The sequence below is a fragment of the Gopherus flavomarginatus genome, chromosome 8 (assembly GCF_025201925.1).
Source record: "Gopherus flavomarginatus isolate rGopFla2 chromosome 8, rGopFla2.mat.asm, whole genome shotgun sequence".
Lineage (NCBI taxonomy): Eukaryota > Metazoa > Chordata > Testudines > Testudinidae > Gopherus > Gopherus flavomarginatus.
Genome location: NC_066624.1, coordinates 41,876,485 through 41,948,273, shown reverse-complemented (window position 1 = coordinate 41,948,273; position 71,789 = coordinate 41,876,485). Strand labels below are relative to the sequence as shown.

The following is a 71,789-nucleotide window of genomic DNA, read 5'->3' as shown; positions in this document are numbered from 1 at the left end:
CAGACTCAGTTAGGTCCCGGCACTTCCTCTCCCCCCCTTCCCTTTGTAGGGAGGCCCAGGTGGGCGCTCAGCCAAAGAGGCAATACACTGTTTACTGTCTATTACTTAAACATTAATCTTGTTTAAGCACCACTTAGGCGCTGGCTGCTGAGCTTGTTCTGTGCTGCACGGCTGTTGGGATCTTGAAATAAACGAGCCTTCCTCCTCTCCCTCACTTTCCTGGGGTCTTTATTGCCCCAAATAAAAAGTCACTCTGTGTAATAGTTAACTTTAATTGCCCAGCCCTGTGTCGGCTGCATGGTACCACGCCACCTGGGAGGCTTTAGGGATTTATAACCATCTGAAAAGACAGATAAAGGCCCAGTTAAATGGGCTTAAACTCTAGTTTCTGTGCAATGACACTGCTGCTGGGGACCTTACCGCTGGGCCTAGTCACAGCCCAGAACTCCAATGTGATCATTTGTGTCTCTCTGTCACCTCTCCCCAGCAGTGGCTGAACTGGGTCTCATGCTGATAGGATAAAATGGGCCTGAGTCACAACACTGGGATTTCCCCTTCAATCCCCCACCCGGCAAAGGTAAAGGGGTTCTGAGCCAGGCCTTTGCTTTGGGCCTGTCTCACCCTAAAGGAAATGTGCCTGTCATTCGGCAACCGTCAAGGTACATCCTCACTGAGGCTGGGAATGCAGAATATGTTGCAATCTTGTGTTAGGAGATTTGGTGGAGGAGTCTTACATGCACGTTACAACTCCTGGTTTATTAGGCTAGCACTGGCTTCCCGCTGCAATTCCTGGCCATTTGGTACTGCAGCCCCAGTGACTGGCATCTCAGTCTATTATATTAAAATAGCCCAGCTCCCATTTGGGACCCCAGTGGTCTAGACACTTTACACACTCAGCTGTAGAACCGGTCCTTGCCTGGAAGAGCTTTCAGTATTAATTCCAAGTTGAGAATAACCACTCAGCCATGAGTTTCTGGGCTATAACCTGATGGGGGCCCAGATAGAGGTGTAGCCAGAGCACCAGTAGCCACCGGTTGATGGCCCTCAATGATCCCCACTGAGTTCCTGAGATACCTGAATAACCCGTTGAGCTTCTCTCTCTCTTCACAGCGCAGTTAATTGTGTTTTCCCAAGTCAATGGATAACTTTACAGCCTGGGCCATGAAAACATCAAACAGAGCAACCTTGAGGAGAGATTTTTTTGTCAATTCAGTTTGAAAATGAAATTGGCCTAAAAGGCAATGATTCAGCTGGCATTGCTAACTGGCAGACATCCGTAGCCCTGGCATGTAAAAGGGCTGTTAAACAGTGGGCAAAGTTCAGAGCACAGCTGCATCTGAAACCCCTTGCTGCCTTCTACTACATTCTGTGTTCTGCCAGTCATTGCCCTGTGCAGGAAGCTAAGATGTTAGAGCCATGACTCTGGGTGCACCCAGCCTGTAGCATGATAGTGTGATGATGTTTGACGTGTAGCTTGGCTACACAGGGACATCCAGGAACATTAATCCAGATTAACTACAAATGTGAATTTGAAGTGGATTAGTTAAACCGCATTAAATCCCTGTGTGGATGCTGTTAGTCAGAATTAAAGTGGCCCCAATTCAGTTTAGCTTACTTCACTTTGGAAGTATGGCCTAGTATACACCTAAAAATTAGGTTCCATCGGCCCCCTGGTATTTGCCTTGCTTTTTATTCCTTCTCCAAGCCCTGCCTCCCTGTCCTTGAGCGTTGGAGCCCCTGGCATTCCTCCAGCTTTAACAGCCCCATAACTGCTCAGATCAGTTAATAGTATCGAACTAGGGGGTTTACAGCAAGCGTTGCTTCATCGCCAAAACACAAACAAGGCCAAGTGGGCAGTGCAGCTCAGGCTGTGGCTTTGCAGCAGGTGGTGAAAGTCATTCTGAACCTAGGGGCGGCAGTGGGCCATCGCTGGAGGAAATAGCCCACGGCTGTCCCAGAAAGGCCAGTGGCCTGTGATGAACTTGCCATCACAACGCTGTTTGCATTTGGGTTCCTACCCTCTGGTTCACTAGGACACCGCTCTCTGCTGGCTCTGCTATCAGTGCTCCCTCCCATAGCAGAGAGGAACCAGAGCTGAGGAACTTGGTGGTGATGACTTAATCCATGTAAACAGAATAAGGCTTTGTTTCTATTGAGGATTTCAGACCTCAGTAGGCTGGGCCCTGGCCCAGAGCAAACCCCTTCATGGAAATAGGGGAAACCACAGCTGCTATTGGCACCAGAGGAGGGTTAGAAACTGGGGCAAGTTGGGTTGATAGTGGGTTTGCCTGTCTACACTGGGGGGTTGGACTGGTGCAGCTCCACTAAGACTCAGTTCCACAGACAAGGCCCATGCATCAACCTGAGCCTTTGTCTCATATTTAAACCAAGCCTGATTTTTCTCCTAGTATTTCTTAGAAATCGGATCAAGCCACAAATGCTGGCTCTAGCTCCACATCCCAACTCTTCTGTAGCTCACAGAGTTTGGGGCCCAGCCCATCTCCATTGTTCATTTCATATACCCACCTCTCCTCCACCTGATCCCAGCTGAGACCAGGAGCAAGACACACACGACACCTCAGACTGATATTTTCACTGATGAGCCAGAGCGCTCACAAGAGAGTTTGTGCTCATGAGATTGTTTTTGGCCCAGCTTTCAAAACAAAGAGGCTCAGATTTGAGGCAGTCAGCCAATGGCTAGAATACTGGGCTCAGATTTAAGAGCTCTGGGTTCTGGTCCCTTGTGACTTGCGTGACTTAGCGCTAATTCTCTTATCTGCACCTCCTCTTCTGAGCCTGTACAATGGGGATGCTCCTTACCCACCATTGTAAGACGCTTTGAGACCTGTGGATGACAATGCTCAGATATTTTTATTTTCCAAATAGACCCAAATGTTGGGAGCGACTGAAAATCACCCATGGCGAGTCCTGAGTTTGAATCCTGTTTCTGTGCTTCTGTTAAAAGCAAAGTGCTCCCACAGAGCAAGAGATTGAGGTGCACAGGAAACTCCTCATTTAGCCACTCCTAAGGGCAGCTTATTTATTTATTCTACCCTCCACCCCCCCCACCCCAGCCCTGTTGGATGGAGTAACTTCCCTTGCTTTTATGTCTGTTGTTCAAAGGCACCAAGGCTACCCTCTTGGAACTGCAGCCTGCTGGAACTGGCGGCTGCAGAGAGCCACAGATGAAATGTTGCTGCATGTGCAGCACACTCACACGGCTGTCGCTCACGGAAGACAGAGCAGCAGCCAACTCCCTGCACTGAGAGAACAGCTCCCAACTGGGCTTCCAGGGAATTTCCAGCACTCCACAGGTTTGTCCGTGCGACCCAAGAGCCAAGCGGATCAGCTGAGCACATCCCAGAAGGGCCATGTGGAACTAGGATGGCATGGGACTGCTGGATACTAAGCCAGCTTCAAGCCCTGGAACTTCTGGAACTCAGCAGCACGTGTGTGTGTGTGTGGAGAGGAGGTGCAGATCTCTTCCTCTCCTCATCTCCCTCCACCCAACCATGCACCCACTGAAATAATGCATGTGGTTACTGAGTTCAGTAGGAACTCAGTCGCCTCCCAGGCTGACCAGGCAGACACCCCTGAAGGGTGGCTGCAGCTTGGAGTGCCTTAGCACTGCTCCAAGAGAAGCTATTTAAGCCACTCAGCAGGCTGTTCCATGCTCAGTCTAACAGCTTCTTGGGCTGGGTGGAGTGAGTTTGCCCTTGTTTGCACCACCACATTAGGATTGCCAGGCATCTGGTTTTCAACTGGAATGCTGGTCAAAAAGAGACCCTGTCAGCTCCATCAGGTATCATGTCCTGCACTTAGGTGAAGGAGCAGCCAGGGTGGCTCCGCACGCTGCTTCTGCCTGTAGGTGCCTCTCCAAGAGTCGGCTCCAAATCTCCCATTGGCCAGGAACACCATGGCCACTGCCAACGGGAGTTGTGGACCCAGCGCTCGTGGCCCCCACTCCACCTAGGAGCCGAACATGCCACCACTTCCCGAGAGCTGCACGGTCTTCCTCCATCCCTGGAAAATGCTGGGGCCGCCTGAAGTCAGTGCCTCCTGGAGCCCCCATGAACCGTACCAACCAGAGCAAACCAACCCTCTCCTGCACCCCAACCCCCTGCCCCAGCTCGGAACCCCCTCTCGCACTCCGAACTGCCTCCTAGAGCCTGCACCCCACACTCTATCCCCCTGCCCCAGCTCTGAGCCCCCTCCTGCCCATCAAACAGCTCAGCCTCAGTGGCCTCATGGATAAGGCAATGGCTTTTGAAGTCAGAGATTGTGAGTTCAAGTCCTATCTGGAGTGAAAAACTACTTTCTGGACGGGAGAAGGGATAGCTCAGTGGTTTGAGCATTAACCTGCTTAAACCCAGGGTTGTGAGTTCAATCCTTGAGGATCTTGGGCAAAAATCTGTTTGGTCCTTCTTTGAGCAGGAGTTTGGACTAGATGACCTCAAAGGTCCCTTCCAACCCTGATATTCTATGATTCCCAGCCTGAAGCCCTCACCCCAATGCCCTGCCCTAGCCTGGTGAAAATGAGTGACTGAGGGAGAGGGGCTAGAGTGGGGACAGAGCCTCAGGGAAGTGGGTGAGGGGCAAGGGTGTTCAGGTTTCTGCAATTAGAAAGTTGACAGCCCTGTGCCACAGGAAAAACTTCTACTTCAGGCCCTGGAGGACTGCTCCTAGAATGTCCAGACTCTTCCCATGCTGGCATTGTGGCTGCAGGCACCAGAGCAACACAAATGTCATTGGACAGATTCAGAGCTGTGATGTGCCTCATCCTCTAATCCCTCAACTTGCCCCATCAGACAGCATATCTCCTCCCAACCTCTGGCGCCCTGCTTTCCAGCTTCCCTGGCCTGCTCATCTCTACAGCTAGCGAGATTGCTTGCAGCTAGGGGCAGAGAGGGATTTGGGGTATCAAAGGCTGAGCACAGTGCTGGAGCATATGACATCCCACCAGTGCAAAGCATGCTGGGATGGCTGTGTTCTAGCACCCTTTACAGTACAGGCACTGGGCTCAGGTCTATACTCAGTCTGAAGTCAGGGCTAAAATGCCCACCGACCTTGCTTGGAGAAGGCCCAAGCCCTTAGTCTGCTGCTGGCTAAGGAAGAGAATCTGTTGTTACCCCTACCCCACACACGGGGTGATTGGTCATAAAGGGTGACTACACTCAACTGAGGCACAGAGCTGTAGCCAGGGGAACAGTGCTGGAGCTGTCAGTATATGCTGGCACTAGCTCCTATAACTATAGCATTCGATACACATGCTACTAAACCTGTTGCATGGTGTCTGGCACAGACGCCGCACGATGCAGACATGTAATGCTGACAGCACGGCACTCGTAGCCGCCAGCCGTTGCTTTGTGTGCCATGTAGGCTAAACAAACAGCCTGGGCTCTGCTTCCTCAGGCTGCCACTGCTCGCGCCTGCAGGATCTTGCCTAGCAGTTTAGCTGCCAGTTTGCCCTTCCAATGCTTTCAGTGCCTTGTGTGTGACCTGGTGGCCCAGCACATGGCTGAGTCATGGATCTGTAGAGCCAGCAGTAGGTCTACAGATGGTTTTGTAGAGGAGACAGAGCTAAGCCACCATGTGTGAGTGTCACAGAGCTGGGGGCTCTTTGATCTGAGTGTTTGCTTCAGGCCCATCTCCAGCTGTTATAAAGAGACTAGCCCAGGAGCAGGGCCGTCCTTAGGCACAGGCAGAATAGGCAGCTGCGTAGGGCCTCACTCTGCCTGGGGGCACCACTCTGCAGGCAGCCCAGACAGTGTAGAAGCAGGGCTGCTGGGTCCTAGAGAGAGCCGAATGCAGCACAGTCTGAGGAATGGGATTGGCTGCTGGGGTCTCTGGGAAGGGGAGGGGGTAGGGGTTGGGGAAGGAGCTCACCTGTGAGTGTGACTCTTTCCCCCCGGCTGAGGTGAGGTGAGGCAGGCTCTGTGGCTCTGGAACCAGTATCCTTTGTTGTCCCCCATAACATCCATTCTTCTCCCCCCCGCCCCACGGAGCACCCCCTCCTTTCTCCCTCCTCCCCAGGAGCACCCCTCTCTCTCTCCTCCCTCCCCTCCGTCAGGGCTGGGTTGGGTGAGGTGCTGGGGGATAGCTGGGGGGAAGGCTGGCTGGCTGCCTGCTGAGGAATGAAAGTGAAAAAACTCACTTCCTTGGCAGGCAGTCAGGATTGGAATGTCACACAGGGCTTGGCTGGGGTTAGCCAGATGTGTGAAAAATCAGGATAGGGGATTGGGGTACAGTGATCAGACACCCCTATTTTATAGGGACAGTCCCAATTTTGGGGTCTTTTTCTTATATAGGCTCCTTTTACCCCCCTCCCCAATCCCTGTCCTGATTTTTCACACTTTCTGTCTGGTCACTCTAGGTGGAGGTAATTGGTGCCTATATAAGACAAAGCCCCAAATATCGGGACTGGCCCTATAAAATCAAGACATCTGGATCTGGCCACCCTAGCTGGGGAGCGCCTCTCCCCCCAGCTGGCAGCTGCCAGCGATCCATCTTATCTGGGGGGAACTGCACAGGGCAGTATGAGCTGCTGTGGCTCTATGGGTGCCCTGTCTCTGAGATCAGATGCTGTGCTAACTTCACCATGGTCCGTAAGGCTAGTGGTGGTGCCCATTGGCATGAGATTGGACCTGAGGGTTTGCTGCTGCTGTTGCCACTCTGCACCCCAAGAGGTGGATTTTGGGGTCCTGCAGTTTTCCACCTATCTCCTCCTGTACTGCAGCTGTTGGACCAGTAGGCTGGGAGGTGAGCCAAGCATGAAAGCAGTACTGTGTTGCCATTTAGATTGTCATTTAACAACTTTGTTTGCCAAAAATTCTTGCTAACAATCCTGAATCCAATTTCAATATTTTTTTTTTAAAAAAAAAATCAATATCTTAGCCAAAAACAGATAATTAAGTTGTTGACAATTATTAGTGACAGGTTTGGTTTGAGGCAGGGAGTGGGTCAGTTTTCATCAGAGAAACAAAAAATGTTGACTGACTTTCCTATAGCCTGTTACTCCTGATAAGAGTCCTCCAACAACTGTAATTTGCTCATCTCCTTACTAGTGTATAAAGCAGGGGTGGGCAACCTACGGCACATGTGTCAAAGGTGGCAGCTGAGCTGATTTTTGATGGTATGCAGCAGCAGGCTGAGCGGCTCAGCCCATCACTGCTCTGGGGTTCCGGCTGCTGCCCTATTGCCAGCTGGGATACCAGCCATCGGCCCCACTCAGCACCTACTGCTGGCCTGGGGACCCCCAAGGAACCCCAGGCTGGCAGTGGGCTGAGCAGGCCAGCTGAACCACTTAACCTGCTGTCAGCCTGGGGTTCCATTCACTCAGCCGGCAGCGGGCTGAGTGGGCTGGTGGCGGGCTGAGTGGGCTGGTGGCGGGCTGAGCAGGGCCGGTGGGGGGTTGAGTGGCTCAGTCTGCTGCCAGTCTGGGGTGCCAGCAGCACTCAGCCTACTGCTACTCCGGGGTTCCGGCTGCCAGCCCCTTGCCAGTCAGGAGCTCAGCCGCCAGCTCCACTCTGCCTCCTGCCAGCCTGGGTGAGCAGAATCCCAGGCTGGTATCGGGCTGAGCGGGGGTTGGCGGCCGGGATCCTGGCTGGCAGGAGTTGGTGGTCAGAACCCCAGACCAGCAGCGGGCTGAGCAGGGCCTGCCATCCTTGTCTAGGGTTCCGGCCACCAGCCCGCTGCCGGTTTGGGGTTTCATTTACTCAGCTGGCAGTGGCCTGAGCAGGACTGGTGGCCAAGACCTCAGATAATAACAATAGTTTATTTATATAATATAGAAATAGAGAGAAACCTTCTACAAACATTAAAATGTATTACTGGCATGAGAAACCTTAAATTACAGTGAACTTGGCACACCACTTCTGAAAGGTTGCCGACCCCTGGTATAGAGTGACCATATGTTGTACTAAGATTCTCCTGCTTTTTTTTTTCCCTGTGAGTCAGTATAACTTTTGCCAGCACAGAAGTTGGGCAGCCAATGTTTTACATTTTCACAATGTTTTCTCCAACTTTCATAAAGTAAATACATAGTTAATATGAGTTAAAAAGGCCAGAGACACTTCTTTGTGAAGAATCTGTACAGCAGATCATGCCCATAGACGATCCAGAAAAGAAATTTGAGGTTGAATTTTTTAATGTTGTGATGGATAAAGCAGTATCTGCTGTTGATGAAAGGTTTAATACCTTGCAAGTACACCATGAACAGTTTGGATTTTTGTATGACATAACTAAATTCAACGAAATAGGAAAACAAGAGCAACTAATGACAAAGTGCAAGAACCTAGAGAGCCTCCTGAAGCACAGTGATAGTTTTGATTTAAATGGACTTGAACTGTACGAAGAATTGAGTACACTGTCATCAATGTTGCCACATGCAAAATCGGTGATGGACATTGTACAGTTTATTCATACCCGCAAACTTGTTGACATATATCCTAATGTGTACATTGCCACTCGTATTCTACTGACAATTCCTGTAACAGTAGCATCAGGAGAACGGAGTTTCTCAAAACTAAAGCTCATTAAAAACTATCTCCGCTCTACGAGTCAGGAACATTTAACTGGTCTTGCTATTCTTGGAATCGAACAAGACACGACTTTGTCTTTGTCATACGATGACATTATTACTGATTTTGCAGCTAAAAAAGCCAGAAAGATTGCTTTTAATTAAAAAAAAATCTTTGTTTCAATACCTCTTCATATAAATTTCCAATAAAATTTTGATAAATTAAAAAATATATATTATTTGCATCATTCTGTCATATCAGAATTTTTTCTATGGTGCTGCTTCTTTAGTGCTAGTCCATCAGCATTACAGTGTACTTAATTAAGTTAAACTGGTTTTAATAACGTGAATGTGGCAAGTTTTCCAATACTGTAAGCTTATGTTTTTGTTGCTAAGAGCAGATTAGGCACAGGGGCACCAGTTTAATAATCTCGCCTAGGGCACCATAAATCCTAAGGCCGGCCCTGCCCAGGAGACTGAAATCTCTGTTTAGCCACAGAACAGGTACCGCATGTATAGCAGCAGAGAGCGCACGCACACACACATCCCTGTGCAGGAGGGCTTGGGAACTGTTTCTCTGTTTTGCCAGGGCCAGAGCAGGCAGGAATCTAGGGACCTCCCACTTCATCTCTGTTGCAGGAGTGACCCAGGAAAACTGCAAACAGACGTCCAGGGAGAACCCTTGGATGAAGGTTCTAAAGGAGGAGTGGGGAGGGGGAGGGGAAAGCTGCTCACCCTATTGTTTACTTTGCTGTTTTAGGCCCAGCTTTTGAAGGTATTTAGGGGTTGCTCTGCTGAGTGTTGCAGGGCCTATGTGACTCAGCTGGCTAAGGACCATTTTCATAGGGGACCTAACCACTTAGGAGTAGAACTGAGCAAACTTCAGTGCACAAAATACTTTTTCAGCAAAAAAAAGCCAATGCCGAGTCGGTGACACCAAAACCTCACACAAACGTGGTTTTGATTTTTGCCGAACAGATTTGGTCGGGGGCGGGGGGAGGGAGAACCCTCAAAAAAGTGACATCTTTCAATTTTTCACTTTGAAACTTTTCATTCAAACTGTTCATTAATTGTATTTTAAAAAATCAAAACTATTAACAAATGGTTGAAATTGACATGAAACATTTCAGTTTTGTCAAAGTGAAACATTTTGTGTGTCCCCCATTTTTTATTTTTTTGCCATTTGAAGAAATTTTCATTTTTGCTTCAACCTGAAACTTTTTTTCACCCCAGCTCTAGTGAGTAGTCCTGTCACCCTATGGGGCGGAGGAGGGGAAGGCATGGAGAACAAGGCCACTGGTGTAGCATTGCGGCAAAAGCTGGCATCACCACTGCCTGTGTTGTGCCTGCTGTGTGGCTAAAAAGAGGTCACCACGCCCCAGCGATGGCCACCCAGTGCCATTCTCCATGGTAAAGCCAAATTTTTCTTTTGTTAGTGCTGCTACTCCAGGGCTGGAATTGTCAAAGGAGTCGTAGACACCCACATCCCACAGCATTTCAGTGCATTGGATGCATAGTGTCTGTGGCAAGCTCAGCCCAGGCCCTTCCAGTGCATGTGACCATCACAGCTGCCATTTTCAGTGCCTCCCTAGCGACTCCAGTTCTGCCTGCAGTCACCTTCCTATGCTGGGGCACATGGGCTCACATTTGCTGTTGGTATTGAGGCCTCATGTGTTTCCGCACTGAGGCAGGGGGAAGTGGCCCTATCTCCTTCTCCAGGCTGAAGAGAGAAATGGTTTTATGGCACAGGCCACAAAAGTGCTTGTGTCAAAGTGAAGTGTGGTGCACCACAGGTCAGTATGGCCGGCTGGAGCACATTTAGTGTGTGGAGCCGGTGTGGGCTGTTTCACACAACAAGGGAGAGCTGGTAAGTGTGCTCACCAAGCTGGGCAATTAGGAAAAAATATTTCAAAAATACCTGGGTTTTTTTTAAGGGGTGGGAGAGTATGGGCATAGCTTGGGGGGACAGGATGCATTACCTCAGCCAAAAAAGAGGTCAGGCTGGGGGTGGGGGGAGGGTACACACAGGTTCAAGTGCTACTTCCCCCGATTTCTGTGAATGCCAAGCTGTCTGGGGCTTTCTCTGCTTGGCTTGCCGGGAATGGGAAAGAGGACTCTCATTCCCATGCTGCGCCTCCCCCGAGCCAGTTTCCGGCTTGCTTGGCCCCTCTCCAAGCAAACCAGGGGGAGCAGAAGGGGTGGCATGGAGTTGCTTCTCCTGCAAGGTGCTTACTGCCTCTACAGCTGGATGCTGCCTCCTGTGAACTAGTTCTAGTCATCGGCCCCTTCTCTGAGCGCTGGGTGCCCTGCATGGCCACCATCCTGTTTTCTGTACAATGGTGAGTACCTGCAGTGGGGCAGGGGAAGGAGGTGGGGTGGGGCTGTGGGGCAGAGGGAAGAGGCAGTGGGGAAGGAAGGGAGATAGGATCGGGCAGGGGGATGAGAAGGGGATAGGGGGATGGGGCAGGGTGGAGAGGAAAGAGGACGGGGTGGGGAGAGGAAAGGGGAGAGGATGGAGCAGTGGGGAAGGGGGGGGTGAGGCCAGGGAGGGGGTGGGAAAGAGAAGGGGATAGGGGAATGGTAGGGGGAAGCCCAGCATGCACTATCCCCTCAGCAGCAGCTGGGGCTCCCCCATTAAGCTGGCCCATCCCCCAGCACTGGCAGCCTAGCATCCACTCCAGGTGGGGAGAGACTCAGTGGGTCATGGGAACCGGCTTAAGCATGCATGTATGTGCGCCACCTCCCTCCCCAAATAGACCAGTCAACCTACTCCTGTGTGGGGGAGGCTTCCAGGCACTGTGACCCCTGGGCAATGGAGTGCATGACTATGACCGGCGCAGTCACAGTGGGGCATTGTGGGACAGCTGCTGGAGAACTGTGACGGCCACACAGCTCACAATGTCTACACTTGCAATGCAGGGAATGTGGCTCAATGCCATTTGGTCAGGTGAGCAGGCTGCACAGGAGATAAATTTGAACATAGACGTGCAAATAGGTTGACACAAGGTGACTTACTTCAGCCTAGTTAGTTTGGTAGCGTAGAGGAAGCCTGAGGCCTTTTGTCTGCTCCTTGGTTTCTCTCAGAAACCAGATCCACCTCCTCCTGTGTCTATCTTCACCATCCCTCCCCCACCCACCCATATTTCCATGTTCCCTCTCCCCACAAGTCAAACCATTTCATTTGTAAAGCTACCCCCATGCCCAGGAGCAGGTCATATTGTGTTCTGCCCTGAGATCACGATCTTCTTGGGCTCTGACATCTGGAGCTTTGCCAACATTCTGTTACCGCAGCTGCCTCTTTTTGATCCTCCCCTTTCTCCCCCGTCCAAAAGAAAGAACCTGATATTTTCCTTTGTTCATGAAATAAAAATCCTGAGAATGTGAAAACAAACAAACAAAACCCTTCCTCTACAGTGCTGGACAAAGGGGAAACTTATAGCGAGGATCCTGTCACCAAGACAGAGAAGCAGCTGCCATTGATGTAAGCATCATATCAGAAGAAAATTCACATGTGCTCCAAAAAGGGAGCTCTCATTCCTATCTCTCCTGAGATATCATGACCCTGGAGGAAAGGCATCTCTCCCGAGAGTGGGGACTGGCAAAAATGCCCAGCGAAGGCTGGTAATTTTTTGGTGCTGTAAACAGCCTCCTTTGATTTGACCCGAGGTTTCCCTGGGCGCTCCAGGAGCTGACAGCAATCCAAAACTCTTAGGGACAGACTTTCAAAAGAGCTCAGCACTCAGCAGAATCTGTTGCAACAGTGGCAGCAGGGCTGGGCGGGAAATGGTTTTCTCGTCCTGTGAAAAAATTTACCATACTGAACAAACTTCCCATCTCAAATCCCAAAGTGAAAAATTGTAGCAAACTGAAAATCTGGAAAAATAATTTAATTCAGATCAATCAAAATGTTTCATTTAGATTTTGACCATTGGGTGGGGTTAACCTTTTTTGGTTGTAATTAGCTTAATTTTCAAAACACAAAGTCATTTCAAAGCGGCAAACTGGAGTTTTTCATTGAGAAAATGAGAGTGCAGAATGTTTGAAAATTTTCTTCTAACCATTTTTTCAAGTCAAACCTTTGTCAAAAACCGACCCATTCCCATGCACCATTTTGGTTTTGACACATCCATATTTTCCAGTGAAAACAATGTCAAAAAATTCCCAACCTGTTCTAAACTGGCAGCTCAGCACCAAAACCAGTGGCTAGACTTTCAGAAGAGTTCAACCAATTCAGTGCAAGTTGGGTACTGAGCTATTTTGAAATCTTGACCCCTATTAATTAGTACCCTTTACTTCATACGTGCTCATACAGCTTATACCAGTGAGCACGGCTGTAGACATGGGCAGATAGATAGAGCTAGTTTCCTTTACAATACCCAAAGCCACTTGCTGCTGGCTCTCAAACAAATTTGAACCTTAACCCAGGTGTGTTGAAGGAGGTCATTAAGGTTCATGGGCCTGTCAAGCACACCCGGGGAATGAGTTTCAGGTCGAGTGTACAGCAAACCTATTATAGTTTGGTGTCATGAACCTTGTGGAAGTGGCAGTTTCACATTTCTTTGATCTCAAACTAGGCAAAATTGGGCAGTTGTGACTGACTTTTCCTTTGAATTTTGGTTCAAACCCTAGAATCCTCAGGTGAACTCTGGCGAAAATCAGCTGCAGTTCTTAGCTTTGCAGCTGGTCACTAGTGGCTAGATTTTCTAAAGTCCAAGGCATTCAGCAGCTCCCATTGGTTTCAATAGGAGGTGGCAGGACCAGAAGGGGAAATTCTCCATTGGTCTCAATAGGAACTGCTGGGTACTTTTGAAAATCTATCTTCCTCCTCATCCCTTGAAGTCAATGGGAGTTTTGCTGTTGATTTCAATGGGAGTGGTTCTGATCATTCCACTCCCATTACCCCTTGCGTACATGAATGAGAGTACTGGAAGAGGGAAGTAGTTCTCAACTTGTATCAGGGTATCCCAATCTGGCCCAATAGGAGCAGGAGCAGGCCCCAGCTCAGCAATTGGACACCCAATCCAAATGCAGGCACCAATACTCTGAGGCAGTTTGGATCCTTTCCATCCATTGCAAGATGGACCTATTCCAAGTCCCTAGCAAACCAATCAAGAGCCAGAGGCATACAAAACTTGCTTGTCTCCGATGTGAATGCATTTTCAGGTTTTCCAGGAGGCTCTTTAGAGGAAGGGGTGAGTCAATTTCACATGTGATCTATTTCACTCTCTAGACGTTCTTTGGGTCACTTCAGATCTTCCAGTTATTCACTGGCCCTTGCGAGCTTGTCAGGAATAGTGGGAGTCTATAGCCAGCATAAAGCCAGCAGAGTAGTTGATAAGCAGTAACCATCAGCCCAAAACGGAGGTTTGATATAGTGCTCAGGTGTATGGGCATGTGATTGCCTCTTGCTGTGTGAATCAGGCATGTATGAATATGAGACATGCTCAGTTCATACCAGCAGTATTGGGAGATCATGTCATAACTCGTCTCTGTAAATGCCCGTAGAGAAGGAGACTGGAGACCACGTCAAAAAAAAATCAGTTAAACTGAGCAGTAGCACCTCTTGCTATGCTACTGCCCACTGACAGCTTTGCTAATGCAATTCAATTCAGCATTCCCCCCACCCCACCCTCACTGCTCCAGTCCTGGTTTCTCCTGAGCAGAATTTGTCCACTCTGCAGCCTGTGGGTGGTTTCAGGAATTGTATAAATGAGACCACCAGACTCAGTGTTACCAGTTCATTACCCAGTCCCCAGTGGTGAAAGGTATGCCAACCTGCCCCATCTGTTGGCCTTTCCTGCGGAAACACCTACTCTGAGCACAGAGAGACACTGTTTCCCACCTTTGCTTGCTTCTTGTTTTTCAGGTTTCCTGCAGAATCACAGGGGTTAGCAGTTCAAAACCTCAGCGTGACCCAGTGCTCAGCTGAGAGCTCTGCCCCAGCCGCAGTCTAGCCACAGGCAGTCCATGCAATCAAAGGCCACTGCGGACAAACCTTAGTTCAGAGGATGGCCTCCAGCTGCACTCTGGTACTGACTTGGCTGTTACTTTGGGAACTTCAGAGCACTTAGGAAAAGCAGGCTAGGAAACATCATTATAGATAAGAGACGGGGTCAGGAAGAGAAGAACTTTGATCATGGAAGATATTGATTACTCAGATTCAGACAGTGATAACACAAGAGCACAGATTCCCATGAAGGGACCTTGCCTGTGGAGGGAACTGCTGCGTTTCTTTCTATACACTCTGCTAAACAGCTCCAGTCCTCCCATACCAGCAAAACGAGAGGCTATATCTCTGCTGCCGCAATGCAGCTGATTGAGCACAAACAGAGCTGCTGGTATGGGAGCTCCAGTGCTTCCTTTCACCCACCAGGAGTACTCAGATTCTGAGAAGCAGCCTTGAAACCAACCAGGAGTGGAGCTCCTGATTTGAACAGAATGCTCCTTCTCCTGTCCTTCAAGCCAGCTTCTTTGTAAGCTGTTTGGCCAAATGTTGCACCATTGCATAATCTCTTACTGCCAGCTTGTCATGTCTTAGCCAATCATCCCAGTTCATACTACATATTGCATCTATCTCTGTCTATGTATCTAAGCAGCCATCACCAAGTGATCTAAGCACTATATAAGTCAGAGCCATAACACATTCTCTATTAAATAAACAGTAGGATGTAGTCTCTCCACTGCTATCTTGAGTGAGACTATTTCGTATTCATCTGCCTAGAGCCACAGGCGACTTTCAAGAGAAGAGGCTAAGGATCTTGCACCATCTCCTAAATGTAGCATCTCAATTCCCCACCATTCACATGACCATAGTGAGGACAACATGATAGAGCAGAACCTAAATCATGAGTTTCATTCACTCTGAGATGCTCCCACAGGCAGGGGTCAGGACACAATAAAAGGATTTTTGGCTCATCTCCTTAAGGTATTTAGGCACCTAACTCCTATTAAGTTCAAGGGAAGTTAGGAACCTAAATAACTTTGAGGATCTGGCCGTTTCTGATTCCAGGCAACTGAGTATGAGTGACTTGCTTAGTTCCCCTGTCTGCCTTGGACTGAAAGAGACTCCCTTACTCTTTCTTGCGGATCTCTCTCCTTGAGTCACTTTGCAAGTCACTATTCAACCTGGAAATGGCAGCAGAAAGAGAAGGAAAGACTATGAACAAGATTATAAAAACCACAAGCGAAGATTCTAAAGCTACTTTTCGCAGCCGCTTAGAAAGGTTTCCTCCTAAAACAGCATAAATACTAGAGAAGTTGAAAATTTTTGACCAAAAAATCTTCCCAGTGCAACAGTGTTTTGGTTTGTTTGGTCAAATATCTAAATCTTTTGTAGGAAAATGATGATTTTGACATTGTTTTCTGATCTTTTGCCAGGCAAATTCAAAACAAAACATTTCATTTTGAATCAATAGTTGGCCATTTCACAGTGTGAAAAATATCAAAAAATGTTGGCATTTTTAAACCAAACCTTTGGCTTTGATCAAAAATGGTCACATTTTTCATTTTGATATTTCCAAATAGAATTTTTAATTCCTTGAAAATGGTTGATAATTCAACTTTTTTGGCCCATTTTTGAGACAAAAATAAATGTTGAAATCTCAGCATTTCCTGGCGCATAGAAATTCTATTTTCTGAATTGCTTTAGTGACTAGAGTCTTCACCAAGACCAAGTGGAGCTGGGGAGGCTTTTTTTTCAGCTAAACATTTTTTTGGTAGGAGAATGTTGATTTGTCAAAACTGAAACTTTGTAGAATGGGTTGGTTTTTGACATATTTCCTAATTACAGATTTTTCTTTCAAAAGTTTCAAAATCGTTTCAAAATGAAAACATTTAACTTTTTGGTTCAAAACGACTTTTCATTTTGAAATTTAAATTAATGTAAACAAATGTAAGGAAAAAAGTGAGTTTAAAAATTTCAAAATTCTCAAAAGGAAATGTTTTGCTCAAGCTGATCCAAAAATTTCGTTGGAGGTGGCATCGGCAAGGTTTTCAAGAGCTCCTCAGGATTTGTCTGACTTTGAAGCCCTACCATCTGTCATCAACTTTATCATCAGACCCAAGAGAAACACAGCAGAGACAAGGCAAGGTTCCCATTGAGTGTCAATGGAAGGCTTGTATTAAACACAGCCAGATTTCTATCCGTTTTCAAAGTTGACAAGCGCCTCATGGTTTTGGGCTTCATGAAAGATTCACCCAGCATTGTTCATAACATCACTGGGAAAATGAAAACGTAAAGGGGAATGAATAATAAAAGCCATTTACTATCAGATCATTCATCTCATCTGTCGATCTGTCAGTGAGGCCTTTCACATTGGGATCTCAGTACCGTATCCCAGAGAATCAGTGGCAGAGCTACAAGAACAATCCAGGAGTCTGCGCATGGGGATCTATTCTCCACACTGGCCTCTCACTGAAGTCAAACACAGTCACCAGCTGGGGAGGAGGGAGACGTGACCCTTGTTCTTCTGAGAAACATTACAATACAACCCTGATAAAAATCAGCTTTGCTGGCTGATACCTTGATGTATTCAACCCAGCGGCCAATATCCTAGGGTGGGACACAAGCCCTGTCATTTAGTGTTCTCCTGCCCCCAGTTGCACAGACTCAGAGTATTGGTACCTGACTGAGCAGTCTCCTCAGCAGGGGTGGCTCCTAAGTAGATGTCTGTGCATAGACAGCAGCTCTCCTCCCATAGGCAGTCAGAGATACAGAGCGAGCTGGGGTTTGACTCATTAAGGAGACAGTGAGCGTCTGGCATATTAAAGTCCTCTCTGTGGCCCCATCTCTGTTGTAATCGAGCATGTCACAAACATTAATGGATTTTGCCTCCTAATGCACTGTGAGAGGGTGCTGTGTAATTATCCCCATTTTACAGATGGGGAAACTGAGGCAATTAAAGCTACAATTTTCAAAAACATTATTTCAGAGGGCCCCTATTTTGGATGTGAGCCCTCACAGGTTTAAATGTTTTGCCCAAGGTCACGCTGGACATCTACAGCAGAGATAGGGCTATAATAGGTCTCTTAAAAGCAGAAAAGAATCCTGTGGCACCTTATAGACTAACAGATGTTTTGGAGCATGAGCTTTCATGGGTGAATACCCACTTTGTCAGATGCAATAGGTCTCTTGAGTCCCAGTCTAGGACCTTAACCTTAAGTCCATCCTTCCTCTCTGCTGGTGCTCTTAATGCAGCACTTTCTCTGTCCTTTAAAGGCAGTAGAGAAATGGCAGAACCATTGGGTGGGAGATACCCCCTATGCTTGTTCAGAAATGAAAAAACAACATGGAAACCATGCCTGAGTCCATGGGTACGTCTATCATACCATCAGCGGGTGCAATTACCATTTGAGTAGACATACCCAAGCAAGCTTTTAGCTAGGTAACTCGGGGGCCAGAGCACTGAAGCCACTTCAGCATGGCCAGACAAACCCACCCAGAACCCTGTGCTTTCAGTACAGACATACTCAATGTCTCTGTTGTGCAAGCAGCACCGACAGCCCGAGCATGTCTGTTATCTGGGCATGTACCCAGCACCCTGAGACGTAGTGCACCATGCATTTGGAAAATTGACTAGGAGAGGCACAGTGAGGGATGCCATATTCCTACCGGACCAAGCAATCCCAAAGAGCCAGCAGGAGAAGGAAGGCGACACTCATGGGGGCATGGTTTATAAAGATCTGTTTATTTCATTCCTTTTTGTAAAAAAAAAATATATATAATAATAATAATAATAATAATAATGCACACATTGAGTTTAACATCCAGGACACCCATTACATCATACACCCATCAACTCACGCTTGAGCTCTCTTTTTTCTTTTTTTTTGCTCAAGGGAGCGGTTTTATTCCCTCCGCCCTCCTCCCCCTCCGAATCTCCCAGTAAAGAGAGCCGCTTGGGAGACTGCTCCTGCGAAGTCACCTGTGGGATTCTAGGAGCCAGGAGAGGTGTATGCCTTGGAGGTCAATGTTAGCAAACATGCTTTGTCTGGGCAAGGCGGCAGGTCTTTCAGATGGCTCCATGAGGGACCGTTAACCTCACCAAGTATATGCTCATTTCAGGGCATGAGGGGGCCCAAGTCTGGGGGTAGAGTAAAATGCTCATTAACCCTTTAGCTGCCTTTCCATGCTGCACGTTCTAACAAAACCTAACACCACTCGTAGCTACACAATGTAGGATAAGGGTGATCAAGTATCATGCTTCAGGCTGGCTGGTCACCTGTGAAGGGCTGGGAGGAATTCTCTCCCTTGCTTTTCCCTACACAGTGTTGCACAGTCAGTTGCGTGCATTTGAGGAGGAAGGCAGTTCCACTTTCCTCTAAAGCATCAGCTACAGGCAGAATTAGATAGCTCAGTGGCATGAGGAAACAGCGCCTCCTCTCTGCTATTTTTCACCAACTTGAGTGGAACAGCCCACCCTCAACCCACTTGCAGAGCGCAATGAAGTTACTACAAGTTTTAAAACTGCTGTCTCTTGATCTCAGGAATCTGTCCACAGTGAGACGTATTAGCAACTTGGTTACGCTATTTAAGGCAGGTAGCAAGAAGCAGGAGCTGGGTGCGGGGATGGTGTTTGGCGCGGGGATAGAATAATGAACATCCCTCCCTGCAGGATAATTTTATTACAAAATAGCAGATGAATTAATATTTTTTTAAAAGTAACAAACAAAAACGTATCCAGAAAATAAACCTTCCACCACAGTTTTCCAGATCCCAATTTGGTGTGTGTTCATATTATACAGTAAACAATTGCTTCAAATCCACATACAAAAATCTGTACAGCATTCCCTACTATTTACAGAAATCCCTCTGCTGTGTTACATGCTCAGAAGCACAAACGACAATGAAAAGAGGACATTTACGCCCCAACATTTTGTTCTGAAGGAAGTTCAGGAAATCCAGCTAGTGGATCCTGTGTCCCGAGGTGTTTAGAATATTGAAATAGCCCCCAGTGCTCTTCCCAAAATTTCTGATGGTCCACTCTTCTCAGTGCCCCATGAAGTGACCATATGTTGATCTGGGCTTATGATGTTTCTTTTGAGAATAATAATAGACATGCCAGCTGGCTGTGAGAGCCAAAGACCTTCTATAATAATGCTCCACCTAGCAAGGAGGCACTATCCAAAAACCACTCTGGAGTATGCGGATTCCTCAAATGCTATCAAGCCCCATCCAAAGACCCAGCATGTCTCTCTTGGGGATCAGGTAAAGCTGAAGAGCAGAGCATTATTTTGATGAAAAAATGGCTCTTGGACCAACATTTTTAAAATAATAGATATTTTCTATTTTCTTTCCCAAAAATAAAAGTAATAATAAAATCCAGATATTTTTCAGTAATCTAGTTCAGTTTTCAATCAAAAACATTCAGTTTAAAAAACAATGAGGTTTGGTTCAGTTCTGAGGGAACAATTTGATTTTCAAAAAACTAATTTTAAAATTTTTGTTTTAAACTAACCATTTTACCGAAAACCGTTTTCAAAAACAAAAACCTTTTTGCCCCCAAAAGGCCCATCAGGAAATTTTGAAAACAATGACATTTTCCACCAAACAAATCGAATGACCAGTTTTAACCCAGTCCAGTGAATAGGTAATGCCCATTAGTCCTCCACTGTCGGCATGACACTGCGTGGGTGTGAGAGATTTAACAGGAAGGAAGAGGGGGAATTTGGTTCTTACTCAGCTCTAAAGCCATGAAGTCCAAGGCATAAAATATTTCACATTTTAACCTGCCTTTCATCTCTTTTGCAGGGAAATTTTCCTTTGATTCTGTTGAAATTTAGCATTTAAAAGCAAAAAACAAAAGCACACAGGATGCCATGCAAAATCCAGTCTTAAGGCTGCTACAACAAAGCCCTTTGCAGGTAAAGACTTATTACTCCCTCGTTGTGCTGTCATAGTGCGGCTGATGTGATACTTTATGAGAGGATCTCCCACCAGCCTTTCACACTGTGGGCTCTGTACTCCCTCAAATCCACAAACAGAATGTGGCTCTTCTCAATGTGTCCAAGAGGGTTGCCCACACAGCTAGACAGTAGAATGTGGTCAACATGTACCCCAACCTTGAGAGTCATGATTCTGATTTGCTAATGTTGCATTCTCCAGCTGCCTATTCTATGGAACTGTTGTAACCAGGCTGCTAATCATTAGGATCCTGTGTTGTGGGTATTTGGGATCTGTGTGTGTGTGAGCAAAGGGATGGTAGGAAAGGCCTTGCATGTGCAATATATCGCAATGCTATGTCAGCTGAACACAAGCCAACACTGGGTTGGGCTCGACAGGCTCCAACATGGCTAGTTTGGCTTCCCACCCAATCCATCCACCCAGCCCTAACTTCCAGCAGCCAGGAGATGTGACTGGTTAAACGTGTTGTTGTCTTACAATGAAATGCCTTCCAGTTTAGATAATCCCAAATGACAGAGACTCTGTGTGTGCGTGCGTGCATGCAGTACAGAAGGCCTGAACATTCTCAACAGCAAGACCTTTCTTAGTGCACAGAGAACTTTCCCACCCTGCAGTCATACAGTAGGATCCACACAGAGAACCTCTCTCTACAAATGGATGCATGCTGGCACAACTGGTGGAGTACAGATTCAGTGAGAGGCATCTCACTGATGGATTCATGGCACACCGAGCCCAGAAAAAGGCATGCCTGGGATTGGCCGTGCTCTGATGTAACATGGTGTTTGCTGGTATAGCATTGGTCAGAGCTCAGGATTAAATGCTTACTATGAAGCTTTATTTAAGGCAAGTCATGAACTAAAAGGGAAAAAGCCATGTACACAGAGAACCGTAGCATCAGAGTTGAAGACTAGATGATCTAGGATTTCTGATCTGATCTCTTGTATATCAGAGGCCACCAACTCCAGCCTATAAACTGAGCACTGGAGAATTAGGACCACCACCTCATTGCCATGTTCCTGTGCACACCAGAATCTGTGACAATGAAGCAGATGCTGCCCTAAACACACACACACACACCCCTGCACATGCACACACACCCTATATATTCACACACGCACACACACATATGCGCACATACACACCTATTTGACAAAGTACACGATAAAATAATGCATCCTTTACAACAACATATGGCACATACCAATTCCCCAGGGATCCTTGTATTATAACAAGGGCCTTTTATTAAAGAAATGCAGCCCCTGACGGCGGTGCATTGAGGAGCCTCCAAAATACCCTAGAAAGGTGTGGGTGCAATTCAGACTTGCACCCTCAGCTCCCTTCCTCGTTTATTTTGGCTCCAGTTATGATTATCCTCTCTGACTGCTTTTCAAGCCTGGCTTTGGAGGCCCTGACTGGGCATCTGCCATTTGTCAGGGTCAAAACAGCAAAGGCGGTGCAGGCAGGCAGGGAGCATGCTGGAGGACACAGCCATCAGAGCTTCCCCGACCATTTGGCAAGGAACTCAGATGAGCTGGCAAGTCTGAAGAGCAGAATCAAGTCAGAGCTGGTAAGCCCAGGGAATGCAGCTCAACAAGCCAAGACATGAGCCATGTCCCTCTTTACAGACCCAGGGCCAAGCTCTGCAGAGACTTCTCCGTTCCCAGCTCCACCTGAACATCTGGAGGTCACTGAAGTTTAATCCTAATGAATCACTGCAGTTGGGTAATTGACGTGGCCTAACATGTGCCCCCTGGACCGGAGAGATAAGCTGCTTAGAAAGCGCTGAATCAGGGACAGATGAAACATTGAAACTTTGTGGGCAACTTGCCAGGAATCCCAGGGGCACATCTACAGTAATGCATGTGTAAACCTAACTGAGTAACTAACAAGCACGCACAAGCCCTGACATCTGCCCTCCCTTGTATCTTCTTGGACAGATATACAGGACTGGCTATGTTCACCAGAAGTTTGATTGGCTTCCTTCAGGGCAATGATGGGCCGCGTTTGACGTGTAGGCTGCAGGTGGGATAAAGTTTCCAGAATCTCCACAGCCCATGTGATTTTGCTTATTGGTTGATTTTCTATCACACATCACTGTCTGTACATTATTTACATTTGTTCGCCAGGAAAAATCAAAGTACTGTTGAACATGCTAGGCTGATTACATGTCCTGATTTGTTTCTTATCTACTACATTGCTGCAGTTTCAGTGGGCATAGCCTATTCTTACTCTGCCCATGTTTAACTTTTCATGTGCTCCAGGGGTCTCCCCTGTACGCTGCACATCGAGGCATTCTGAGGAAGACAAGTGAAGGTTCCTTGCAGAGCGTGGGGCCATGAACCTGTGAGGTAGGTAACATGATCACAGTTTGCACAAGTTCATTTTCAAAGCTGCTTTTCTGAACGTAGTAAAATGCACAAATGACAACAGGAAAAAGTGGTTTGTAACAACCAGTCTCTTGTGTTTGAGGCCTGAGGGGGGCCCCACTCAATGTATCCTTGGAAATCAAAGGCACAATGCATTCTGGGAAACCAGTGTGTCTTCTTTTTTTTTTTCTTTGTGGGGACTGGCCACTTCCTGCCCCTGAAAGCCAACCTGGTTCTCACAACAGAGAGAGCAAAAGCTAAAACCATCCTCCAAGCAGAAATGCTAAGGGCCAAGTGTTGGACATGTCTGGCAAAGAAATCTAGGAATTCACAACCAAAGCGACCTCTCTTGCAGGAAATATCAGCTGGTCTCAGTGGAGCGTGAACAACAGCTTTGTTGTCTGCTTTGGATCTGTCCCAGCTGTGGCAGCACTTCTTGGGGATAGGTTTTCCTGCCCTTGTTTCTTGCAACCACGAGGGTGAAGACTAAAGACCCGACTTTCCAAACAATCCATGAACACTCACTGCTATTCTTGCATGGCCTGGATGTCCTGTGTGCTACACTGCTGGTGGCAACTTGGTTATGGAATAGCTCAGTCCAAGAAGGCTCCACAAAGAACTTGATAAAGCCCTCCTAACAGCTGGCTAGCCCAGTGGCGCATCCGCCCGACATATTTCTGCTCATTCCCAACCAGAGGCAGATCCCAAAAGGGAAGGGAAGGCTCCAAAGAGTTTGAGACAAAAAGGAAAATTGCTTCATAGTGAAAAATAAATAGCAAATTCACTGGAAGGGAGAGTCCTGGAGTCCAAGGAACATCTCCTGGTCAGGAAGTGGGATCCTGGCCAGGATACAGATATAGTTTTAATCATCCTTTAACTAAGAGTACCTTGGTGACAGGAGGAAGCGTGCACAGAGCTCACACGTTGCCATTTGATCACAGCATGGTTTTGTTCCTATGTACAAGAAGAGTCATCTGTCTAAGAAGGCATCCCAGCTGCTCCTGGAAGGAAGGCAAGGGCGAGGCAGGAGCTCTGCCACTAGTTCTGGTGTCTCTTCATGTGCAGAGCCAGGTGGTCGGAGCGGGAGAAGCAGCGCCCACAGGCTAGGCACTTGAAGGGCTTGGCGCCTGTGTGCTTGCGGTAGTGCCGGGTAAGCTCGTCGGAGCGGGCAAAGCGCCAGTCGCAACCTTCCCAGGTGCATTTGTATGGCTTCTCTCCTGCAGGGGGCAACAGACCAGAGGTTACAGTGTGCACCACAGTAGCACACCAGTGTCCAACACTTACCTATCGAGGTATCAGTCTCCATCCCTTCCCTTCTAGCTGTCCATCCATCCATCCATCCCTTCCCTTCCCTTCTAGCTATCCATCCATCCCTTCTTGTCTAGCTGTCCATCCATCCATCCCATCCCTTCCCTTCTAGCTGTCCATCCATCCATCCCTTCCCTTCTAGCTGTCCATCCATCCATCCCTCCCTTCCCTTCTAGCTATCCATCCATCCATCCCTTCCCTTCCCGTCTAGCTACCCATCCATCCATCCCTTCTTGTCTAGCTGTTCATCCATCCATCCCTTCCCTTCTATCCATCCATCCCTTCCCTTCCAGCTGTCCATCCATCCATCCCATCCCTTCCCTTCTAGCTATCCATCCATCCCTTCTAGCTGTCCATCCATCCATCCCTTCCCTTCCCTTCTAGCTATCCATCCATCCATCCCTTCTTGTCTAGCTGTCCATCCATCCATCCCATCCCTTCTAGCTATCCATCCATCCATCCCTCCCTTCCCTTCCCGTCTAGCTATCCATCCATCCCTTCCCTTACCATCTAGCTACCCATCCATCCCTTCTTGTCTAGCTGTTCATCCATCCATCCCTTCCCTTCTATCCATCCCTTCCCTTCTAGCTGTCCATCCATCCCTCCCTTCCCTTCTAGCTATCCACCCATCCCTCCCTTCCCTTCTAGCTATCCATCCATTCCTTCACTCCTAGCTATCCATCCATCCCTCCCTTCTCTCCTAGCTATCCATCCATCCCTCCTTTCTAGCTATCCATCCCTCTATCCCTCCCTCCCTTCCCTTCTAGCTATCCATCCATCCCTTCTAGCTGTCCATCCATCCATCCCTTCCCTTCCCTTCTAGCTATCCATCCATCCATCCCTTCTTGTCTAGCTGTCCATCCATCCATCCCATCCCTTCTAGCTATCCATCCATCCATCCCTCCCTTCCCTTCCCGTCTAGCTATCCATCCATCCCTTCCCTTACCATCTAGCTACCCATCCATCCCTTCTTGTCTAGCTGTTCATCCATCCATCCCTTCCCTTCTATCCATCCCTTCCCTTCTAGCTGTCCATCCATCCCTCCCTTCCCTTCTAGCTATCCACCCATCCCTCCCTTCCCTTCTAGCTATCCATCCATTCCTTCACTCCTAGCTATCCATCCATCCCTCCCTTCTCTCCTAGCTATCCATCCATCCCTCCTTTCTAGCTATCCATCCCTCTATCCCTCCCTCCCTTCCCTTCTAGCTATCCATCCATCCCTTCCCTCATACACATACCCCACTCTCTTTCTATCCACCATCCACCCATGCCTACACATACTCCTCCAGCTATCCATCCATCCATTCCTCCTCCCAAGCACATATTCTTCCATCTATCCACCATCCACCCATACCTACACATACCATTCTAGCTATCCATCTCCATACACATTCCTCTATCTATCCATCCAACCCTCTCCCAAAACACATATCCTTCTATCCATCCATCCATCCCCTCCCTTCTATACATCCATCCCTTCCCTCACACACATACCCCATTCTCTATCCACCATTCACCAATCCCTACACATACTCCTGTATCTATCCATCCCTCCTCCTGTGTCTATGCATCCATCCATCCCTCCTCTCAAACACATATCCTTCTATCTATCCACCATCCACCCATCCCAACACATACCCATCTTGCTATCCATCCCCATACGCACTCCTCTATCTATCCATCCTTCCCCCGCTATTCATCCATCCTGCCTCCCAAACACATATCCTTCTATCCATCCATCCATCCCCATACGCACCCTTCTGTCCAACCATCAATCCCTGGACATATCTAGCTGGCTAATCATTGTGGTATGTAAGCATGTTCTCCTATGACAAGTGCAGTCACTCACTGGGTGATCCCTAACCCTTCTTGCTCAGCTGTACCTGAACGGTCACTCTCCATACCACGAGCTTCTCCTCCGAGATGAGGGTATCCCTATGGCAGCTGAGTCAGGCTCAGTCAGGTCAGGCTGCAGTGCTTTGTACAAAGTCCCTAGGCATTTTTGCTTTGAGTTTTGATGAAACATCAAAATTTTCCATGGAAGATTCTAAAGATTTTTGTTTTTCAGCTAAATTTTCCCTAGAACTCTGCCCCCACCTCACACTCCAACCAGCTCTATATTGGCCCTTCACATTGTGACATTTTGATGTGCAGAAGAGCTCCTGCAGGACCTTTTCAGTGTGTTTTTGTGCCTCAGTGTCCCCACCTCCCTGTTTATCCTGCAGATCAAATGGGGAAGTGTCTCAGTCAGCCAGGAGCTTGTGTGGAAAAGCCCATGCCAGCCTCGCCCGGCTCTTCTCCAAATCTGGACAGACTGGTCACACCCTGCAGCAGCTGCAGTCCGGGAGGCTGAGCTGAACTCTGGACTGAGTGTCGCAGCCCACGCTTTGGCAGGGCGTGGTCCCCTCAAATATTAGTCCTCGCTCTTTAACAGCCTGAGCAAGCAGGCAGAGTTCATGGAATGTGCTGACTTTCCCGACCTCAAATATTTACCATTTCATTGGCCAATTATGGAGAACTTAACAACAGCTCAAGTGCACGTACACAGGCAACATACATGTGCATGCCCCAGGACAAGTGCACATCATATGTGCCCACAGACACAGGCATGCATATTTGAGTATACACATATCTGTGCATGCACACAGACAAGAGCTCTCACACACACACACACCAAGTTATCATATGATGCATGCTAACACAGAGACATGCATCTCTGGGCACATACGACACATATTTACTTATAAACGTCTGTTTTCATGCACAAAATCTTCTGCATACAAGCATATGTGTAGATTTGCATGCCCCCACATAAACATTCCCTTGCACGCATGCACACACACAGAATGAGGCGTGAACCCAGCAGCAAACAGTACGTGAAGAAATGCAAAGCACCTTAGCTTTCTGCCAGGTGTGAGAAATATGTTTATGGCTCAGCTCAATAAGAATTTAAGCTCGATTTACAAGCAGCACTTGGGAAATTTTATGGCACTTTCAGGATCACATGGGTTTGTGGGCATCTTTATTAGTTTTCTAAGCTGAAAGACAAAGGCGAGGTTTGCCCCGCTCAGACTCAGCCATTGTCCCAGGCAGGTCATCTGGCTGGGTCAGCCCCACCAAGGCCTTTTACTTTCAAACAATAACAGGTTGATCTCCAGGATAGAAACAAAATGCTTTCCATTGTCCCACAAGCTGGCTCCTTCCCCCAGGACAGCACGGCAGGACAGGCTGGAACAATGAGCCCAATTGGCATTCCGATCCCCAGGAGGTGGGTGAGTGGCCAGTGGGTTTTATATTTAATCGCACAATGGCGCCAGGGCAATGAATGGTGTCCCCTGGAGATTGATATGGCCTAGACCATAGCAACGGGCAAACCACAGGGGAAGGTGTTTGTGATTGGGCCTGACAGATTTCCCAGGCTAGATCCAATTGGGTGGGTTATCCCAAATGGCTTTATTAACCATTCAAATGAATGAGTGACTTGTGGGATGCTATGGTACCATGCGGATTAATACTCTGGCCTATCCACTCTGGATTTCTGGTTACTCATTAGGCTGAATATGGCGGCTTGAGCTTGTGCCTGGGGAACACTTGCCTGCTACATAACCTCCCAATATAGTTGACTCATCAATGGCTTCCCCTCTATCATTCTGGATTTCCCTCTAGCCACTTCCACCAATACTTCTACCAGTTCAAGACACATCTTCTTTTGTCCCTCTGCCCCATGAAGAGGGCATCTTGAGGCAAGCGGTGGAAGGAAGTGGTATCACGTCAAACTCAGACCCCAGCAGGGCCAATAAAATGGCTCCACAGAGAGGCTGGGGTTTGTCTCATCGGGTCACTGCACAATGGCTCAGGCAACTTTTGAGGGCTACCCATCTCTCATGCAAAGGGCTAGGGGCAGGGCCTGGGTTGGGGTCAGGAGAACAGCTCTTTATTTGTAACGGGGGGATGGTTGTTACCATCACCCCATCCTGAAGCTCCTTTCCTGGGAACTCAGTGCCCTTCCTTACTACTGTCTGCCCATGGTAGCTTGGACACAGCCCTTGGCCTTCTTTCCTCCCATCTCCTCCTGAGATATTCTATGGCATGCGTCTCTATGGCACAGGGCTGAGAAAACACTGCACCTCATGCCTCGTTCAGGGCCTGATAAGATGAAATAGGAGCGGAGCCAGGTGGGAGAAATGATTCCCAGGCTTGGGACTTGCTTTGTGATTTGTTCGTTGCTCATAAAAAAAGAAAAGTGACCCCAGGGACAGCTTAATTGCACCCAGTAAAGATCAACACTTCTATAAAAGAGATTTATGAGGGGAACTCTGGTTCTGGGACTGGCCAAGGATTTGATAAGGGCTCAGGCTGTCCTCAGAGGAGCCCTCTGCCTGCCTGCACTGAGAGGGGCCAGGGGGCTGGTTTATGCAGGGAACGCTGGGGCACTGTTGGATATGTTTTGTTTTAATTAATTGTTCAGGGGCTAGGGTATCCAATCCTGGGGCTCTCCCTCGGCTCAAAAGGGAAACAATTCACAAAGAGGATGACCCTTCCCCTTCTGTTTTCTCCTCACACACTGTGTATATGCAGCCAAATCACTTCAAGCTGCAATCCCATTGGCTAAGCAGTGCGACTCCTCCTCAAGTCTGTATTGAACCAATACCCCAGCTGGGTGCAGGAGGTATCTAAAGGTAACTCAGGGCATGTCTACACAGTGGGGTAATGTGCAGGTGCGATTTCTAAAGCACACTAATGTGTCACACATTAATTAGTCCTGCTGGTGTGCACTAAAATCCCTCTAGTGGGCTTTGAAGTAGTGCTATTTGAAACATTAGGGAACTTTTAGTGCACACCAGCAGCGTCTACACAGACCAATTATTGTGCAACACGTTAGTGTGCTTTAGAAATCAGACCCTTGGAGGTCACACATTGCTGCACCATGTAGACAAGCCCATAGTTAGATCCCGTGCAATAGTTAATGGGCATCTCACACACATGGATAGGCAAGCACGCACTGTAATGTACAGCTACCGATTTTCTGTTGCAACTGGTATGTCTTGTTCTCCCAAACACAGGAAGAGCTCTCTGATTGGTTCCTCCACAAACACAGCTAAATCTGTTTATCTAACTGTATTCACTGTGTTAGCGATCAGATTGCACTTGGGGTAATACCATTGAAATCAACAGCTACCACCCCAATGATGGGTATAGTATAAAAATACTGTGGCTAGAGAGAGTCTAAGTATTATGCCAGACTCAGGTGTACACTTACCTGTGTGAGTTCTCTGATGTGCTTTCAGGTGGGAACTCTTGGTGTAAACTTTTGTGCAACCTGTAAAGACAAAACAGAAACCCCTTAGGGTGAAAAATGTTTCATTCTAATACAGATTTAAAATACATGCACCGAGGTTATGGTGAGCTGCAGCAAATCTGAGTTGCCAGAAGGAAAGAGGATTGAAAAGAACTGTGGGTAATAGTTTGCAAATTAGTACCTGTGTAAGGCTTGTTTCTATAGCAGCTAAACAAGGACACTTGTTCAGAATGAAGACTGCATATGTTAGTAGGGGAGGACAAGTTTCTTTCACACACAAGTTGAGAGCTTTTTGCAGCAAGGAGTGCACAACAATGGCAAATCAGGCATGCAAAGGAGCATCCAAACTTTCTAACAGGACCCCCATGTGATATTCCTTAGTACGATCAATCCTCACACTTACATGTCTTAACTGGGGATGGAAGAATCAGTTTGAATAAGAACAAATCTATCAGACCCAAGATTTCATCCCAAGCTCAATCTGAACCTTGTACATAGGTAACATAAAAATGTTAACTTCTACATTATTATTTGACAGTTTTGCGTTGCCTCTGACTTTCTGGATTCTAGAACCACTGCCAAAATACTGCAAGAAAGGTTCTTTTTTGTGGTATTTCCAGCTCCAGCAGAAGCTGATGATATATGAGAAAGTACAAAGCACTGGCAATTTTGTGAAGCGCTGGCCCAGTTTTCAATATTCAAGAGCAGAGCAGATTGAAGAATTTTCAAAGGAACAGTTTTCAGTCAGAAAATGCAGGTTCATCTAAATCAACACATTTCAGATAAATGTGTCAATTTCACATTGTAACTCTGGATATTCCTTTATGAACCTTGCTGACATCTTGGCCTGAGTGATATCTTGTGGCAATGAGTTCCACAAGCTATTTGTGTGTTGTGTTAATACAAGTATTTCCTTCTATCAGTTTTCAATGCTTTGCCTGCCAGTTTTCTTGAATGCTCTCATGTTCTTGGATTATTCATAGATTCCAAGGACAGAAGGGACAATTGTGATCATGTAGCCTGACCGTCTGTATAACACAGGCCAGAGAACTTTCCCAAAACAATTCCTAGAGCAGATCTTTTAAAAAAAGATCCAATCCTGATTTAAAAATTGGCAGTAGTGAGAATGTTTCAATGATGAGTTGTTTCACTGGTTAATTACTCTATTAAAATTTTACAATTTATTTCCAGTCTGAATTTGTCTGGCTAGACCTTTCTCTGCTGGATTGAAGAGCCCATTATTAAATATTTGTTTCCCAACAGATACTTACAGACTGTAATCAAGTTACCCCTTAACCTTCTCTTGGTTAAGCTAAATAGATAGAGCTCCTTGAGTCTATCCTGAAAAGGCATCTTGTCTAATCCTTTAATTTGTCTTGTAACTCTTCTCTGAACCTTCTCCAATTTACAAACACATTTATTAAGACAAAGGGTAAATAGCAGGGCTTGATCTACCTCCTCTGGAGAATCCGTTATTCTTTATATTTTATCATGTCCCCTCTTCTTCAACATACAGTCTACTACATGGGAAATAGCAGCTCATATGCAGGCTTAATAGCCAGCTGCATCAAAAGGAGAATTTTGGTTCCAAAATCTGAAACTGCTTCTTTGATGGCCATTGCAGAGATGAGCTGTATGTCATGTGGGCTGGAGCCAATATAGTATTAGCCATGTATGCCTCTCATAGATAATACAGTGCGCCTTCCATATAGTATGCACACAGATATCGCTGCATAGCCCACCACTACAATGCATCCACCTCTGAGGTGGAGGGTGTCAATCAGCTACATAGAACAACTTTGAGAGGAGGGGACATTTTGGACAAATGCATGACAAATTTCAGACAGGCTAGATCTATGCCCAGATCTACGACACCAAACCAACACAGCAGCCATGGCTATACCTGGGTAATCACAGTGATGGATCCTCCTTTTCTCCAGCTCTGGGTTGTTGCGTCTGTTGTATTTGGGGGTTGGCATGATAATGTGCCCTTGGGAGAGGGTCCCGAGACCATTTGGGAGTGTGGGGATCTGGGACGACTGTACCAGCTTCAGTCCAAATGTGGCTTCATAGGAGGGTGGGGGCGAGATGGTGTTGATGAGCTCAGGTTGATTCTCAGGGCTGCCAGGCTGTGAGTTTGGAGGTGAAGGGGGCAGGTTCAGTCCTGGGACAGGGTAGAAATGCCCCGTGATGTTGAAGTTCCCCTGACCTTGGGAGACATTTTGGAAGTGCTTCACTTGTCCACCAGGCTGGATGGGTCTGGGGAGCATGGCACTGCCGGTGGACATGGTGACGCCGCTGATGGTGTTGATGGCTGTGGTGCTGCCAGTAGAGGGCACCATTGTGGCGACATCAGCATCACCATTTCCAATGGGCATCTGGTAAAGCTGGGCCTGCTGCGGGCTGCCAGACAAAGGGATCTCTGAGGGCATCTCCTGCTTGATGAAGATATTGTTCACCGCCACCGACTGCGGCATGCTGAAGACACTGGTGAAATCCGGCAGCGTCTGCGTCGAGCCTGCCGTGGATGAGCAGGGCTGGGTGAAGCTGGTGCCAGGCTCTGTTTTGATCTGTGGGAATGGGGTGAGGGGTTTGGCAGGCCGGTAGAGCCCGGTTCGCAGGTGTGTGGTGTCAGGCAGTATCACATTGATGTTCACGCTGTATGGCGTGGAGGAGGGCTTCTCTGTCGAGAAGAACTCATCTACCACAGAGGCGCTCTCTCTTCGGTACTTCTTGTCTGGCACCATTGGAACTGGCATCAGCTGACTGGCGAGGTACTTGTCCATTTCAGAACGTGCCTACGAGGAGAACAAAAGAAAGAGTTCTTGAGTACAGTGTTCAGATGCTATGGTGATGGGTGTGCTACAAACATTTAAGATAGGTGGATGGCTAAAAGGCAGGAAAGGATAATGGACTGAGATACAGGAGCGCAGCTCAGTCACTGACACCCTGTGTTACCTTAGGCAAAGCACTTACTCAAGTCTGTGCCTCCATTCCCTGTGCTGTGAAATGGGCATAATCCTGCCCTAGCTGTTGTGAGGATAAAATGGCTGTTAGGTGCTTGGATATAGAGTGATGAGCTGTGCATAAGTAGTTAGGGAGTGAACACATGGATGCAGTCAGAAAAGGGCCAGGATTTAGATTTCTCTATATAAATAATAAGAGAGGGAGAACTGAAAACTAGAGCTGATGAGCCCAAGTCTGAGCACCAGATCCAAGTGCCCTCAAACCTTGGGGGAGTTAGGATCTGGATCTGAACTTTGAGGTTTGGGCCCAACTCTCCTTTAAACTTAGAAAACCTAATGAGAACTCAATTGGTTCATTGTTCCTTCATAATGCTTTGAAAATAAGAGGATACGGTTGGGTTTTAACTGTCGCCCACAGCCCTGGGAACACATCGGCCTCATACTAGCACATGGAATCCTAGATCTGAAACTGCCCAGAACAAAAGAGAAACTGGTCTATCTTCTCTCTCCCCATGAAACTTTCACATTTGTAATATAACAGAGCAGAGTTTTAGTCCTATGATTTTCTATGTATGTTTACAAATATCACCAAACTCCAGATTCCTTCATGATTCCTATCTGACAGAGCATCTTCTGGACATGTTCCCATTGATTCAACAGTCCAAGGGCAGCCGCGTACTAGGAAATTCAACCCCTAGCATCTGACGACTCAAGCTCTGCTCTTTGTGGTTAACGATACTACCACTAATACTCCTTAATGGAGCTGCAGCCTTTAATTATGTGGTTACCCATGTCTCATTCTCATTACATAGACCTCATATACTCATATGTAATAGAGCCAGCAAAACAGTCCGGTTTCCCTGGGCCCTGCAGATACGGGCTTGCAGAGCCTACTGAATACTGCAAGAAACCATGCTCATCTCATCACCACCCACTGAGCATTCTGCCAGGAGGCCTTGCAGCAATAAACAGCAAAGTTTCCCCTAGTGCAACCTGACACTAATTTAGCCCAAAGTGTTTTATTCACCCGGCACATTATATGGAAAAAGATATGCCTATATCTCCTTCAAAAGATTCCCAGACTTTGCCCAGCTGAGAGCCATACTGGCAATGAGCCAGGACGCTAGAACCATGCCTAATTTGTATTTAATGGAGCAAGTATTGCAGCCGCCCTGCTCTTTAAAATGGAGGCAGCTCCCTGACACTACATGTCCCAGCGTGCAATGTTCCATCTTGATCAGAGCAGTTGGGCAGGGACCTGAAATCTCCAACAGGCTGCTGTCGCAGAACTGTACAAGCTGCACTGGGACCTTAGGCTGCCATTGGCTGCCCGTAGACTAGCAAGAAGTGTTCTACCCACCTGTCTGGTGTTATCAGCATATCATCCCTATCAAGCCAGATGTGCTGGAAAGCTCTCAGCTGTCATTAGAGGGGACATTATCAAACAAGGGGGTGAGGGATAGTTTGTTGCCCCCCAACAAGTTCAGCTCGTGTTAAATGCCTGACCTATTCCCCTAGGTGCTATGGGCTCAAACACTCTCCTCTGATCTGGGACAACCCTGTGTTACAGTGACAGACAATATGGACCAGAGCCATAAAGTGCAAATCTAGAATCGGATCAAACTCTGAACTGTTCTGATGTTTCAGAGGTGTTCGCACTCAGGTATCGGGCTGGGCTCATTCTAAAGACATGCCCGCGCTGCAGTTTGGGTCTGAACACCAATTTCCATAGCGTTTGTATTCGTGATTCCTATTTGGACTCATCCCTGGGTAAAGATTGCACAGAGCCCTTGGAGCGCCGCCTGTTCTCACCTGGTTTTCTCTGCACTATGTGCCACTCCAGCCTGTTATTTTTAGAGTCAGGAATCAGATCACTGCTAGGCAGTACCAGGGGCTCTCCCTCCACCTCTGAATGCCACACATACCTAAGCAATGAAATGACCCACTCGCCAGGGAGATGGAGGAGGGAAGTGTGGGTGTCAGACATATTTTACTTCAAAGTTTCCCTTATCTCTGGTATTTTGATGTCTTGCCTTCACTTTACAGGAAAGGAGTTTTTCTAAGAGGTTTCCATAAGGATGTCTAGATCCTCCAATGTATTTAGGCACCTAACACACTTAAATCAATGGGACTTGGGCACCTATATAGGATCTGGGGCACTGGGACACTTGACACTGCATCTTTGTGCATGAATTCCATGCTGCTCTATTTAATCCTGTGCATTCTCAAACAGGGATTCCCTAACCCCCACCTCGCCTCTGCAACCTTCACCAAACCACCAATAATAATAAACAACACCATATTGCACCATCCACCCCCAAAGGAGACGCAACCAACTGAATCTACCTCTCCCACTACTAAAATGCAGCCAGCTCAGGGGTGGGATGTGGCAGCTGATTAGCTGCGTGCCACAAGCCCCTTGTGTGGGACAGGAAGTGAAGAATACTGTACCCAGGCTCAGCTGGAGCACCATTTATAGGCCAGCAGAAGGAGATGACCTGAGCCCAGATATGGGCAGAATCCCGGGGCTGGCTGCTGCTCCTGTAAAGTGCAGTGGAAACTGGAGTAGTTGCCAGGACACCCTTTGTGTGTCATCTGAAAGGCAATCCCCCTGGTATCAAAGTGCCCCCAACGTCAGACTTGGACACTGCCTCTATCCTGGCTCCCAGGGAAGAGTGTTTTTACTGTTGTACGACTAGGCTTGCGTTGTGCCAGGCACTTTACAAGAACATCATAAGAGACAGTTCCCGCCCCCAGTGCGTCTCAAAGGCAGCCACCATGGCCGCATGCAGCCACCAGGGGCCTTTCTTGCAGCTAGAGCTTCCTGGGCTGTGATTGGGGATGAAGGGGGCAAAGTAGCAGCCCTTCCCCGGTGCTCCTGGATACACTGCCCTGGTGTTGGCTGCTGGGGCCGCCAGCAGGGGTTGGGTCCTGCCCCTCTCTGGAGACCACTTTTCACAACAGACTGGCTAGCTAGCAATAAGTAAATTACAGTGATTTGGATGTGTGTATGTGCCTATTTATTTGGTTTTCCTACAGCTAATTAAGTATATTTGGGAAAAGTTTGAGCGTGGCCATCAGCAAGAGAGGGTGGCTGCACGTTGAGGCCACCAAAACATTTGTCCTGAGAACGTCTAACAGACAATACGGAGGGAGGGAGAAGGAAGTAGGTGGAACCCATTTGACAGTTGGAGCATAGAGGTGCAAGAGATTCAGGGACTTGCCTGTGGTTACACGGGGAGCATAGTAGAGCCAGGAACTGAACCAGATCTCCTAAGTCCCAAACCAGAGCTCTCACCACGCGACTCCCCTTCCAATCAGCAGTACAACTCATCTACAGCGAGTACTGCATCAAGTGTGGTGGAGAGATGGACAGGGAGTGGAGAATTCAGCATGCTCTAGTTACAGTCTCTTCGCCCTTAATTTGGTTCTTAGTGAACCCCAGGGATGGATCTGCTAAGGAGAAACCAGCTGCATTTCCCGAAGGCATCCACTACCCCGAGTTAGCTTTATGAGGGGCAGAAATACACATGTATAGAATAATAAAAACCTTCACCTCCATAGTAAGCTGCATTCGCTGCTCCATCCTCAATGGAGTAAGCTGTGGAATAAACACAGCCCGTTACTGGGCAGTCATGATGTAGTTCATAGTAAACACAAGACTCAGCATCCTATGGAACTTTACCCCCAGATGGGGGCCACTTATCACACTGTACCAAACCCAGTGGCCCTGTTGAGCAGCGATGGAAGCTCAGGGTATGAATGACTCGGATGTGCCAGGGGCCTGGCTGTTGGAGAAAAAACACTCCGCACTAGGGCCCTGCAGAGCTCTGTGTGCTTTGCTAGCTGGGTGCAGGGAACGGGCTGGGGCTTCCTTAATGCTGGCTGCCATTTTGCATGTGCACCGGGGACCGTCCCTCCATGCCTGGCTGGACCTCAGCAGCCCTCTCCCGATGTCGTTGGTACCACAGGCCAATCAGAAGCCCCAAACACACACGCATGAGAGACAGTGAGCTAGAGAGCTGCTGCCCCTGCTTAATAACCCCACTGGCTGCTGCCTGTGGTGCAATCTGGTCCCAGCTGCTGTCAGCAGGTTCCCTCCAGTCCGTTCCCACCAGCAGCCAAGACTCCCAGCTTCTGCCTTCATCTCCCAGAGGATGGGGGTCTTGAACCCAACTGACCCCAAGACTAGTTTAATTAGGGAAAAAAGCCTCCTTTGTAATTTGCATGGTCTATTTTTTAATGCCTGTTGCTTTGAAACTCCACTCCAAACTGCAAACTGTTTGAATGCATTTGGAATCAATTTACATTTGTTTTCCCTAATGCTTCTGGCAAGGCTGCAAATCTTTGCAAATATGCACACACACAAAATGGAAATTGTTCTAGAAAAGGGTGGGTTTGTTTGCAAGAAATTGTGAATTTGTGTGGGGGAAATTCTGTAACAAAATTCTACCTTGTGACAATATCACAAATGTCCCTACATTTATTCCTGTGGCAAAATTATCTAAGGAACACATTTACCTTGTGCAGGATCCAGAGAAAAATTAAAAATAAAACAATCAAGTGATGGGGGAGGTTTCACAGTTTTAGACCGTAGTCAGGAATTCCCAATGGTCCTTTCCCATACCACAACCTCTTTTTCCATACCAGCACTCTCAAATCCCCTGCCTGTGCAGCCAGGATATAACTGGGACCCCCCCTCCCCATTTAGTAACACAGGGAATGCAGTGATTATGACCCCCAGGTTGAGAGCCCCTGCCCTAGAGTTTTGAGGAATAAGTTAGTACTCTGTGTTCAGAGTGGTGGCCCGGTGCTGTAAGCACAGAACTGCGAGCCAGGAAGATACATTCAAAGCCCAGAGTTAACACCAGAAAGATCCTGGGCTCAGAATGGAACACCAGCTCCTTTAAGCCATGAGTTTTTATGGCTGAGCCTGTGGACGAGTCACTCAGCATCCCTCCTGTCTCAGCTTCTCTACGTGTCAAATGGGGGTGATAATAGTTACCTCCCTTCTGGGCAGGTGAGGGTTATGAGAATAAGCTGATGTTTGAAAAATCATTATGTAAGTATCAAGCATCAGAGATGTAGCAGTGTTAGTCTGGATCTGTAAAAAGCAACAAAGAGTCCTGTGGCACCTTACAGACTAACAGATGTTTGGAGCATGAGCTTTCGTGGGTGAATACATATGTTAGTCCATAAGGTGCCACATGACTCCGCTGCATTATGTAAGTGGTTACTATTGCTGTTCGCCCTGCCCTATGATATGAGGGCATCAATGCCCTGCATTTCTAAGCCCAGCAATAAATCCCATTTCTTCCTTATAGAATGTGGGGAACCCATTATCCTTAGGTTTGGAGAGTGGGGGTTAGGGTGACCAGATGTCCCTATTTAATAGGGACAGTCCCGATATTTGGGGCTGCTTCTTCTACAGGTGCCTATTACCTCCCACTCCCATCCAAATTTTTCACACTTGCTGTCTGGTGACCCTGGTGGGGGCAGGGTATGGAATTACGCTGCTTTGTTCCGATCTGCCACCTTTGGCGCTTTTCTTGTGGACAATGCACGTCCGGGGGATAAACCAACCAGTCGGATGAGTTGGGTGCTGTTTCTTGGCGTCCTCAGCAGGCCTGGGCTCTCACTTCTCTTAAGAGGCCTAATCCTCCCTGAGGGGCAAAGAGGGATTTTGTGGGGTTGCTGGGTGGGTCTGCTGCCCGGGAAGGACATTCTTCAGGTCAGTGGGGAAAGCTGCCATGCCAAACCCTGTGGAGCTTGGTGACCCCTGGCTTCCCAGACAGAAACAGATCACTTTCTATCTGGGAATAAACAGGCTGAGAACACAGAGGTTATGAAAGGAACAAGGCTTGTGGGGAGGGAGCAAAGACAAGAATAGTGGTGTGACGCTCATAGAAGCCATTCCCCAATCCTCATAACCCCTGTGAGGTCAGGTAGTCTGTGAGATGGGAGCAAACAAGAGACAAGTGACTTGCCCATGGCCACCCAGCAAATAAGTGTTAGATCAGGGACTCGTGCTCTCCAGCTGTCAGCCCCACTAGGCAATGCTGCCTATCAAGACAGGAGTCCTTCAAGCCCTCAGCTATATTAGCCAGCCCTGCCCTTTCGAGGAGGGAATCTAAACAGATGAATGCAGCAAATTCAAGCCTTTGTTAGCACTCTGGACAAAGCAAAGCATGGCTTAGCCAGAAGGGTCGACCAAGTCCAGGGCTGGCAGGGTGGTAGGCAAGTGCAGTTAAAAGTCTTACTTCCAGTCCATAATGTGCAGAATTGCCATAGCTCCACCAAAGCAGTAATGGAAAGGGACAGCAGCCAGGCATCCAACCTGCTTGTAACCAGACCCTGTGAGGAGGCTTGAGGTACTTTGAAATTTGCAAGGGTCTCCAGGGGGAAGATGAGTGCCCCCCGGTAAGCTCAGCCTGCATCAAAGCTGTTTGTTGTTTTTATGACAGGTTTTCCCTGGAATGCTTTTGCTCTGAATAAACAGTACTTTGCTTTATGCACGCTGACTGGTCACTGGTTAACTTTGTCACTGCCCCTGAGACAACAGGAGTAATATCAGACCCACAGTGAATTTCAGGAGGAACCGCACCCGAAATCCAGAGGTAGAGAGTTGTGTGACTCTGCTCCAAGCACGGTGACAGCTGGAGGCCTATGACCTAATTGGGGGGTCCTCCTGGAGGGAATCAGAGATGCAGTTACCTCAGAACTGTGCCACCAATGTAAGGCCCTAAGATACAAACACATCCCTGGGCACATAGGCACCGACTTCTGCTGGAGCCAGTGGGTGCTCAACCCCCTCTGCTCCGCCCGTCCCACCTTTGCCCTAAAGTCCCCACCCCAACTCCGCCCCCTCTCTGCCCCTATTCCAACCCCTCTCCAAATTCCCACCCCGGCCCCGCCTCCTCCCCTGAGCATTCCCGCTCCTCTCCCCTCCTTCCCAGAGCTTATTACACCGAGAAACAGCTGCTTTGCGGTGGCAAGCGCTGGGAGGTAGGTGGAGAAGCAGGGACCCGGCGCTCTCAGGGAAGGAGGCGGAGGTGGAGGTGAGGTGGGGTGGGGAGCGGAGCTTGGCTGCCGGTGGGTGCAGAGCACCCACTAATTTTTCCCCGTGGATGCTCCAGCCCCAGAGCACCCACGGAGTCGGCGCCTATGCCTGGGCTTCCAAACGAATCAGCCCTACAGAGGAAGAAGTGCCCTCTGATAGATTCCCGTGACTCCTCAGACTAATTAGCATTAGCTGGAGGGAGCTATAGGTCAGAGGAAGCAGGCATATTGACTGACCTCGTTAAGTGACAAACACAGCAGGTAAGGGTGTCAAATAGCCTAAAAGCACAAAACGTCCCCATTGCGAAAATGAAAAAGCAAATCTCATGACATACATGCAACACAAATCCCAGGATGAGTGTACATCGCACATCCATCACAGGCATGCATCACCAACCATCACAGGCGTGCAACACAAATCCCACCACATGCATCCAGCAGAAATCCCATGATCAATGCGCGCCATGATTTGGTTTCTGCTTCCTCTTCCTGAGCTATTCAGCCAAGGGATTGGAAGGCAAACATGAAATTGTCTCCTTCTGCTGGGTCAGTGAGTGACATGGATAATGGTTTCCATTAAAGACAAAGGGAAGATGCAGCATGAGCCTTTCCTGGTGTAACTGTCCATCCGAACCCATCACCCTATGACCTATCTATCAGAACAGCACAACGGAGTCATTTGAAAACCTCTTCCATTAATTTCCTTATGCTTGGTGCTCCATTGCTTGGGAATTAGAAGCACAGCACATGCCAGTGTCGTTGGGCCCAAACCGTCAGTGGTCCTGATCTCAGCACCTCGTAGGATCAAGGGCTCAGGGACTACTGATGATGTTTTGCCTTGAATGTTTTCTGGCCAGAATTGGAAAATCTTTGAGCTAATGCACACACACCCCCAACCCATTCCATCAGCCAAGCCAGGATACTCAGGCTCAACAAATTGCATAAACACTGTCACGCTTCAGTTCTGCACATTCACAGGCAACAAATTCCCACAAACCTGAAAGTGCGAGATAACCGGGTCTGTATGGTAAGAGAGGCAGGGCGGGGGTCGGTAGTGCAAGGACAAAGAACCCTCTCACTCCCACTCCTCTTGCAATAAGGAGGCAGAAGATCCAGACTGGATTTTGAGACCTTCTGGAAACAATTCCTTGCTGCGATGCTGGATCTGAAGTCAACCAGTTGACGTCCTCTATCCCCTCCTTTGGAGAACATGTTGCCTCTTCTGGGCTAGACCTATACGAAGGAGGCATCTTTTTTCTCACCCTATGATTCTTTCTTTCTTTCCAGCAAGAACCTCTGCCACCCCCAAAATGCACTATATATTTCAGGAATCTTCTCTCCTCCAGTAAAATCTCTAAGCCTCGTTTTGCTCCAATTCTAGAGTAACTGAGCCCAGTGGAATAAACGAGAGCTGAATTAGGCTCTCTGTTTCCATGACACTGGAATGGTGAGATTAGAGTCCTGGTCAGAGCAGCACACTGTAAGGAATGGGATCTTTCGGCCTGTGACTTAACTGTTATTGTTCTCTAGGGTACGCCCATACTGCAGGGGGGGAGCCAGTCTCCCAGCCCAGACAGACAGACTCGTGCTAACATGTTAAAAATAGCTGTGTGGATGTTGTAGTTGAAATCAGGGGCTACCCAGAGTTTGCACCGGTACTGCAACATGCACTCTGCTCTTTTTAGCACACTAGCGTGAGCCCGGCTTTGTGGGTACATCTACGCTGGAGACGAGGTGATCGCTTCCAACTTGGGTAGATGTAAGTGCACTAGCTGTGACTGAGCTAGCGTGCTAAAAAGAGCAGTGTTGCCATGGTGGCATGGGAGGAGGGATGAGCTAGCCACCCCGAGCATTATCCCGTCTGAGACCCTAGGCATGGACCGGGAATCTAGCCTAGACCATCCCGCTGCCCAAACAGTTTTAGCATGCTAGCTCAACCGACGCTAGTGAGCATACGTCCACCCACGGTGGCAATTACACCTCCAGCTCACGTGTGGACATACCCACAGACATGGCAAGATGAGGAAAGGGTGTGACAAAAGCCACTTGAAAGCACAATGCTCCTAGAAGGGTTCTCTCCTTACACATGCCAGGAATCACAGAGAAGTGGGCATTACCCAAGCCTTCCCAGGCAGGTGAGTACGCAGTGTCCTGCTGCCGCTCCCACAACATGCCTGCAACCTGCAGTGTACCTGGAGAAGAATGCAAGCACAGGAGCAGCTGGCTCACAACGCAGGTCTTCAAACAACTTCACAACTTCAAACAACTTCACTCCCCACTAGAGAGGCTGTTACTAGCGTGGGTTGGAAAATATGCATCAGGCTCACTTTTCCCTGGAACACGCTGTTTCTACTACACCAAAATATTTCACATCCTCATACAGATTGTGATGAAGCTGCATTTTGAAAAATAAAAATAGGAAAAAGCCTTTTTTAAAGTGTTGGAACTTTCCCTTTTGATATTTCCAGAGCAAAAAGCTTCTGGGTTTTCATTTGGAAATGGCGTTAGTTTACATATTTTAAACAATAAAATATAATGAAGTAAGGGTCAAAATCAAAACTAAATGTTTTCATTGACCCCCAAATGGATTTTTTTTTCAGAATTTTGTTTTGCAAAAAAAAAAATCATAATTTTGGACTTTCCCAAATTGGGATGAAAAAAATTTAACATTTGGAATATATTTGTGGGATGGAAAACAATTTTTGGACCAGCTCTAGCTATTTGCATGCATGATTGCTATGTTTGTCCCTGGGCTGACTGAGGAAAGTGCAGGTGAGGACTCAGTGATGTGCTAACCTAGTCACCCATTAGGTTCTCCTCAATTACATGAAAAGTCAATGACCTGCTGCTTTAATGTCAATCATTTCCTCTTGGCCTGCCACAAAGAGAAAAAGGATTTAACCCTTTCCCTGGCTCACTGCCAAGTGCTTAGCTTGAGATGGTGTTATGGGCAGTAACAATACTTGGGGTGTCTAGATACTGCAGGGAGACACACTCTAGAAATGATTATACTGAGAAAGCCTTTAGTATTTTCTATCAGGGAATCCTCAAGCTTTTTATAGACCAAATGAATTCATCCTCTCAACTCCCAGTGAGTAAGTATCAGATCCATTTTTCCAGAGGAAACTGAGGCTCAGAGAGGTAAATTGACTTGCCCCAGACTAGATAGCAGGTCAGTTGTAGAGGCAGGAGCAGAACCCAAACTTATTGGGCTTTGGCCACCAGATCGTAGTGTGCCCCGCCCCACCCCGTCCCAAAAAATGGGGAAAGGAAAAATACTTAAGAAAAATAAAATTTTCATTTCCAATTTTATCATCAAAAAAATCCCTGAAAAGTTTTGTACAAAACCATATCATACCATTTCGTTTCTTTTGAAATTTTTCTCAAAAATTAAAATGTCATTTTCAAGTCACGTGGATGACTTACGCGCCACGTGATCCTTAGCGTCTCCAAATAGACAGCCAAAAAGAGAAGCAGTGACCAGGATGGCTATCCACTACGACCTGGGCTGACATCCACCAATTCAATTCATGCTGGCCACCAAACAGGAACAATTTGGTGCTGCTGTCTCAGTCTGGATTCAAACCAGTGCCCTAGAGGTAGAATGTTCTATAAAACCAAGATCATGTCCTTTCTCCAGGACCATCCAGTCAGTCCAATTTAGTCCCTTTTAGACAAGAACATTTTAAGCATCCTTTCATCATGAATTCTTGTGTTTTAAAAACTGACTAATCTGGGGATACACACAAACCAATGGCTTGTGCTCCCCCTGCCGTTTCAACAGCAACAGCAGGCAATGATCACAGTACCTAGAACTGTGCTGCAGTTGCTGGCTTGATGATTAGGTGCTGTGTAAGCTAAAGTCATTAACTAACAAACAGCCATAGCAACATCAGGTGTTTGATTCCCTCCGTCTTTCCTGGGTGCTGAAATGTCTGCTAAAAACAGGAAGGGATTATTACGTTGGTAGTAGGGGGAAAGAGCCATTCAGCATTCCTCCAGGTTTTTGATCACTCCAACCCAACATATTTGCCATCGGGTGCTAGCCATGATACCAGAGCCTGATGAAGTGAATGGGAAGTCATCAACAGTCTTTCATTCAGGCCCCTTTATGATGATGATGGTTTATTGCAGTAGTGCCTAGGAGCTGAGGGACAAGAGGCCCCTATTATGCTAATCACTGAACAAACACAAATCATGCCTCAAAGAGCTTTCAGTCTCAACAGATAAGGAAGACAAAGGGCAGGGGAAAGGGAAATAGCAGACAAGGCCCTTAACCATGAGTGTAGCTTCACCCGAGTAGACCCACAGAATCCAGTGAGACAACTGATGTGAATAAAGTTACGCAGGTGCTAAAGCGATACAGGTTCTGGACCTCCGTGTGTCTGAGTGAGGCTTCCCTCTAGTGGCTAGGTCACATACAAGATTCAGGACTGGTGCAAGCAAAAGCAGCTCTTCTTTAGTTTCAATAAGAGAGACGTGTTGTTTGGAAGCTGAAGGACGAGGGTTCTAATCCCACCTCTTCAAGTGTGTGTGTGACAGCAACCCAAGTCCAGCTCCACAAAGGTACGTAAGCTCCTAACGTCCACGGAAATCAGCAGAAGTTAGGAGCTAACTTCTAAACACCTTTGTGGATGTGGACCCAAGTCTGTTGTCTGCAGGCATGGATCTGTTACAGTACAACCGCTTTCCCCTCGCTCACACACCTGCTGGGAACACAGTTTCCAAGCTCCTAAAAAGGAATTACCAACAATAGGAAGGAAAGACATCAATCAGAAGCCATGACAAGTTCTTGGCAGCATCCCTTTAAAAATGTGTGTTATAAATAGAATGTATTTATATACAGATTTGGTTCAGTATCAGCATTTATTGTCCCTTTAGTTAAATATTGACCTGTACAAATATTTGCATCTCTGATCGTTCAGTCTTGATATTGACCTCAACTGAAGTCAGTTTCTGTTTGTTGCCTCATTTGTTCTAGAACTCTCTGAGCATAAGAATTAGCGACAGCACAGGCAGTCCAGCCTAGCAGGAGAAAAGTCTGAGATTTTTCCTTTCAAGCAACTCCAAATACCCAACAGAGGGCCAAATACTCAGCCAGTGTATATCATCATAGCTCCAGGGCAATCAATGTGCCCAGATCCCCAGCTAGTGTAAATTGGCTACAGTTCCATTGACGTTAATGGGTCAGATTCTCAGCTGGCATAAATCAGCGTCTCTCCACTATAGCCTCCACTTAGTTTCAATCCCAGCCAGCTAGCACAACTTTACAGGTGCTAAACTGTGTCTACATTATGTGCTAACTGGGGATTTCAGCGGGGTTACCTACTTCAGGGTTGCTAACTCGATATAAAAAAATCACATTGTTCCCTAGTCTACATAAGGCCCCTGGGGTTATTACCACAATACAGCTTTCTACCTTGAGTTAATGGATTGCCACATAACTGGAGGTAGCTAACATAGTTGTAAACCCTAGGATGGGCACCTTATAAAGGTTTGTTCCAGGTTTGGGAGTTAGGAGCCTAAATACCTTTGAAGATCTGAGTCAAAGTTTCAGGGTAAACCCCACACGTTTATGTCCTGCAACAAAGTGTATGGAGCATCTGCAAAGGCATTAGCTCCCCTGATGTAGTTGGCGATGGTAGAAAACTCGTGCGTGCAAACCCGGAGAGCCTGAGAAAACCCCTCAAAAGCCTGAAGTCGGGCAGGGGTGTTCAGCTTTTGCAGGCAGGATGGGGGAAATTTCCTAATGAGTGCTATTTTTCAGAAATCCGCTCCTAGCTTCGATGAGGCTGGTGCACAGAGAAGACCCAGTCCAAATCCAAGCTCTAAGCCCTAAGTCCAAGCTCCAGCATCTGCCAAACAGAAAATGAGAGGACACATTTGACTGGGGCTTTGAGAAAGGGAGCAGAAACAACCGTGAATCCATAACCGGCTTGTTAAGACCTCCCTTAGCAGCCCAACAGGCCCTCGGCTTGGATCGAGCTGTTGTTCTGTGTTACATGTGGTGTACTGAACCTGGGCTGTTGCCGCTGATGGAGTCTGTATCTATGGAAAACAACCTAGTCTTCTTTATGAAGTATTCCAGACAAGTAACCAGACTGAAGGGCACCTCCTATCAGACATTAGCACAACTGCAGACTCTGCTATCCCCAAGTTGAAGAGGACTCCGTACCTGTCCAACATTATTCAATCTAGGCCAAAAGGGACTTCTGTGACTATCTACTCTGACATCTTGTGAAGCACAGGTCCTGTGGCTCTCATGAATTAACTCCTGCTGGAACTAGAGCAATCTTTTAATGCAGGCTTTATTAAGCAACCTTTTTTCTCCACCTTTATGATTCTTGGACAACTCCAGGGCTGGCTACTTTGGCCATTTCTTAGCAGCAACCCTGCTCCAAGTCTGTTATTGCCCTTATCTAACAGTATCTTCTCCCATCTCACTGTGGAAGATGTCTCTCCCTGACACACACAGCACGACTGCGAATGCTTCTGGCTGGTCCTCCAGAGCTAACAAACAACACTTCTCAAGCAGAATAGATAGCTGAGGGAGTTAGCAGACAGGCAGTGAAGCCTTCTCAGAATTCATCGCTCCCCAGGCGAAGCCCCTCAGAAGGAACAATGGCGTTAACCTTGGAGGCCTGCGTTTGGGAAGCAGGAAATCACCGCTCAGACTTTCCAAAGGAATTGTTTCCAATGTAAGTTCAGGCTCTTGTAATCTTAGCTAATATAGATCACTATGGGCCTGATCCCCAGCCTACCCAAGTCAACTGGCATTTTCTCTGCCCCAAGCCCTGGCAGAGTGCAAATTAGCAGAACATTGGTAGATGCACTGAGCTGCATGGGATCAAAGCCTTCAATGCCTTCAACCACCTGTGATAGGGACCGTTAAAGCACTGCAGCCAGCTGGAGTTTACCACGCTTCTGTTATTAGTTATTTTTCAGCCCCCACCAAGACCAGGGCCCCATCACGCTGGGGGCTGTACGCACACACCATGATAGATAGCTCCTGCCCCCAAGAGCTTAGTCTAAACAGACAGAGCAAGGCTGGGCAGAGAACCAAAACATACAGAAACTTGCCCAAGAGAACAGCCCAGAACAGAACCCCAGAATGTCTCCTGACATCCCAGCCAGTGGCCTGCCCACTAGACTACACTGCCTCTGCTCCAGTAAGGCTGCCTCATTAGAAACGTATTTATTTTAACACCAGTTTGGAAGCCATGTAGCATATGCTTCCATTCAGAAAAGTAGTTCCTGGTGGAAAGATGAATCTAATATAAACAGTAAGTGGGGGATGCTCACTGGGAGGTCAGATTCTGATCTCAGGCCAAATATGGAGTAACTTCTCTGGATTCACACATTCCCTGGTATAACTGCGACTAGACTCTGCCCCGGCCCCTTCTTGACAGCTGTCACCATATCTACTGCACTGCGTTTTCTGTCTCAACTTTCCCCGTCCTCTAGCTCCTCCAGGTTCCTGAGCTCCTATGGCCCCTTGTCTCCTCCACCCCATGTGCCTGGTTGCCTTTTTCAGGCATGATTAGTGGCCCAACAGCCTCTGCCAGCTCCCACTTTGCAAACTGGGAGAACGAACAAAATTCCATAGCTGCTGACTAGTATTTGCATTGGAAAGGTGGCCTGAAAGGGGCCAGAAAGGGAATGTTCCTGGGGCGATGGAAGGGGAGGGGAGAGGGAATTTAAAACTGCCACATTCAAGCCTTCCTCTGCTTCCTCCCATCAATCCCCAGCTATAGCTTGATCCGAAGTCCACTGAAATCAACAGAAAGGATCCTGCGGACTTCAGTGAGCGTTAGATTCAGGCCTGTAGTGAAGTACGGTAATAGCGTTAATGCAGCCTAGTCCATCCTCCTGTTACGTGCTCCTGCAGTGCTGTAGCCAGCCTGCAGGCTAAGGCAATGGTTTCCCTATGAAACACTGTTGCAAGCAGAATGCTAGGACAGAGCAGGAATTCACAGCTTTTCTTATGAAGCGGATGCTGGAGCTTTCAGGAACTTCTCAGGCTCTCCATGCTTTTCCTATGGTACTGGGAGCCCTCGAGGTTGGACCCAGCAGAACTGCACCAGCCTCTCTGCGCAAGGGGCTGTCCATGCCTACAGAAGGAGAGCCAGGTTTGCCGCATACCAATTGGACAAGTGTATATGGCTTGTGGTCCACAGTTTGTCTTGGTGATATTTGAATATGAATAAACTACATTCATTGTGCTGAATGAACAGAAGCATGATTCTTTCCCCTGGAAATCACGCCCCCCTCCTCCTTCCTGTAAGGGCTAGTTCAGATCTGAACTCAAGGGCCTGATTCCCCTTTTTTTTAAATCCATCCCTTTCACAGGATTTACACCTGATTACAGCTGGTTGGGAATTTCCGACAAAAGTTTTTTGTTAAAATAAAAAAAACAACCTTCCAGTTTGTGGAAACTGAACCATTTTGCAGGAAAGGGTCAACTCTGACTAACGTTTCCACTTGAAAAGTTTCAAAGTCATCAAAATTTGTTGTTTTGCCATTTTCTAAAAAAATCATTTCACTTTCCCAGTTCAAAACAACTTCACTTTCAAATTTTAGCTAAGAGCAGTACCAAAAAAAGTTAAATGGTTGGAAGCAAAATGAAACTTTTTGAAATGATCAGAATGAAACACTTCAATTGACCTGAACCAATTTTTTCTAAGGTTTTTCAGTTCATTAAAACTTTCAAACTTTTGACTTCTCCTTCCATGGGAAATGTTTCCAAAATCTTGAAAACATTCGCAGGATGGGGAAAACATTTTCTCCTTTGCTCCTGATCTACACCAGCATGCGAGGAGAATAAGGCCCATAAATATTTCCCCAGTACAGCAAAATGAAAAGCAAATCTCAATTTGTGTTGGCAGATAACAGGCAGCCTGGTTCTCCCATCCCTTCCCAGGTCTTTGCTTCCATCTCTGCAGAGTCAGGATCTGCTCCAGCATATATGGGAAGCGCAACAGTTTACAAGGGCTGCCAGCATCACACGACATATGAAATTTACCCATCTGTGGCATATCATGGTAACGGCATGCACATGCCGAGCTCAGACATATGCATGTTTCTACAGCACAGTCAGGCCTAGTACGACCTATATCCCTGCTTTCTCAGCCAGTGAGCACATGCAGAGTCACACACATTTCGATCAATAGTGCCAAGTATATTAGCAGATTAAATGGCATTCACAAATAAATGACCGAGACATCAATCCTGTGGAAATGACTCCCACTGGCCAAATTCTGCTCCTGTTTACACAGGTGCAAATCTGTGATTCCAGTGGGAGCACTGGGGCTAAGCTACCCACCCAGTACTAGTGGAGTACTTAGGTGTAACTAAAGGCAGCATTTGGCCCTTACAAATCATTATGAATCACAAGTTTCTCTAGCTAATGAGCATAAATCTAATTTTCCATTGCCTCAGCAAATGGCCACATTATGTCATGATGTAGCAATCCAATGGTACCACAAATTGATGCAACGCTGAGGCATCAAGATCTCTGAACTAAACCGGTGACTCTTTAACTGCCCTTCAAGCCAGACAGAACCTTGAAAATGGAGCTGTCCCATTAATTAATTTCATCCACAGCCTCATCCTACTGCCCTGCACAGTGTGTGGCGGCACAATGGTCTGTATAACATGCATTCACTTATGAGGATTATTTTTGTACTACCCTAGCACCGATGGGACCCATCAGTGCTGGGTGCTGTACAAACAAAGGACAAAAGAAATTGGTCCTTACCCCAGAAAACTTGCAATCTATTCCCTACTAAAATACAGTCCTGTGAACCAGCCCCTAAGAGCAGAAGTGGTTGGAGCTGTCAAACCCCATGAAAAGCCAGCAGTGCATGTAAAAACCAGGGGGATAAGCCTACAAAATGATTAGTGAAAGCTGGAACAGGATTAAGTGGTTACGACCATACTTGCCTCATTATTTACAGTGGTGAAGGACTAGCCAGCTCCCTGTGCGCTGAAGTCATCGGCTGATCAGCGACACCTTGCACACGGCTTTTGTGAAAAGGTCCTGGGAAAGCCCGTTATCAGGTGCCTTGATCTGGAGTGCCAGTAATGGCTCAGTCCACCAGCCAAGGAAACAACCTGAGAACATCTTGTTCCAGTACCATTTCATTTCCTTGAACTCCTTCCTGCTACCACGTCTGCTCCCTTCTGTCCCACATTTCACAACCCCAGGCCTCCCGGTGGAGTGGAAGGGCTGCGCTCCGAGCAGCGGGGGAAGCAAGTGAGACTCAGGATGGATCAGGAAAGGGGAGCTCAGATCAGCAGAGGTGGGGCTAAAGGGAGCTCCAAGCCCTGCAGTGGTAGGGGTCACACTGAGGGAGCTTGGAGCATCAGATAGACAGGACCCAGGAGCAAGCTTCCCACTAGAGCTGGGTGCATTTTTTTTCAACAAATTGGGGGGGTTTTTAAGCCAAAAAATGCATTTTCTGAGGTCCAAAACTATTTGCTGACTTCAGGTGAAATTCAACAAATAGTTTTGGTTAGGGGAGGGAAAAAAAATCACAGAAGAGTTAAAGCATTTTGTATTGACTTTTCAATTCAGAATGCTGTTTTGATTTTAAACTTGGCTAGTTTTAAAGGGCACACAACGTCCAAAACAAAGCAGAAAACTCAAAGAAATTTTCTCTCGGGCTACTTGAAACATTTTGCTCGACGCAAAACGAATTTTTTTCAATTTGACAGAAAAAAAAAGATTTTTTTTCTTCCAATTGAAACAGATTTCCAAGTGTTTCTTTTCATTTCAGCCCCTGAACCAAAAAATCCCATCACTTGCTCATCCCTACTTCCCACGGTGTCACAAGGAGATATCTCAGAGCACTGGGGGCCTTCTCCTTTATTCCCCTTTGAATTCCATGACCCAAGTCGCAGTGTACTTCCCTCACACGGGGCATGGGGACCTTTGCATTGACTTCAACAGGGGTCAGCTCAGGCGCCCAGAGAGCTGCTCAAGACCATCCATGCATGACTGCAGAGCAAACAGAGGTGCTGACTCCCCCTTGAGAGTGAGAATGGTCCCTCCATACCACAGCCAGCCCAGGTGAAGCACCCAACCACACCCACACACATCAGGGGCTTGCTGTTACCCCACTGCTGCTGTTTGGTGCTGTACACTTCACTGCATGTATTTCTAGCTCTGGAGAAATGATTACCGAGGGAGATCATCAAACCCAACCTCTGGTCTCCTACTGCCCCGTTCAATCACGATCAGAGCACTGGGTACCACACACCCATGGCCGTCACTCTGCCAATGCAGCCCAAAGCTCCCAGCATGCGATAAATGGGCACAGATGCTATTGGAGTCTCTGACAGCAGGCATGCCACAGCATGTGCTAACAGCAGGGAAGAGGTTAATAAGACAGGCGGGTGTCTCATAGGGTACATCTACACAGCAGCTGAGAGGTAAATTCCAGTGTGGGTAGATGTTCACGCACTAGCTCTGCTCAAGCTACTGCCTACAAGTAGCAGTGTGCGCGTAGTGGCACCAGCTACAATCCTGTCCAACCCCCTCTCCCTCCCAAGTACATACTGCCACACTGCTATACACAGGCACTTGCTCAAACAGAGCTAGTGCATGCCCATCTACCTGAGCTGGAATCTATGCCTCGCAGCTGCTATGTAGACATTGAGCCTTTGCCATCACTTACACAGATGTAAATTCAGAGTGACACTAGTTACTCTGACAGTGATGTCAGAGGAGTGACCCTGGACTTATATCGTGTGGAATCTGGCTCTTTAGCTGGGTGGCCAGCACAAGCCATTGAATTCCCTCGATCGTTCCTATAATCCGCTGGTAATTGCCACTAGCTTGTACAATCTGAACCACTCTATTTTAACCCAGGGTCATTAAGCCCTTGGTGCCCTCACTGGTGTCCCCTAGAACCTCATCCAGGTCATCAGAGCCTTCAGGGCAGAGAAGGAAGAGGCACAGGACCCATCTGCTATTCAGAATGGAAGGCATTAAACTCCATCCTCACCTCCCATGGCTACATGTTCACTTCCTCCTGGAAGCTTTGCCTGAGTGTGGAAACCTGAGCTCTTTTCACATGATCTCATTCCTCTTGGCACGGGCCCACACACAGCTGATTTCACTGCAGGATCTGGGCAGGAGCAAGAAATTACATCAGGCCACAAGGAAATCAAAAGGGGGGCTCCTTGTGCAATCAGAGGGCCCCACCCTGCTCCCGTGCGAGGCAATGGCAAAACTTCTGACAAGGAGCAGGATCAGGCCCAACATGCAGTGAGGACAAAGAAAGAGAAAGGGGGCTGGGTGTCTTAGGGGACCGGCAAAGAGATATGGAGCTTCTTACCTACCACTAGTTCAAACCCAGCTCAGGGTGGTGAAGATCACCAGCAGGTATCGTCATAGGTGTGTCAATGACCTACATGACTGTGTCTCAGGCTGATTTCTGGTTACTTGGTCTCTAGCCACATCACCAAAACCACCATCCATCTTGCATTCTCAGCAGGGAGACCAAGGGCTGAAGAGCCCGTGGAGACTAACCTCCCCTTCTCACTCTTAAGGTATGTCTGCACTACAGTGTAAGCCCAGAATTCGAACTCAAGCTCAAGCCTAATTCTACTTCCATCTACATGCAAATTGTGCTAACCCAGGACTTCATGGGGGTGGAGGATCTGAGCCTGAGACATGCCAGGACCCAGAGTTCAAGCCCTATCACTTTGCAGTGTAAAGGCAGCCCCACTGGACTCATGTGCTGGGAGTCTGCCAAAAGTATCCCACAATCCCATGGGCTGACTTTCCTTGTCCTCTACACAATCAAATTTTCGCATATTGCATCATGACCAAAGGGCTAGAGCAGCCACATTTTGGGAGGGCACTAAGAAGTTTGGGATATGGGTGGATGGACTCAGGCCCACATGATGCAATGTAGACACTGGAACCCCAGGCTGGGACCCAGGATTCAACCATTCCTAATCTGTGGTTACAAATGAGTGTAGACACTCAAGCCCCAGGATAACAAACCCAGCATCTGCTACCTGAGTTCTACTAACCCTGGACTTACACTGCAGTGTAGACGCACATAGAGATGGCAGCGGTGAGGCACTGAGTAGTGGAGCGGGGAGCTTGTCATGCTCTACCAGCCCTGAGCTGTAAATAGAGGTCTCCCGAATTGTCCGCCAAGCATCTGATCTGCATTATCAGGTCATTTATGATGTAAGGAGGAAGCAAGGAGGAAAGGAAAAAGCAGGGCCAGCCAAAGCAGATTGTTACGGGAGTGACCTGATCTGTCTACATGTGGATTCTCAGGGCACTTGGAATGGGGAGTACTTGCTGTTAATTACAAAGGCCCAGATATTGTGGGTGCCAGCTGCCAGGAAAAGGCAGTGGATTTTAAGGTCAGAGAGGACCTTCAGAGTCTCCAGTCTGACTTGTATATCAGAGGCCATTAACACCACCCAAGCATATCAAGTCCAACGGCCAGAATTAGACCAAAGCATCACAGCTTCCAGGAGACTCAATTATTTTGGGTCACAGGCAGAGAAAAGGAAGGACCGAGGTGCCCCAGTGCTCAAGACCCCTGCAGTGCCAGGGAATTGATCAAGTGAGATAAATGCAGCTATTCTGCCAGCGCAGGGACGGCTGGTGGGTGAGGGAAGAGCATGGCTGAGAGCCTTTCTTCCCCCCACTGGCATAGACTGCACACCACAGCTGGTGGGGTTGGGCGTGGCTATGCCCCATCGTCCGCAGACCACGCTTGGGGTTGCAGAAGAACTGGCTCTTCTCCACTAGTTCACAAGCCAATTGTGTTGCTGCCTGGGGATAGGAGAGGGGCTCCCCGATTCTTCTTCCTCATGTGCTCTGTTGCACTGAGTACAGCTGGGGGCTGTCACTAGAGATGGGCTCAAGCCGTGAGTTCTGAATGGGGATCTGGACCTTAAGCCAAGTTCACAGGAGCTCAGATCCGATGCTTTGGGCAGGGCCCATCACTTGTTGTCACCTTGCTGACAACTTGAACTGGTCAGAAAATGGCATTTCTTCCTCTCAAAAACATTCAAACAAAAGAAACGATTTTCATTGCTTGAAATTTTCTACTGACTTTTTTGATTTTTCGTCAAAATGAAAGTTTGATTTCAAACAGAGTTCCCCTTTGATTCTATCTGATTCCAGCTGAAATGACAATCTGTTTTTCTCGTTTAAATTTTGACCACCGTCTCCCTTTTCTCCCCCCAGTTTTTGTTTAACTGGAAAAAGGCAAACAAGGGGAATAAAATAAGAACATCAAAAATGTTTTGGTTCAATTCAAATCAAATCAAAATGACTTTTTTTGTTTGAACTTTAAAAAAATCAGAAAATGTAGATGGATCCCCCAACGTCTTTTGTGACAACTTCCATATTGATCCAAAAGCTGTTTTTCAAGGGTAAAACTTTCCGTGGGGAAAGACTAGCTTTGCATGCTCTGAGATGCCGTGTTAGCTATTGTCTTGGTCTATTAATGCCCTGGTGACTCATTCACTGGGAGTAACCTTTTTAATAAACTCCCATCAAGTAGCTCTGAAAATCCTCTTCGCCTGAAGCAAGGATCTCCCAAACTTCCACTTATTCAGCTACCACCCATGAGACAACTTTGAACTCTCTCTCTTCCTCACTGAGAGCTAATAAACAGGAGTGTTTCTCCACACAGATGGCTGCCTCATGGGACATCCTGTCCTGCGAGATCCCAGAGCCTGATACTGAGGCTGGAGGATTTTATCAATAGGCTGAGAATTCATGCCCATGGCCCTTCTCTCCACATACACAGTATCACATGGTTAACTAGGAATTTGTAGATCTAGGTACTGCTCTGGCCCTCATAAGGCAATAGTGTCTGAGCAACTAACACACATTAATGGATTTTATCTTCAAAACATCCTTTTGATGAAGGGAAGCATGATCCATTCCTGTTTTATAGATGGGGAAACTGAGGCCCATGGAGCTGAAGTCACACTAGAACTGAACCCCCAGCTTCTATATGCTAGTGTGCTGCCCTATCTCTTGCCTCACCCTTTCTGCCTCTCACATACCTCTGGATCATTGGGGAAGAGACATTAGGTATAAAAATCCATGGCAGTGAGTCAGAGCCCAGATCTACATTTGCAATGCAGATGTTCCCATTTGGGCTGGAGGTTGGGCTCTGAAACCTGGGAGAAGGGTCTCAGAGCCTGAAGTCCGGTCTGAGCGGAAACATCTACAAACCTGGATGCTGAGATGGGTTGGTTTTTTTTACAATGTAGACGTATCCACTGGGTTTGATTGCCCAGGTGTCTGACCCAGCATGGGAAATCTGACGTTTCCGTTAAAGTGAAGACAGGAATATAGGCTAAATGTTCCAAGATTCAAACTGTTCTGCAGCATCCCAGATGGCTGGCAGAACGCAGATTTGATTGGCTAGAGTCTCACAGTGACAGAAACTGCCAGGAACAAGATGTTGTTAAAGTGGACGTGGCAGCCATACTGCGCTGCTCAGCCACTGCCGATACCAGATGCTGCTGAGGAGAGAGGGTGAGGAGAGTCAATTTAAAACAAGCCAGAGACGCTAGCTCTGTTTGCCTTGGTGGTTCATTGGTAGCTCCCTTGATTAGTAACCTTGAATCCAGCTGGCTAATCATCCTAACGCTTGGGTTATGACCACTTAATGAACAGCAATGCGGGGAGGGAGGGAAGCAAACTCCTCACTTGATTGAGATCAAAGAACAAACTAATCAAGGGCTGATGCCTGTGTTTGCCAGCCTGGCTTTAAAAGAGGCTCCCAATTGTGCAATGCAGGAGCCCCTGCAATAACAGACAGGCTGGTCAGGAGCTGCCACCACTAGACAGCAGGCAGAGCTACTTCACTCACGTGCCAGCCCAGAAAATTCCTCCCCTCCTCCAGCCAACCTGAGCCTCCTCCTGCAAAGGGCCCCTTTTGGCTCTGAAAAGCCCCTGGGATGCCTTCCAGACCCAGGATCAGCTTGGTCTTTATAGCTCGATGCAACTGCTGCTATTGCCCCTTGGGACCCTGCCCTGACCATGGCTGAGTGCCTATGAAAACCAAAGGCCACAGGGGTCAGGGGTACAGCCATAGCCTGTCTTCTGCTCAGTGAAACTGATGAACTCTTGGCTGGGAAATCTGAAGTTAGCCCAGCTGGCTCTGGTTTGGCTTGTGGCATCAGGGTGGCACCATCCCTGTCCTCACAAGCTACCGGGCACCGAGCGGGCAAGCAGAGGGCTAACAAGGTGCCATGTATGCACATTCATGTGGCTCCTGGAGGCTTGCAACCCCAACTCCCAGCAGAATTGCATTCTCACAAGCTGACTGACTCTGACTTCCAGGATGGGGGTAGGCTGGAGGTGGACTCTCTGAGGGCACTCCCTCAAAATGGACATGGCAGGTAACTAGGGCACTGTAACATAGCCTGCTGAAGTCAACAGGCATCTTTCCACTGACTTCAACAGGCACTGGATCAGGCCTACAGTCAGCAAACCATAATGCAAACCCCAGAGTCTTGGAAAACGTAGGGTGTTGGAAGTGTTGTGTTAAAACTGGGATTGATCACTTTAAATTCTCTGGGGTTTTCTTGGTCCTGCTTGTGGGCAGGCGGCTCTGTAAGGAAGCATGTGATCAAAGTCAGCCAGTCCACAGCAAGGACAGATGAGTTATGCCTCTCTGCCTTAGGGGAGCAGCCTGCTTTGTCTCTTGCTGTTTTTTGGGGGGTGGTAGGAGTTGGGAGATTGTGTTACCATTCTGAATTCTAAGAAATAAAGCAGTGTTAGGTTCCAATCTTCCAGCAAGAGGACTTCTGTTTTTATCGAACTTCCTTGTTTGTATGCCATGAATATCACAAGAAGCCCATGCTTCATCCTTACTCAAGAAAGTGCCAAAAGGTGGTCTGTATACAGGTATCAAGCTCCAGACCACAGAGGGTAGGAGGGCATACATTCCCTGGCTGAGACATTACTGAGGTTTAGTGCCAGGGAACAGATAGATGAGAGGGGAATGATGTGTGTGGGAAAGAGGTTTCCCTGAATTCCTCCACTACAGCAAATCAATCGCTGCCAATATCCCACCTCCTTCCCAGGCCCTGCATTGGAAGATCATGCCAGAAGGAATCAGCCCCAGAGAGCCCATATCAAAAGAAGAAGTGGCACTTATGCTGGTGCAGATCTGGAGCAGCTCCCGAAACCAAGAGTATGTCTACACTTGGAGCTGGGGTGTGATACCCAGCTCTGATTGAGTGCAGCTGTGGTGGTGCAAGCAGCATGAGCAGTTAACCACCCAGAGTATGTGCCTTGTCTTTTGGACAGGATTGTACTCTGGGCAGCTAGCCCCTGATGCTGTTTGCACCGCTGCAGCTACTTTGCTATTTTTAGAATGATAGATCAATAAGAGCTGGCGTAGGTATGTCTCCTCGAGCTGGAATCATCCCCTAGCTCGCAGTGTCAGCAGACCCTAAGAGACATCAGTGGGAGAAGTGAAACTGAAAATCAGAGCATTAATCTGGGTGCCCAACTATGGATCAAGGAGCCTAAAGTAAGACCTCATTTTGTAAAGTCTTGGTCTCTGGTCTCACACTGACTGAGATGAGAACCTGCCCCAGAATCATGATGGACCTTGTGCTTCGCATCCTTTTTCGGCTCTTGAACGCAAGAGCTTGCCCCAGGAGCCCCACAAACCTGGCCTTTTCTTGTCTCAATTCAGGAAACCCTTCGGAATGAGCACTGCTTTATGCAATGTCCCCAATGACATCCCTGAGCAGTGAGGGGAGAAGGCTAATCCCCGCCTGCACATCCCCGAGCCTGGATTTCCTGAGCTTACACCTAGGGTGGGGCTTCCTTCTCCTGAACTTGAGGCAGGACTGTGACTGTGCTGCCTCCAGTCAGTTTCGCCAGCTTCATCTCAACATGCCTCAGGTTTAACCCAAGGGGCTTCCCCACACTACACTCACCTGTCTCTAGTTCCCCGGAAGCTACTGGAATCATTGGGTAAAGTGCTGTGTCTGGTACTATGCAGGACCAGATGTAACAGTACAAATCAGCAATGGAGCTAACCCAGAATGAAGCCTAAACCAACCCCCGCTCCACAGACTGAAGGGAACACTCACAAAAACAAGATCCAAACTTCTTAGCCCATTAACAATCAGTACCCCTAAACTGGACCCTTGACTCATGAACCCACCTCCCCACCAGATCCATTTACCGTGGGATCTGAACTGCATGACCCAAGCCCGTCCCTGTAAAAGTCAAAAAAGTTCTTCAAGGAAGTGAAAAGCAGAAATCGCTGTGTGCGTAGCAGTGCAAAGCTATGATTTCATGGGTGAAATTCTGATCTCATTGCAATCAATGCCAAAACTCCCATTGGACAGCAGTGGGGCCAGGAGTCACAACAAGCAACCAAACAACTTTCCCTAGAGCTCTGCGGGGAGATAAAGGGCAGTTCACTCATTCTCCCCAGCACAGCAATCCCGCCTGCTTTGACTGGGAAGTGGGGGAGTGGGGAGAATGACTAGAATGTGACTTCCCCATATTCGAAGTGTGTGCACGCGTGTGCATGCGCATTGTGTGGAAGGGGAGTGGGTAGGGTGGTGTGGTCTGTGATGTATGTTCTGTGTCTGGGAGAGGTGTGTGTATGCATATGCATTGTGGGTTGGAGTGTGTGTGCATGCATGCGTGTTGCGGGGAGGGGTATGCGTGTGCACATCTTCAGGAGGCTGAGGAAAGCGTGTGTTGTAGCTAACAACAAGCCAGGGCGTTGGCTCTGAAGTACTCTCCAGCTGTCTGTGGAAGTCCCGGGGTCACCAGGGGTGCCCATTGCCTCAGATTAACACCCCGGAAGTTTGCTGAGGAATATCACAGAGTCTGGGCTGACTCAGCACTTGGAGCAGCCAGTGGTTCTGTTTGCAGTTGGGAGAGCAGGGGCAGCCCAAGATCTAGTGGGACCCAGCCTGCTGCAGAAGTGTGGCAGAGCGATGGGGATAGCACCTCCCTGTGGTTCTGCTCCTGGAGCAGGAGATGGGCCCAGCCCGGCATTCCCCTGTTGTCTCAGTGCTAGACCGTATCTTCCTGCCCATTTGTGCAGTGTCCTGATGCCTGCCCAGGGCATCCAGGCCAAAGGAAGAGACAGGGCCACCTCACAACATCCCCTCTTATCCTATTGATGAGGGATGACATTACTTCCCCACCCATCCCATTGCCAGAGTGGGAGATCAGACCAGCTTGCTGTGTCCCCCTCTGGTCCCACTGCTGGAGGGGGACACAGAGCAGCCCCCCACCCCGATCCTGCTGCTGGACGGTGACAGCAGGCTGGCCTGCGAATTGCTGAGTCCATTTGTTACCTAACCCAATCCTTTGAGGGAATTGCATCAGTAATCTTTGGAGGGGAGTGGGGAGAAGAATCAGCCAGATGGCTGGCACCCCTGGCCTCTGCCCTCTCTGCTCCCAGCTATGCTTTAAATTTAAATAATGGAGATATACTCATCTCCTAGAATTGGAAGGGACCTTAAAAGGTCATCGAGTCCAGCCCCCTGCCTTCACTAGCAGGACTAAGTACTGATTTTGCCCCAGATCCCTAAGTGGCCCCTCAAGGATTGAACTCAGAACCCTGGGTTTAGCAGGCCAATGCTCAAACCACTGAACTATCACTCCCCCTGGGGTCTGAATGGCTCCATAGATGCACACTTTGCTTTCTGGCCTCTAGCCCATTGCTATGGCACATGTTCTACCGCTGATGGCAGTAGTGGTAGTATGGAAAGCTGGAGCTTCCACAACCAACCTTCCCTCCTATGCCCAGTGAATTGTCTCACACTTCCCCAGCCCCACCCTTGCCAGGGGCTCTAAAGACAGAGGGATGTGGGCCTGAATTGCTGGCTGGTTGGCAGAGTAGAGACCCGATGGATGGGCTGCATGCCACTCCCACCTGGACAGCAGAGGAATCACTGGCACCGTGCAAGGGCCAGCAGCAGAACATGCAAAGCCACCCAGAGAAAAGGTTGCAGGGAAAGGTCCGTCTCACTAGACTTTAAAAACAAAGTTCCTAGAGCACCAGGTCACAGCAAAGAGGCTGTGAGTGGCGTCCACTCCTCCTAGCAACTTCATGTCATACTCTTTTCTAATGCCAGCAGCCCTGAGCTAGCAGATCCTCAGACAGAATTCCGGAATGACTCGGAGGTGAGGATCAGAACTTCTTGGGGGATCATTTGACCCAGAATTATTTTATTTGGTGGTTCTCCCTTCTCTACCCACACAAAGTCAGGTCCAGGGCAATGGCGCACGACGCCCTGTCCTAAAAGAACCACGATCGCCCTCCTTCCCTCCAGCCACTCCCTTCCCAGGGCCCAGCACACAGATCCATTCTAGTTCCCAGCGCCTGCAACAAGATGGCGCTGGGAAGGCGCGCACCCAGGGTTAATCATTAGCCAGCTTAGCACTCTGACTTAGCAAGACACCACAAAGCAACGCCGACCTCCTTGCCTTCTGCACCACTTCTGGGAGCAACCAGGAAGGCTGCTCTAGGGAACGGCGGCAAATCACTAACAGGAGACACGGCTCCAAGAAGTGGCCCATCCAAGCCTCAAAACCATGAGCCAAAGTCATTCAGATCCCAGAGTTCCTTTCATTGTCCCATGAAGACTCATTCTTTAGAGACAACTTGACCCTTGGTAGAACCCCACTGACATCAGGGAAGTTACACCAGGGGAGATTTGCCCCCTGGGTTTCACTTCTTTTCAAGAACTCCTTAAAGGAGCATTTCCAAAACTCTCGCTCATTTCCACTTGGATTGTACGGGAGAAAGAAAGGGTGATGCGAACCTGCCTTAAAGGCAGGCGAAGGAACTGCTGGCCGCTGGGAGTCCTGAATTTCATCTTGAAAGAGCAAGGCGGCACTACAATGACCGTTGTAAAATGGTTCCCTAGCTTGCGGCAGGACACTGCCCATGTTTCACAACCGGCCCCGCAATTAGAACGAGAGGGGTTGCTGCACCCAGAGCTTTTCAGCAATCTTCTCTGTCTGGGATCTTTGCTTGTGACTCTGGGGAGGGGGGCTGGAGGCTGATTTCCAGGCAGCTTATCCACTGCTTTATCTCTGGCCTTGCTGTTCACAGAGGGAAGCAGCAGCACTGGGGAATTTCAAGGAGAATTCCATTCTTGCCTCCACTAGTGTGATTTGAAAAATAGGAGCCTAAACTACAGGAAAGTATCCATTCCTGGAGCCTTTCCTTAATGATCTTCTCTGTTTTACAAAAAGGACTCTCCTACTGCTCCTTTGAGATGAAAATCAAACTTCAACAAACTCTTATAGAACTTAAATGTTTCCATACTGGCTTCTTTCTATCATGGAACAAATGACTGGAACTACGTCCCAGAGGATTGTTCACAACCCATTTGTTTCAAACCTGGCAGAAAACACTTTCTAAAATTCCCCCAAACAAAACAAAACAAAATCCAGCTGCAATTTTCCCTTTAAAAATCAGATCCACACCTTTATCATCTAGTGACCGACGGATTCTTTCTGTCGAAAGTACATGCTTTGAAATCTTTCCAGTCTAGCACCCACAGAAGGGGAATTTTCATAACTATACTCTGATGGGCCAGATCCTTATCTGGTGTATTGCAGGGCAGTTCTGTAGACTTCAATGGAGCTACACCAATTTGCACCAGCTGAGAATCCGGCCTTTTGTTTCCCCATGCTGGGCTGTTTTGCAAGCTGCAATTTCTGGGGAAGGGCTCTGTTCATTGGAAGTATTCTGATCTGGCTTTTTTCTGAAAATTTATAGCACCAATTTAAAAAAAAACACAAAAATGTCAAATAATGAAAACCAACCTCTAAAAATCGACAGCCAGTACCTCATTATTCCACATCAATAAGGATACTGAGGTGTGAGGAGAGCTGTTAAGGCTTTCGCTTACCTGCGCCAACTCATGTTGATTTTCCAAGATCCTTATAGCAGGTTTGATGTCTTCAAAGACCGAAGTGTCTTCAGCAGACTCCCTGGACATTGTGACTGGGTTTAATTGCGTAAACACTGTACTTTCTTCAAGATTTGGGGTGCTCAGAACCAGCCCACTGCTGCTCATCCCTCCTGCAGTCAGTCCCCTTTCCCCTCCCTTCTTAGCGTGTTACAAACCAAAAACTAAAAAGAAAAAAAAAAGGGTTTTGGACAAAGCTGGAAGGGATTCAAGAACTCGGAAGCAAGCCCGTTGCTAATCCTTAGGAATCCAGGTGCACTGTAGCCTTAAGAAGTCTGATCTGTTACAGAAAAGTCTTACCTGTCCTGAAGTAGGAGGCACACTAACCTGGCAAACTTCAGTGACAGGCCGGCTGAGCCAATCAGGACCAGAGCTAATGCTGCTCTGACCAATAAGCCAGCTGACATCTCTTTAAGGCAACACAAGATACAATGAGTACAGAGCCCTGCTTTCTGTGACTCTTTTCACCAGCCATGTTACCTGTAGCAGGTCTACCTAGAAAGAAAGAGAGAGAAAAGGGGAGAGAAAATTACAGACAGATTTGCATGAGAATCTAAGGCCAGGGCTAGGCAAGAAACTTTTGCCAGTATAATCATGTTGGTTAGGGTTGTGATTCATCACAACATTTTTATACCAGCAAAAAGCCCTAGCATACATGCAGCTATACCAGCAAAAACCTCTTTTTACTGGTACGGCTTATTTCACAGAATTGCTATAAGCTATACCAGCTAAAAAAACCTCTTGCCAGTATAAGCTGCTTCTCCATCAGGGGATTTGCCATTATAGCTATAGCAGGACAGCAAACCCTTTCTAGTATAGACAAACCCTAAGTGACACAGTTGTAGCTATGTTCTGTTGTCCCATCAGGGCCTGGATGCTCACACTGGTTTGACACCCCTCACATACACACTGCTGGGTCCAGCATCACAGTTCTGCTCTTTTACCCAAGACAGGACTCATTTTGGAGCCTATAAGTGCTACTCCTTGAGCAACCAGAGGTAGAGGAGCCATGTACGGTGCTCCCTTCTTGAGCACTGAATGCTCCATCAGGTTGGAGATCTTGAGACCGTAGCCCAGGGACTTTCAATTGGCTTCCTGCAGAGCAACGCTCTAGAGTCTAGACTGCCAGGCCATCCTGCCCTAGAGAGATTCAGAGTATAGCAGATGTTGGAAAGTAATCTACTGACTAAGAGTGTGGTCAACAATTTTTGACTAAACATTTTTTCATCAAGAAATGGGGGTTCATTGAAAAGGAATGGAGGGGGGGGGGGAAATAAATATTTTGTTTTCCAAAAAAATTCTCACTGAAAATTTTCATTAAAGCAAGATTTAAAAAGTGGATTCTGTGTAATGCGAAGGTTTTAAATCAAGATCTGTGGACTTTAGAAACTCAGCCAGAGGTTAGGAGTCTATTACAGGAGTGGGTGGGTGAGGTTCTGTGGCCTGCAATGTGCAGGAGGTCAGATTAGATGAACATGATGATCTGTTCTGGCCTTAAATTCTATGAAAGCCTACAAAAAAATGGTTTTTTTTTAACATAATGGGAAAATTCCCATTTTCAGATTTTTTATTTATTTATTTATTTATTTACTATTCCCTAGTTTTTTCTACTGGGAAAAAAAACAGAGGAAAAAGGTTTTTTAAAAAGAGTGGGAAAAAAACCCACATTTTTTTCCCACCAGAAAAAGTTGGAAAAAAGTTTTAAAAGTGAAAATAAGGGTGGGGGACTCTTTCTTGCACTTTTAAACTTCTTCCATTGGAGAAGTGTGGGGAAAGCTCTCACTTTTCCACTAGAAAAAATGGAGCAAAAGAATGAGAAAGACAGAGGAAAGAAAATCCAAAGCCAAAATGAAACATTTCCAAACAAAACCATTTAAAATGAATTTTTCTATGTTGCTTCGACACATTTCATTTCACAAATCAAAAAACATGTTACCTGCAGCAGGGTAAAGAAAACTTGCAAATTAAAACTGTTCATTTTTTTCCTCAACTTTTCATAGAGAAAATCCACAGTTTCAACCAGTTCGGTCCCTAACATCCCTGATCTACTCACAGAGTCACCGCTGCAGATATAAGCCAACCAGATCCGGTAGAGTAAGAATGAAACTAATCACCCACGACTGTTTCCTTGGGCTCTGCCATCGGTCTGTTTGCAAACACCCGTTTCTTGTTCTATACTTCAACTGTAAGCTAACTGGGGCAGTCTTTTTGTTGTGTATGTCCATGGGGCTCTGATCCATGACTGAGTATCCTTAGAACTGCCATAATAAGCCAAGTCTTTCATTTGAATAACATTTCCTATTTTGCTGTGTCTAGGTGCAGAAGCAGAAATGGCCAAACTAACCCCATGGGCAAAGGCTGTTGTCCTCAGTTTCTGGCTCATGTGGAAACAAGAAGCAGCCGAATTCCCACAGGAAAAGAGGAAATCTTGTTCTCAGAAGGTTTCTAGTTTTGCGGACCCACAAAGTTGTATCATTACAAGCATTTCTGGGGGTTTCTCTGAACTGCATCCCCAAATTTTTGTGGGTTAGTCATCCCTAGCCATCAAAATGTTTGGGAACGATCACAATTTTCACACTGCTGTGCCCTGACCAACAAGCTAGGAAACTAGAAGTTTATAAGGCCTTGCATCACACTATTGTGTTCTGACGTTGCATCATGTAACAGGTCCCAGAGATATTGCAAGGTGTGTCCCCCAGCGTCACAGATGAAGGAAAAATAACCATGGTCGGACATTGTGACACAGTGGGTCTGTCTACACTGGAGCTGGAGGGATCATTTCCCTGGACATACCTGAACTAGCTCTGACGAAGCTAGTGGATTCAAAATAGCAGTGTAGCTCCTACAGCGTGAGTGGTGGGATGGGCTAACCACCCCAAGTGTAATCCCGTCTTGAAACCCTAGATCCTGCCATGCATGCAGCCGTAGATACACTTCTATTTCTAATCCACTAACTCAGTCAGAGTTAGCCCAGGTATATCTACCCAAGATGTAAATTACAGTGTAAACATACCCAGAGGCACAGTGTTACGATGTGATTATATTGTTCCACATTGCAATTACAATTGGTGGCAGCTTTACCTGTATCCCCTGGGTCAGACTCCCCAGTCCACTCAGGGTGTTTTGGACTATGTAAATCAGCATCATTCATTGGAAATCAATGGAGCTACACTGATTGATAGCAGCAGAGGATCTGGCCAAGTTATTTCAGTAGGGGACTCAAGTCCCTAAAGCTCTGTTTTCAGCGGTCAGACTTAGGAAGGGAAGGTAGAAGAGAATCCTTGCTACCTTGCATCTGACATGGATGAAAGACTGATCCCAGACTGGAATCGCTTCCGTGGGAGCTGAAAGCATTCAGCACCTCACAAGATCAGTCCTTTAATGCAAACACTGATAGTAAATGTTTCCAAAAAATGCAAGCAATAAGTCAGTCTTTATTAGCGCCCCAGGCTTTCGCCAGCAGAACACATAACAAATATGTAAAACAAATAGCTTATATCAGATGCAAGACTTTGGACTTCAGTATACTTAGCAATGTGCTCATATGCTCTTAAAGAACTGCTCTGAATCCAGTTTGTTGAATAAGTCAAAGTTCTAATATTAAAGAGACAGCGTTGGGCAGAATCAAAATATTTAAAAATGCAGCAAGTTGCATAAAACCTATTATTAGAAATGTTTTCAGGACTTTTTTATATCAATGAAAACATTTATTTTTAATCCAAACCTCCCACAGCAGGATTTGCAATTATTGTTATCAATAATAGTAGTTATTATTTCTATTGCTAGAGCACCTAGGAAACTCGATATGGACCTAGTCTGACAACTCCAGAACTGCTCTGTGCACAAGAAGTAAAGCTGGTGGCAAAATAAGGAACATTTTCCACAACAGATTTTTTGATCCTTTTTGTGAAAAACTTTCATCCAAAATGTGACTTTTTGAAAAAAGTTGACAGGCTCTAATAAGAATTTAAAACAATGAAACTGACTAGGAGGAGAAAGTGAAAGTGCCCAGTCTGAGAAAGGGATCAGTCTCTTTCCCCTGTCCAGGAGAAATGAAATGCACACAAATAAACAAACCACATAAACAGCTTACAGCAAATTCAAGTTTTAAAATGTCTTCCATTTCTAATCATACAAAGTGTTACTATAACAGCTGAGGACACAGTTCTGATTTGAAGGTCTCATTCCTTGGTTTTAGAGACTAAATGACATTCTGCTATGCAGTGAAATCAATCCTTTATTGCTCCCCCCTGCCCCCCGCATTCACATTTGGGCCCCTCTAGGAATTCAACAAGACCTGTAGGCATTTCCCTGCAGTGATCATTCAGTCAAATTCTAGGACTACACTGATTTCTGGCAATGATTTCCCAGCAGGAGGATCTTTTGATTTCAGCATTAAAAACACAGCAATCTGCAAAGCTTTTATCTGCATCAAGTCCACTTGTAAGGAAACGGCCTTGAGCCTATAAATGATCTGTGTCACTTGGTTTGCTCAACACCTTTCCAGCCAAAGGCAGATATTGCCCCTAAGGAAGCACTGATATATTTAAGCCTAGAATAAGGAGATTCGTGGAGGTGTTGTTCTGCAAGTCCTTTATCTTTGTGTCTCACACAGCACTAAGGCCAATGTCTGTGCTCAACAAAAAATAAACACTAAACAGTCTCTCGGGACTGTACTATGGACATCTTCTTCCTGTACTTCATCTGGCACAGCACAGTGCTGTTAAAATCCCTTCTTCAGTGCAAACCTGACTCAGAAATGCTGGAGGATTTTCAGATTAAGTGTGCATATGGTGGAGGCTTTTCCACACCTAAATGGTCAGGAGATTTGCCTGGCACTTAGATCAGGGCACTGGCCGTCATAAGTCCTGAATTATATTCAGAGATGGGCCAAAATTCAGATCCCATATCTGAAGTCCCACTTCTAACATTCATTTAGGAGGAGAGTGTTGTGTAGTGGTTGATGTGGGGAGCTCTGGGAGGCAGAACTCCTGGGTTTTATTGCTGGCTATGAAATCTAGCAATCAGAGCAGCCGGGATGGCGAGTCAGGATTCCTCGGTTCTATCCTCAACCACAATTTGTTGGGCTAGATGCAGGAATTACTAGGTGAAGTTCTTGGTCCTGTGCTATGCAGGACAATGCATGACTAACCTGTGGAACTCATTGCCATCGGGTGTTGTGAAGGCCAAATGTGTAACTGGGTTCAAAAAAGAACTGGATGAGTTCATGGAGGATGGGTCCATCAATGGCTATTAGCCAGGATGTCAGGGATGCAACCTCTTGCTCAGGACAACCTGAAACCTCTGACTGCCAGAAGTGAGGAACGGAAGACCAAGGTTGATGGAGTGATAATTGCCTTGCTCTGTACACAGGAGAGAGGATTTAACCTACATCCAACACCCTTTAGATGCTGAGCCAAATCAGCGGTGTCTGTGATCATTCCTCCACAGATAGAGGATCCTGGGCCCCAGATCAGTGTGGGACAGCTTGTCCCCCACCCTGCCTTAAAACTCCTGGGTGGCCACACATCTTATACTGGGGAACACACACACCCCAGGGTGCTCTGCTCTGAGGTGAGCCCACAGCACTCCATGGGCCAGATTCATCCTCCCACATGCTCCCCAGGTCACTTGGAGGGTTTCCATTGACTTCAATGAGAGTTTGATCAGGTTCCAAAAGGGCCTTGTTCTCTTTCCTCCTGCACCTTGCAGTCATTTGTATGGGGCGAAGATTGCAAAATGGGTGTCAGTTGCTTCCAGCTCAGAATGGAAACGTCTTACAAATGCTCTGCTCAGGAGTGAAGGGCGGCCCAGGGGGCAAGGCAGCGGAGAGCCAATTTTCTCCCCTTTCCCAGTTCCCGTGACAGCTTTCTAACAGCAGACAGGACTAGGGTAGTATCCCTTTAAATAAACTGTGAGCCTTTTAGTGGCGCTCATCTTGTACTGCGTGTTACAAGCCACCACAAACCAGTCTGAGGTGCAGCATGTGCATAGCCAGGCCTCGCATGTTGTGTATAGTTAGTAAACATGGTTATTTGGGACCAACCTGGCCCTGTGATTCTTCATGGTGTTTGTGTTGGGTAAAGAAAAAAACACACACACATGCACACAACAGAGCTACTGGGAATAGGTGAGACTCTCACTAGAGATACTCAGATATCTGCTTTTGTCCTGAGTGGCTTAGCTAGGTTGCAGCCTCAATATCGTGTGTGTGTTTTAGTCTACGAAGTGCCCTGGAGGTACTGGTTTGGGCCCATCTCTGGTGATGATGGTCTCACAATTCTGCATAAACATGGGAATGTGCTCTACACCCACACTGGGGCCTCCTTGCTCAGGAGCGGACATCCAGATTGCAAACTGGCCCGTGCCCCCTAAATCCTCATCTGCGGACAGACAAAACTCCAGCTTCTGTTGGGTGAAGTTGCCATAATCCATGGCACTCAGATGAATGATGCTGGATTCATACCAGGGTAAAAAAAGAACAGACTTTAGTTCCCTGGTCTTTCTGAGGTTGATTTTGGGCTTCTGTAAGATGTAAGTCATTCAGGGTCCTTGTGCTGGCACTCAGCTGGGGGAGAATTTCACCCCTAGAGCTTGTATTTCATCACCACCAGAATGCAAGGGTTTCCTAATGCTTACAAAACAACCTGGAGCAGACCCCCACCCCCGCACCACCTCTGCCACAGAAATACAAAGCCACCTGGGTTTATTTTCCCCTGGGAAATCTGCATCTAACAAATCCGTCTCCGGATCCCTTCAAAGGGACACTGCTTCCCCCAGCTCCCTTCTGCACCACATCTACAGTCACCAAACCAGTCCGATCACTCCGGGAACTCGCTTTGAAAAGAGAGTCAGGGAGGGAATGTAAACCTGCACGCTTGCACTGCCTTGTGCAATAAGGAGCAGTAGTATTGAGGGGCCAAGAGGGGTCAGAGTGGAAGGGAAGCTAAGCCAGCAGCCTGCCAAGGAACAGTTCAGGCTGCAGACAGCACAGAAGTCTACAAGCAAAAACTCAATGTTCTAGAACCTCAGCTGATGCAAATCAACTCTAAACCCAGCTGTGTGTTGGGTGAGCATTGGATCCCAAGGGAACAGAAGACCCTCCAGTCCCTGAACACCAGTGAAGTATCTGTAGCCGCAAAGGCCAGCCTGTAGTTAGTGTGAAATTCTGGTAACAGTGAATTAATAGGAGCAGCAGAAGCAGGGTTCATGTTAGTAATACAACAGCATGAGCACTATACTGTGAGTATTACCATTCACCCAGATGTGCTGTTACACCAGGTGCTGCACAATCATACAAGCAGACACGGCCCCTGCTCTGAAAAGCTTCCAATCTAATTAGGAACAGGTTGCAGGCAGCAAGTAAGAGTGAAAGCAAAGGGCTATGGTGAAATGACATTGAGGTGAGTGCAGAGGATAGAGGTGTGCGTGACTGGGTGCTCCTGAATCGGAAGTACTGTTAGATAAAAACAAACAATGATTTATTAATTGATAGGTTGACTGAAATCAGGGCTCCCTGATTGCCATTAGACCCAGCCATTGTTGGCAGGTCAGTTACTTGTTGAGGTCACACCAGCAGTGGATGATCTGAAGGAGGCCAGGGTAGTGGCTGTAAGAATCAGCTCAGGAAAGAGATTCTGGTGCATGGATGGAGCTACAGAGACATCCCTGGGGGAAGGAGACAGACATTTGGAAATAGTATCACTGGTGGAGCACAGGGGGACACCACAATAAGACACAAAAGTGGCTGAGGAGGAAGGGTCAGGGCTGTAGCAGGCCCTGAAGATGTGGACAAGAATCTGGAATCTGATGCTGTGGGAGACAGGTGGAGAGCTGGAAAGAGGAGGTAGCATGGTGCAGTATCAATTTGTAAAGAGTAAGAGTAATTAACCATGGGAACAACTCACTGAGGGGCCTAGTGGATTCTCCATCACTGATGATTTTTAAATCTAGATTGGCTGTTTGTCTAAAAGATTCGCTCTGGGAATTATTTTGGGGCAGGTCCCTGGCCTGTGTTGTACAGGGGATCAGACTAGATGATCGCAATGACCCCTTCTGGCCTTGGAATCTATGAACTGAGAGACAATCTATGCAACTCCATGCAAACTGCCTTGGTAGGTTAAAGCTAGCAGGGTTCACCACCTCGCGCTGACTAGCATAGATAGCATTGTCAGCCTTTGTTGTAACAGGAGCTATTGGCAAGGACTCTGTTTAGTGGCTGGGATCCAGGAGACATAACAGTTGTTAGCAAGTATACAGCTCAGAGCTCAGCTCCCCATGAAAATGAGTGCCTGGGGCTTATGAGAGGAATGAAACCACAGCTCACTGTGTTTTAACCCATTAAATGCCACATTTCCTGTTTCCCAAAGAGTCGACTGGGTCTTTTCAAAAGTCCTTAATGGCTTAAGGCCCAGATCCTCTGAGGTATTTAGGTACCTAACGCTCACTGAAATCAAAAAGTGCCTAAATATCTTTGGGGATCTGGGCCTAAGAACCTTAGTCCCGTTTTCAAAATTGATGTGGGTGCTTAGGAGCCTAACAACCACTGAACGTAAAATCAAAGGCAACAGCAAGTGTGTAGCCAAAGCAGTATGACTCTAGACGTGTCAAGGACCTTTTCTCTCCAAGTTGCTGACCAAGAACTTGGCACAAGCAAAGAAGAAACCAAAGAATGCATCCCAGGAGATGGTGGGACAGGACTTTGGTCCATGCTGTGCAGATTCCCATGCTATGCGGCCACGATCCATAAAGCACAGTTATGCGCCTTGTTCTCAAGAGTCAGCCCTTGAGTTTGACGTGCTCCCAAGAGCCCAGGACATGACCTCAGGCTTATTGATTTCAATGCATCAGCCACAGGATACCACAAGCACAACCTGGCAAGGACCAGGCAGTGCTGGTGCACAGTCCTGTATTTTATGGCAGTGAGTTCCAGACACCCACGGTCCCAACACACATTAACTCTTACTGCAGTGCGGAAAAGGTAGCCCATGGAGCAGCACCTCCCATGGGTCACAGAGAGGAGGAACCATCATGTAGAAGTAGCTGGGAGTGATGCAAGGAACTGATGGCACAGCAATTGCTGAAGGGCTTGGATATCCACCAGACCGTTGGTAGCACACGTTAGCCCAGGATCTCAAAGCATTGAACAAGGATTAAGCAGGTAAGGCTGAAATTTTCAAAGCTGTCTAAGGGCTCTGGATGCGCAAACCCCATGAAAACGAAGGTTTAAAAGCCTCAGCTTCCCAGTGCCCTCTGAGACAGATAAGTACAGTACAGAGAGGGAAAGCAAAGGTGTAGAGAGGGAAGGTGATTCACAGCAAGCCGGTGATGGTTACAGAACCCAGGTGTCCTGATCCCTGGTCCTCTGCTTTAACCATTAGACTGAGCTTCCAAATTATTTGCCCATGAGAGTCAGCAGCAGCACAGCTGAGAGTGGAGATCCAGGGTCCTGCCTCCCATGCATGTGCTCTATTCTCTAAGCTATGATCTTGTACAGCTAAGATGGGGTCCGTCCACCAGCAGCCTCTGACATTACATCCTCACTGGTTCTGGTTGGTACCAGAGGAGTTTGGATCAACATTTGAACATTTCATGAAGAACAACTGGGTCCGTGACAGCAAAAAGCAGCAGGCGTATTCTGGGTGTCTGTGCACTACAGGAAACATACAGGGACATGCCTAGGCAAGCATTTCTGGGGAGAAACCAGCAGCCAAGCATGAGAATGACTGAGCCAGCAGCCTCCAAAACCCCTGTGTTGCACAATAACTGTTTCCCAGCATATGAATAGTTAATTCCAAGCGTGTCTCATGCCATCGGAATGTGCTGGTTACTTCTTTCACCTATTGCCTCTTGCGTGAGGTGTATCCACCCAGCTGGTTTCTCATGGAAACAATTCTTTAAAAGCAGTGAAGCTGCAAAACATCTATATGACATTTCATTCTGCTGGGCATCCCATTCATCACAGCAGTCCTGAACCCACCTGGACCCAGTCACTAATGGGCAAGCAAAACCACCGTGCCCCAACATTCCCCACCTTTCCATTCCTCCGTCTCCATTCTTTTCTTGCAGGTCTTTCTCCAGTCTACCCGCTATCTGCCTCTCTTTTTGCCTGTTCTGGGTGTAATCTGTATGTTCACTTGTGTTGCTTTTCTATTGCATCCCACCCACTCGCCCTTGCTATTTTCACATCATTTTCTCTGCTTCTGCCTACGTATTTTTTGCTTCAGCTTGTTTATACACAAGTTATGTCACCTTAAAGTATATCATTATAGTTAGAGGGGTAAAATCCCCATCTCTGGATACAGTTATATTATACAAAAGCACTTTAGCTACTCACTTAAAGGAAGGAGATTAAGCTATAAAGTATACCAATATAACTGTCCTCCCCACTCGTGATTGT

General features: G+C 47.4%; 1 protein-coding gene across 2 annotated transcripts; it reads right to left on the bottom strand.

Moving 5' to 3' along the window:
- Positions 1-22,982: 22,982 nt before the first annotated feature.
- Positions 22,983-61,648, bottom strand: LOC127056479 (Krueppel-like factor 5). Of its 2 annotated transcripts, XM_050964363.1 has the most exons (5): positions 61,331-61,648; positions 35,916-35,960; positions 31,297-32,191; positions 29,355-29,414; positions 22,983-24,003 (listed from the first exon to the last, which is right to left on the bottom strand). In XM_050964363.1, exons 1-5 carry the CDS (start codon positions 61,496-61,498, stop codon positions 23,825-23,827), a joined length of 1,347 nt encoding a protein of 448 aa, XP_050820320.1. In that variant the 5' UTR covers positions 61,499-61,648; the 3' UTR covers positions 22,983-23,824. The 2 variants fall into 2 exon arrangements, with proteins under 2 accessions (XP_050820320.1, XP_050820321.1); XM_050964364.1 differs by lacking the exon at positions 35,916-35,960.
- Positions 61,649-71,789: the final 10,141 nt, after the last annotated feature.

What these genes read in the sequence shown, in the direction of transcription:
- LOC127056479 (XM_050964363.1), bottom strand. Translation starts at nt 61,498, where the DNA reads ATGAGCAGCAGTGGGCTGGTTCTGAGCACCCCAAATCTTGAAGAAAGT. An exon ending in ATCAACATGAGTTGGCGCAG is followed by an intron (nt 35,961 to 61,330) that starts GTAAGCGAAAGC and finishes TTTATTCCACAG; the next exon opens with CTTACTCCATTGAGGATGGA. An exon ending in ACATCAGAGAACTCACACAG is followed by an intron (nt 24,004 to 29,354) that starts GTAAGTGTACAC and finishes TGCCCCCTGCAG; the next exon opens with GAGAGAAGCCATACAAATGC.